This window comes from Delphinapterus leucas, chromosome X (assembly GCF_059928025.1).
Source record: "Delphinapterus leucas isolate spDelLeu-1000000601 "Yukka" chromosome X, BTC_Dleu_Yukka2, whole genome shotgun sequence".
Classification (NCBI taxonomy): Eukaryota; Metazoa; Chordata; class Mammalia; order Artiodactyla; family Monodontidae; genus Delphinapterus; species Delphinapterus leucas.
Window position 1 is genome coordinate 30,140,641 of NC_143150.1, and position 72,089 is coordinate 30,212,729.

General features: G+C 43.4%; 1 protein-coding gene across 1 annotated transcript; it reads right to left on the reverse strand.

The window, feature by feature from the left end:
* Nucleotides 1–3,112: 3,112 nt before the first annotated feature.
* SLC25A43 (solute carrier family 25 member 43) lies at nt 3,113–46,916 on the reverse strand. The gene is made up of 5 exons (XM_022562971.3): nt 46,246–46,916; nt 39,572–39,813; nt 35,922–36,094; nt 13,170–13,304; nt 3,113–12,330 (listed from the first exon to the last, which is right to left on the reverse strand). Exons 1-5 carry the CDS (start codon nt 46,518–46,520, stop codon nt 12,130–12,132), a joined length of 1,026 nt encoding a protein of 341 aa, XP_022418679.1. The 5' UTR covers nt 46,521–46,916; the 3' UTR covers nt 3,113–12,129.
* Between the last annotated feature and the right edge of the window lie 25,173 nt (nt 46,917–72,089).

Consider the following 72,089-nt stretch of genomic DNA (forward strand, 5'->3'; position numbering starts at 1 on the left):
AACAAAACAAAATATCAGTCTTATTGAGGTATAATTATATACAATGAAACTTACATAAAGTATAAAATTTGATACTTTTTTTTTTTTTTTTTTGCGGTACGCGGGCCTCTCACTGCTGTGGCCTCTCCCGTTGCGGAGCACAGGCTCCGGACGCGCAGGCTCAGTGGCCATGGCTCACGGGCCCAGCCGCTCCACGGCACGTGGGATCTTCCCGGACCGTGGCACGAACCCGCGGCCCCTGCATCGGCAGGCGGACTCTCAACCACTGCGCCACCAGGAAAGCCCAAAGTTGATACTTTTTAACATACATATACACCTATGAAACCATCACCACAGTTAAGATAGTGAACAGTATCCATCACCACACTAAATTATCTCTCGTCCCATTGTAATCCCTCCCCAAGCAACCACTAATCTGCTTTCTGTCACTATAGATTCGTTTGCATTTCCTAGAATTTCATATAAATGGAATCATATAGTATGGTACCCTTTTGGGGGGGTGGGGGCATCTGGCTTCTCTCACTTGATATATCAATGTATATACTCTGAGATTCATCTATGCTTTTTGTGTGTGTCAATAGTCAGTTCCTTTCTATTGCTAAGTAGCTCCATTGTATGGTCATATCACATTTTGTTTAGCCATTCATCACTTGATAGACCTTCGGGTCATTTCCACATTTTGCCTATTATGAATGACACTGCTATAAACATTCCTGTACAAGTTTTTGTGTGGACATATGTTTTCATTTCTCTGGGGTAGATACCTAGGAGTGGAATTGCTGGGTCATTTGGTAACTCCGTGTTAAAACAGTTGAGGAATGGCCAGACTGTTTTCCAAAATGATCCTACCATTTTACACTCCCAAAAGCAGGGTACAAGACTTCCAGCTCCTCCACATCTTGAGGCCTTTCCTTAGCCACCATCTCCTCAGTGTCATTTCTTGTTGCTTCCCCCTCCCCCAGGAGTTTCTTTCCATCCACTTCTTTGGTTGTCTCCTTCGGTTGTCTCCTTCAGTCTCTTGGCTTAAAGGCTATCTACCTGCTGACCACACCCAACTTTCTACCTCCAGCCACCACTCCCTCCTGAACTACAGACTTGTCCTGTTCGACCAGGACAGTCCAGGTTTATGCCTATTACTCTGACACGATTATCAATAGTGTTCTGGTATACTAGTTTTCTATTGCTGCTGTAACAAATTATTACAAACTCAATGGATTAAGCAACACAAATTTATTATCTTACAGTTTTGGAGGTCAGAAGTCTGACACAAGTCTTACTGGGCTAAAATCAAGGTGTCTGGCAGGACTGCAACCCTTTCTGAAGGCTCTAGGGGAAAGTCTGTTTCCTGGCTCATTCAGGTCATTGGCTGAATTCAATTCCTTGTGGTTATAGGACTGAAGTCCCCATTTCCTTGCTGACAGTCAGCTGAGAGTAATTCTCAGCTTCTAGAGGCCACCCCCATTTCTTGGCTCCTGGACACCTTTGTCTTAAAAGCCAGCCAAGTCCTTCTCATGCCCCATTTCTTCTGCCTCTTTTTGCAACCTCAAGTCTCTCTTCCACCTTCCTCTTCCACTTTATCTGGGTCCACCCAGATAAGCCATGATAATTTCTCCATCTCAATATCCTTAACCTTAATCACATCTGATAAGTCCCTTTTGCCATGTAAGGTAAATATTCACAGGTTCTTAGGGATTAGGGTGTGGACACCCTTGATGCAGGGGGGGGTGGGGGGGGGCGTCATTATTCTGTCTACCACAACTGGTTTGGACAATTACATGAACAGCCTATGCTCCAGTCAACTGTCTACTTGACTTCTCTACTTGGATGTCTCATGGGCATTTCAAATTTAACATGTCCAAAAGAGAACTTTTAATTCCTTTCTCACCAAAACTCCGGCCCTCACCAGTCTTTCCCACCTTAGCAAATGGCAACATTATCTACCTTTTTAATCAAGTCAAAAGCGAAAAACCTAGGTGCCATCCTTGATTTCTTTCTTTTATTCCCTACATTCAATTGCTCAGCACATACTGCTGAGTCCAAACTCCAAAATATATCTTGAACCCATTCACTCCTCTCCATCCTTATTGCCACCATTCTAGTCCAAGCCATCATTTAAAAAATTTTTTTTTAAATTTTTTGTTTTTGGCTGCACTGCTTGTGGGATCTTAGTTCCCCGACCAGGGATTGAACCCGGGCCCACGGCAATGAAAGCACTGAGTCCTAACCACTGGACTGCCAGGGAATTCCCCATAAGCTATCATTTCTTACTTGGACTTTGTAATAGCCTCTTAACTGGTCTTCCCACTCATTCTTCCCATCTATTATCCACACAGCAGAGAGATATTTTAAAAATGAAAATCAGATTATACAGCTTCTCTGCATAAAAACCTTCAATGACTCCCCACTGCATTTAGAATAAAATCTAACTTTTTACTAAGGGGCAAGTGGCCACATATGATTTGGCCCTCTCTCCAACCTCATCTCACCCATTCTCACTCACCACACTCTGGCTACGCTCACTTCTTTGCTGTTTACCAAGACTTTCCCATTACCAGTACCACTTTTGCATCTGCTGTACTCCCTGCCAAGAATTTTCTTCTCCCTAGTTCTTTATGTGGTTGGTTCATTCTTATTTTTCAGATCTCATTTCAAATATCACCTCTCATAGTGGCTTTCCCTGGCTCCCTGATTTAAAATATTTCCTTTACTCCCCACGTAGTTCTGATAAAGCACCCTGTTTATTCCCCTCATAACATTACAATCCATACTTACCTAACTTGTTGATTCGTTTTTTATTGACTGCCACCTTCAGTAGAACGTGGGCAAGGAACTTAGCTGCCTCGTGTGCCACTGTGCCTGGAGTGCAAGCGGTCATTGAATGAATGCACGAAGCCAGTCTTCTCAGCTTATTCCAGATACCTTTTGCTTCCTTCCACCTCTGAGACACCACGTACACCCTTCCTTCAACCTTCAACCTACTCTCCCTCCAACCTACTCTTCACCAACTATTATCCTCTCACGTCCCTCAAAACTTAGTTCAAGACTCATTCCCTCCCAAACTGCCTGCTCTCACCTGTGATTATCCCTTTAATTATTGATTCACTAAGTTTATATGGAGCCCCTCGGTAATCTTGTAAACAGTTGTTGCTGCATTATCATGCCCTTGCTTGTATTTGCTTTGTAATTATAGTCACTTCATATGCATAGGTATGTTTTGTTCCTTAAGGCTATAAGTTACTCTTGGGTCAATGTTGCATCACACAGGCTTCCCTGGTGGCGCAGTGGTTAAGAATCCACCTGCCAATGCAGGGGACACGGGTTCGAGCCCTGGTCTGGGAAGACCCCACATGCCGCGGAGCAACTAAGCCCGTGTGCTACAACTACTGAGCCTGCGCTCTAGAGCCTGCGAGCCACAACTACTGAAGCCTGCGTGCCTAGAGCCCGTGCTCCACAACAAGAGAAGCCACCGCAATGAGAAGCCCACACACTGCAACGAAGAGTAGCCCCTGCTCGTCGCAACTAGAAAAAGGCTGCGTGCAGCAACCAAGACCCAACGCAGCCAAAAATAAATAAATAAATTTATTTTAAAAAATATATTGCATCACACATCTTTACAATCCTCCTAAAGTACTTAGCCCAGTTTTGTGGTGCCCACTGCCAGCCATAAGGCAGAAAAGCAGAACACTTCCTTCATACCTCTGAGAAAATGCAAAGAGCTGGAAGTTCACTTCAGGAACAGAACTAGAGTTTTAAAATAATTTTTTGCAGCTTTCAGAATTTTTTAAGAAGTTGTTCACCTCAAGGAAAATCAAGAGTAACTAACATGAACGATTCATTCTGGGTTAAGAATTTGCTATCCTCTAAACTCTAACAGATTGGGTTACAGATGAGATTTTCATGTGTGTATTAACTGCTCTTCCCCATAAAACACAGTCTGCCCAGCGGTTGGAAAAATGAGTTATTTTGATATATTTCAATAGGACAGGTTTCTAAGAGTTTAAAGATTTTGGCCAGTATATATAGATAGCCATAGTTTTACAACTCAGATTAGTAATAAATGACCAACATCATTTTTCTTTGGAAAATAAATTTAATAGGGAAAATTACTTTCAACATACTGCAAGTCTCTCTCTCTGTGTGTATAAATTAACAACTTAATATTAGATAGTTTTTTAATATATAGATAGGCACTATTCAAAAGGTACAGTTACATAAACTTGACATAGAATCCCCAAGGTGGAATAAACCCGAAATTTGATTTTAAAAAATTTAGTAGAGATGATTAGACGGAAGTGTTTTTTGTTTAGTTACATTTTGTGTGTGTGTGTGTGTGTGTGTGTGTGTGTGTGTGTGTATGTGTATGTGTGTACATCCAATGTTCTATTTGATCCTTTCTAGGCAACTGGGACATGTTGTGAGAATAAGTTGACTAAATAATTTATTTTCAGGGTAGGCTTGTAAAGCAAGTTAAAAAGGCAGAGAATTCAGGCCACTTGAACTATACATGACTTCAACTGAAAGGTCTTCTGGGGCATGATGAAGCAGTCATGGTATAAACTACCTTCCAGAAACACAAGATTCTAAGCCTAGGATGCTTCAAATTAAATAAAGAAGGATGGTTCTACTATGACAGTGGTAACTTTTGTGTTTTTTTGTTTTATTTTTTGTAATTTATTTCTTTTCTCAGTTCCCCATTTTTACTTTTTATTTTTTCACACACACACACAGTGTATTTTATTTTTACAAGAGATAAACTGACACCAAGCATTGTAAATGGATGACCACAACAAAAGCAACAATGATTGCAATTACCAAACACGAAACACACTCATACTATGTCATAATACTGACATTCAGTCCAGGAATCCTCCACTGCAACAGCTCCTTTACTTTGCAGTGAAAATTGATTTGTATATTTTTTGCGTCTGAGTCCTTGTGGGATTTTTTTTTTTATTCAAACAGAAAGTCACAAAAATTATAATCATCCTCATCACTCAGTCCCATGTAATTAATTTTTTTTCATCTTGATCTTTTGTTAGCACTTTTATGAATTCATCAGTTTTCCATTAGAGTTCTGAAAATACTTATTCATTCAGTTCAGCAGTATAGTCAGTTACCAGAATCCTGTACTTGTCACAGTCTTCTCCATGAATTCCTTGAGGATGAAACCCTTTTATAGGAACATTTTTGCGAAGGCAACAGAGTACACCCAGAACTGTCTGTAAATGACAAGAGACTTAAAAATGACCAAGGTTAAAGATTTGATGAAAGTTCATAATAATGAAATTGACAAGGAAATTTAGTTATTTCTGAGATATACATTTTAAAGTAATAACTAGAATTATGACTTATAACATTATACCAGAACATATAAGATTTTTAGAAATTTCATGTAATGTCTGAAACGTTTATATTAACATATTTCCATACAAATAACCCAAAGAAAGTTTAGTATTAGTTGTTTTTTTGGTTTGTTTTTTTATACTGCAGGTTCTTATTAGTCGTCAATTTTATATACATCAGTGTATACATGTCAATCCCAATTGCCCAATTCAGCACACCACCATCCCTACCCCACCGCGGTTTTCCCCCCTTTGTGTCCATACGTTTGTTCTCTACATCTGTGTCTCAGATTTTGCCCTGCAAACTGGTTCCTCTGTACCAGTTTTCTAGGTTCCACATACATGCGTTGATATACGACATTTGTTTTTCTCTTTCTGACTTACTTCACTCTGTATGACAGTCTCTAGATCCATCCACGTCTCAACAAATGACTCAATTTCGTTCCTTTTTATGGCTGAGTAATATTCCATTGTATATATGTACCACATCTTCTTTATCCATTCGTCTGTCGATGGGCATTTAGGTTGCTTCCATGACCTGGCTATTGTAAATAGTGCTGCAATGAACACTGGGGTGCATGTGTCTTTTTGAATTATGGTTTTCTCTGGGTATATGCCCAGTAGTGGGATTGATGGATCATATGGTAATTCTATTTGTAGTTTTTTAAGGAACCTCCATACTGTTCCCCATAGTGCCTGTACCAATTTACATTCCCAACAACAGTGCAAGAGGGTTCCCTTTACTCCACACACTCTCCAGCATTTGTTTGCAGATTTTCTGATGATATTCATTCTAACTGGTGTGCGGTGATACCTCATTGTAGTTTTGATTTGCATTTCTCTAATAATGAGTAATGTTGGGCAGCTTTTCATGTGCTTCTTGGCCATCTGTATGTCTTCTTTGGAGAAATGTCTATTTCGGTCTTCTGTACATTTTTGGATTGGGTTGTTTGTTTCTTTAATATTGAGCTGCATGAGCTGTTCATATATTTTGGAGATTAATCCTTTGTCCGTTGATTCATTTGCAAATATTCTCTCCCATTCTGAGGGTTGTCTTTTCGTCTTGTTTATGGTTTCCTTTGCTGTGCAAAAGCTTTGAAGTTTCATTAGGTCCCATTTATTTTTGTTTTTATTTCCATTACTCTAGGAGGTGGATCAAAAAAGATCTTGCTGTGATTTATGTCAAAGTGTGTTCTTCCTATGTTTTCCTCTGAGAGTTCTATAGTGTCCAGTCTTACATTTAGGTCTCGAATCCATTTTGAGTTTATTTTTGTGTATGGTGTTAGGGAATGTTCTAATTTCATACTTTTACATGTAGCTGTCCAGTTTTCCCAGCACCACTTATTGAAGAGACTGTCTTTTCTCCATTGTATATCTTTGCCTCCTTTGTCATAGATTGGTTGACCATAGGTGTGTGGGTTTATCTCTGGGCTTTCTATCTTGCTCCATTGATCTATGTTTCTGTTTTTGTGCCAGTACCATATTGTCTTGGTTAACGTAGCTTTGTAGTATAGTCTGAAGTAAGGGAGTCTGATTCCTCCAGCTCCGTTTTTTTCCCTCAAGACTGCTTTGGCTATTCAGGGTCTTTTGTGTCTCCATACAAATTTTAAGATGATTTGTTATAGTTCCGTAAAAAATGTCATTACGGAACAGAGTTCTGTAAAAAATTTGATAGGGATTGCATTGAATCTGTAGATTGCTTTGGGTGGTATAGTCATTTTCACAATGTTGATTCTTCCAATCCAAGAACATGGTATATCTCTCCATCTGTTTGTATCATCTTTAATTTCTTTCATCAGTGTCTTATAGTTTTCTGCAAATGGGTCTTTTGTCTCCCTAGGTAGGTTTATTCCTAGGTATTTTATTCTTTTTGTTGCAATGGTAAATGGGAGTGTTTCCATAATTTCTCTTTCAGATTTTTCATCATTAGTGTATAGGAATGCAAGAGATCTCTGTGCATTAATTTTGTATCCTGATACTTTACCAAATTCATTGATTAGCTCTCGTAGTTTTCTGGTGGCATTTTTAGGATTCGCTATGTATAGTATCATGTCATCTGCAAACAGTGACAGTTTTACTTCTTCGTTTCCAATTTGTATTCCTTTTATTTCTTCTTCTTCTCTGATTGCCATGGCTAGGACTTCCAAAACTATGTTGAATAATAGTGGTGAGAGTGGACATCCTTGTGTTGTTCCTGATCTTAGAGGAAATGCTTTCAGTTTTTCACCATTGAGAATGAAGTTTGCTGTGGGTTTGTCGTATATGGCCTTTATTATGTTGAGGTAGGTTCCCTCTATGCCCACTTTCTGGAGAGTTTTTATCATAAATGGGTGTTGAACTTTGTCTAAAGCTTTTTCTGCATCTATTGAGATATCATATGGTTTTTATCTTCAATTTGTTAATATGGTGTATCACATTGATTGATTTGCATATACTGAAGAATCCTTGCATCCCTGAGATAAATCCCACTTGATCATGGTGTATGATCCTTTCAATGTGTTGTTGGATTCTATTTGCTAGTATTTTGTTGAGGATTTTTGCATCTATATTCATCAGTGATACTGGTCTGTAATTTTCTTTTTTTGTAGTATCTTTGTCTGGTTTTACTATCAGGGTGATGGTGGCCTCATAGAATGAGTTTGGGAGTGTTCCTTCCTCTGCAATTTTTTGGACGAGTTTGAGAAGGATGGGTGTTAGCTCTTCTCTAAATGTTTGAGAGAATTCACCTGTGAAGCCATCTGGTCCTGGACTTTTGTTTGTTGGAAGATTTTTTTTTTTTTTTTTTTTTTGTGGTACGCGGGCCTCTCACTGTTGTGGCCTCTCCCGTTGTAGAGCACACGTTCCAGACGTGCAGGCTCAGCAGCCATGGCTCATGGGCCTAGCCACTCTGTGGCATGTGGGATCTTCCCAGACCGGGGCACGAACATCTGTCCCCTGCATCAGCAGGTGGACTCTCAACCACTGCACCACCAGGGAAGCCCGTGTTGGAAGATATTTAATCACAGTTTCAATTTCATTACTTGTGATTGGTCTGTTCATATTTTCTGTTTCTTCCTAGTACAGTCTTGGAAGGTTATACCTTTCTAAGAATTTGTCCATTTCTTCCAGGTTGTCCAATTTTTTGGCATAGAGTTGCTTGTAGTACCCTCTTAGGATGCTTTGTATTTCTGCGGTGTCTGTTGTAACTTCTCCTTTTTCATTTCTAATTTTATTGATTTGAGTCCTCTCCCTCTGTTTCTTGATGAGTCTGGCTAATGGTTTATCAATTTTGTTTATCTTCTCAAAGAACCAGCTTTTAGTTTTATTGATCTTTGCTAGTGTTTTCTTTGTTTCTATTTCATTTATTTCTGCTCTGATTTTTATGACTTCTTTCCTTCTGCTAACTTTGGGTTTTGTTTGTTCTTCTTTCTCTAGTTCCTTTAGGTGTAAGGTTAGATTGTTTACTTGAGATTTTTCTTGTTTCTTGACGTAGGCTTGTATAGCTATAAACTTCCCTCTTAGAACTGCTTTTTCTGCATTCCATAGGTTTTGGATCGTCGTGTTTTCATTGTCATTTGTCTCTAGGTAGTTTTTGATTTCCTCTTTGATTTCTTCAGTGATCTCTTGGTTATCTAGTAACATATTGTTTAGCCTCCATGTGTTTGTTTTTTACATTTTTTTCCCTGTAATTGATTTCTAATCTCATAGCGTTGTGGTCAGAAAAGATGCTTGATATGATTTCAATTTTATGAAATTTACTGAGGCTTGATTTGTGACCCAAGATGTGATCTATGCTGGAGAACGTTCCGTGCGCACTTGAGAAGAAAGTGTAATCTGCTGTTTTTGGATGGAATGTCCTATAAATATCAATTAAATCTATCTGGTCTATTGTGTCATTTAAAGCTTGTGTTTCCTTATTAATTTTCTGTTTGGATGATCTGTCCATTGGTGTAAGTGAGGTGTTAAAGTCCCCCACTATTATTGTGTTACTGTTGATTTCCTCTTTTATAGCTGTTAGCAGTTGCCTTATATATTGAGGTGCTCCTTTGTTGGGTGCATATATTTTTATAATTGTTATATCTTCTTCTTGGATTGACCCCTTGATCATTATGTAGTGTCCTTCCTTGTCTATTGTAACATTCTTTATTTTAAAGTCTATTTTATCTGATATGAGTATAGCTACTCCAGCTTTCTTTTGATTTCCATTTGCATGGAATATCTCTTTCCATCCCTTCACTCTCAGTCTGTATGTGTCCCTAGGTCTGAAGTGGGTCTCTTGTAGACAGCATATAGATGGGTCTTGTTTTTATATCCATTCAGCAAGCCTGTGTCTTTTGGTTGGAGCATTTAATCCATTCATGTTTAAGGTAATTATTGATATGTATATTCCTATGACCATTTTCTTAATTGTTTTGGGTTTTTGTAGGTCCTTTTCTTCTCTTGTTTTTCCCACTTAGAGAAATTCGTTTAGCATTTGTTGTAGAGCTGGTTTGGTGGTGCTGAATTCTCTTAGCGTTTGCTTGTCTGTAAAGCTTTTGATTTCTCCATCAAATCTGAATGAGATCCTTGCTTGGTAGAGTAATCTTGGTTGTAGGTTATTCCCTTTCATCACTTTAAGTATATCATGCCACTCCCTTCTGGATTGTAGAGTTTCTGCTGAGAAATCAGCTGTTAACCTTATGGGAGTTCCCTTGTATATTATTTGTCATTTTTCCCTTGCTGCTTTCAATAACTTTTCTTTGTCTTTAATTTTTGCCAAGTTGATTACTATGTGTCTCAGCATGTTTCTCCTTGGGTTTATCCTGTATGGGACTCTCTGCACTTCCTGCACTTGGGTGGCTATTTCCTTTCCCATGTTAGGGAAGTTTTCGACTATAATCTCTTCAAATATTATCTCTGGTCCTTTCTCTCTCTCTTCTCCTTCTGGGACCCCTATAATGCGAATGTTGTTGCGTTTAATGTTGTCCCAGAGGTCTCTTAGGCTGTCTTCATTTCTTTTCATTTTTTCTTTATTCTGGTCTGCAGCAGTGAAATCCACCATTCTGTCTTCCAGGTCACTTATCCGTTCTTCTGCCTCAGTTATTCTGCTATTGATTCCTTCTAGTGTATTTTTCATTTCAGTTATTGTATTGTTCATCTCTGTTTGTTTGTTCTTTAATTCTTCTAGGTCTTTGTTAAACATTTCTTGCATCTTCTCGATCTTTGCCTCCATTCTTTTTCTGAGGTCCTGGATCATCTTCACTATCATTATTCTGAATTCTTTTTCTGGAAGGTTGCCTATCTTCACTTCATTTCGTTGTTTTTCTGGGGTTTTATCTTGTTCCTTCATCTGGTATATAGCCCTATGCCTTTTCATCTTGTCTATCTTTCTGTGAATGTGGTTTTTGTTCCACAGGCTGCAGGATTGTAGTTCTTCTTGCTTCTGCTGTCTGCCCTCTGGTGGATGAAGCTATCTAAGTGCCCTGATGGGAGGGACTGGTGGTGGGTAGAGCTGACTGTTGCTCTGGTGGGCAGAGCTCAGTAAAACTTTAATCCACTTGACTGTTGATGGGTGGGGCTGGGTTCCCTCCCTGTTGGCTGTTTGGCCTGAGGCAAGCCAACACTGGAGCCTACCTGGGCTCTGATGGGGCTAATGACAGACTCTGGGAGGGCTCACACCAAGGAGTATTTCCCAGAACTTCTGCTGCCAGTGTCCTTGTCCCCATCGTGAAACAGAGCCATGCCCCAGCCCTGCAGGAGACCCTCCAACACTAGCAGGTAGGTCTGGTTCAGTCTCCCCTGGGGTCACTGCTCCTTCCCCTGGGTCCCGATTCACACACTATTTTGTGTGTACCCTCCAAGAGTGGAGTCTCTGTTTCCCCCAGTCCTGTCGAAGTCCTGTAATCAATTCCCACTAGGCTTCAAAGTCTGATTCTCTAGGAATTCCTCCTCCCGTTGCCGGACCCTCAGGTTGGGAAGCCTGATGTGGGGCTCAGAACCTCCACTCCAGTGGGTGGACTTCTGTGGTATAATTGTTCTCCAGTCTGTGAGGCACCCACCCAGCAGTTATGGGGTTTGATTTTACTGTGATTGTGCCCCTCCTACCGTCTCATTGTGGCTTCTCTTTTGTCCTTGGATGTGGGGTATCTTTTTTGGTGAGTTCCAGGGTCTTTCTGTCGATGATCGTCCAGCAGCTTGTTGTGATTCTGGTGTTCTCGCAAGAGGGAGTGAGAGCACGTCCTTCTACTCTGCCATCTTGTTTTCCTCCTCGACAGTGGTAACTTTTAAATGTTAAATGTTTTCATTTAGTTTCTGATAAGGCATAATTTACACCATGGTGTGTGCACTCAGAAGTCAGCAAAGATTATGAGTTCCAGGACTGTATCAGGAAGCCTGGAGTGAATCTGGGTGAAACTAGGCTGCTGTGGGTTGGTGTAAGCTGTGAGCCTGTGGCGGAGCTCCCGGCGTGGTATCTGCCCAGCCACTTCAACTACATGTTGCTCTGAGGAGTCATGGCAATGCCCTTTTTTGGTGTTGTGTAAATTGCCTACTTACATTCAGAGTGTGAACTGCACATTTCACTACTGCTAGGTTCTGTTGTAAAACCTGGTGGGATGCCATCCTGCGACGGTCATGTTGGGAAACCCTCGGTGGCGTAGATGTTTACAGGGCCATCAGTTTGGAGCTCAGGTATGGCCGAATCTTCTCATTTCCAAGAGCAGCAGACAGGAGCACCCTCTTGTCACTCCACGCGTGCACAATTCTGAGGCTACATTTCTCTCTGATTGCAACACACCTTCAGTCAGTGCACTTCTAGCTCCATTCCGTTTTAAAGAGTTGGTTTTTTAGACTTTAGTTGTCCAGTTTTGAAAAACTTCTTCAATTCCCGTAATTCCTGGGGCTTCAAACTCTGATCCACCCCTGGGGTCAATTTATAGCTCAGAGGAGACAGGATGTAACCATTTTGGTAAAGACAGATTCTCTTGCAGAACTCAAAGGTGCCAAACATAACTCCAAAATATGGAACTATCTGTTTAAAAAGAAAATGAAAATCATGTTAAAATCTTAAAAGAAAACATCAATGCGTCTGCAATCGACTTGGATCAGGGTAAACTAAGATAAAGGCTGTAGACAATACAACATGGTCATTCTTTTCTGGAATCAGGGAAGATGGCAAAATGCAAGCTGGCCCAGTGAGGGTTGGGGAGAGGAATGGCAGAACCATTGAAGGGCACGCCCTGGGGAAGCCTGGGTCTGGGTTGATATGCATGTAGGCAGTCTGACACTGCCTGTCAACATATGCTTGTCCTTTTTTTTGGCTGTGCCTCGCGGCTTGCAGGATCTTAGTTCCCCAACCAAGGATCAAACTTGGGCCCAGCAGTGAAAGCACTGAGTCCTAACCACTGGACAGCTAGGGAATTCCCAACATGTGCTTGTCTTGATTGGAATCAGGAATCACTTTGCATCAAGGTTAGTCCAAGGTTAGTCCACAGTTCTTAACTTTTTTTTTTTTTTTGGTTATGGAGTTCTTTGGGAAAATAATGAAAGTTATGGATCCTCTCTGCAGAGGGATGCACAGATGCCCATATAGACACATTTTTGCATACAATTTTAGGATAGGGGGTTAAGTTCCCTTTGGAGTCCATGAACCTACATGTTGGGAACCTTTACACTAAATGCTCAGCTCCTCTGGGATGGGGTGTCAGATGCCCCAACACTGCACAGGGTTCCCACTCTCCAGGGCTGACAACCAGCCTGCATTGCGCTAGAGGAGTTGTTTCCAGGCAAACTGTAGGGGGAGCATCAAAGGCACAGAACAGGGTAGAAGTGAAAGAGGCAGACAAGCAGTAGACTCACCACTCCTCTCACCTTCAGTAAGTTGGCTGTCAATCCATTCCAGAGCCCCAGGACCCCTTGGGCTTTCACTATCTGCCGGAAGCAGTCCACTGCTCCTGAGAAATGGACATCTACTCCTCCACAGTGGGGAAGGTAGGAGCTCTGAGCCTGGCAGGAAACAGAAGATGGGATGAGGTGATTTAGCCACTGGGAAATAATGGTTCTAGTCAAGTAGTCAAGGTCTCAAGTCTGGGCTCTGGATGCAATGTCCTGGCCAAGATGATGATAAAGAATGGCTGCCACGAGGCTCTACCTGTTGCGTGGGCTTAGAATGAATATTAACATGCAGTAAAGCCATGACACCCCATTCACATATTTGTGGCTATTTTTTCTTGGAAGGAAGCAGCCATTTGGGATGGACTCAACTTCACACTTAACATTGCCTTGCCTCCCAAACTATGCCCGTTGGATGCAGTAGACACCTCTCAGGCCCTTCATCTTTTCTTAAGTGACTTCTGTTTCCTTGTCTTAACCGATTCCTCCTCTGTGAAGTTCTCAAGTGGGCACTGCTCATCTCCCCACATCACAGATGTTCCAGGCTGGGGAGCAGAGGGCAGGGCATTCTTCCAGCTCCCTCTTTCTGTTCCCAGACCCTGACTCTGCTGCTCTCATGCCAAAAGCTCTCAGCTGGGGCTCGTGCCACTGAACCACAATCCTGGTCCCTGCTCTCAGCTACTGGCCTCCTGGCCACTCTTTCACATTCACTGAGGCCTGTGACACCTGGTAGCTCACCATCTTCCAGACTCACCACCGTCGTAGGGAACTTCGGCATCTGTAGTCACAAGCCTTCCCATACCTAGTTTCTGGACCTTCAGTGATCCTCACCTTTACACCCCTTTGGCCACCCCATGGATTTCATCATCACCCCCAGTACCATCCTGACTGACCACCAAAATGCCCCATCTTTGAGAGTAACTTTTTTGTCCTTTAGAAAAACAATTTTACGATCAGATGAAATAACTTTTCACTATACCATCTATATGCAAATGGACTCTATTTGTTCACTGTGAGGGGGACAGCCCCTCATAGCTGGCTTTCAGAAATGGTGACAAGTTTACCTCAAGCTACGCACCTACTTTGGTTAGTTTCTGAAATGTCTAGCTGAGGCTAGTATAGCATTTTATTGCAATGGAATCAAGCCCTTCCATGTGGGAGAGGCAGTAGAGTATAAGAGTTGGAAAAGCATAAACTCTGGAGTCGGACAGGCTGGATTCTAGCCCATGGCTGCCCCACTTACTTACTGGCCATGTGACCCTGGGCAACTCACCTAACCTTTTTGAGACTCAGTTTCGTTATTTGGAAAATAAGAATAGTATCTGCTGTGAGAATGAATGAGATGTGCCTGCAAAGCACTCAGCGGTGTCAGGCACATGGAAAGGATCAATAAATATGAGCTAGTGCTGCTATTACTATTATGTAGAAATTATTCTAAATATCAATCAAATCCCTTACCTGACCTATTAGTCCTCTGTCTCCACTTCTGAACTGCTCGGACCAGTGTCCTCATCCATCCAGCTGCCCCGCTCCCTGATGCCTCTTTTTTTTTTTTTTTTTTTTTTTGAGGTATGTGGGCCTCTCACTGCTGTGGCCTCTCCCGTTGTGGAGCACAGGCTCCGGACACGCAGGCTCAACGGCCATGGCTCACGGGCCCAGCTGCTCCACGGCATGTGGGATCCTCCCGGCATGTGGGATCCTCCCGGACCGGGGCACGAACCCGCGTCCCCTGCATCGGCAGGCGGACTCTCAACCACTGCGCCACCAGGGAAGCCCCTCCCTGATGCCTCTTAACCACCATCGTTCAGATCACTAACCCCTCTAGTCACACGCCCTCTCCCTTGTCTCCCAGGCCACCACTTCCCTGCTGGCTTCACGGTCCTCTTTTTTTGTCCTCCCAGCTCTTCTTTTTTTGTTCCTAGTCTCAAAATCCTTTGCCTTTCAGCTGATCTCCATGCCCCCCTCCCCACCAACCCCTTCTCTGCTCCAAGCCGCTGAACGTGAATCCACAAAGGGGCAGGTCGGTGCCACCAAAGCTTTGAGGTCTCTAACCTCTGCTGGATCCTCATACTGCAGAGCGAGCCCTGGAAGCATCCTTTCCCATTCCTCACAGTGGCTCTTCCCAACCTTACCACATCCCTCAACGCCCCGCACGCCACACCGTGTCCTCCGCCCTAGACAGGCGACCCTGCCTCCCAGTTCATAGGGAAAATAGATGATCTTTTCTTCCCACTGGTGCCCTGGATCTCACACCTTTGAATTCCTCTTGGGCACCTTTCCCAAGAGACCTGATTTTCCCCCCTAGCAGAGGAATAAACTCAAGTCCCTCCCAAATTAAAAATGACCCCTTCCTCCAATCTTTGTCCTATAGACACTGCCCAATCTCATTCCCAAAGTAACATACAGTAAAGTTACCTTGTTTCGGTGTAGAGTTAGTTATATGAGTTTTAACACATGTATAGATCTGTGTGACCACCCTCACAATCAGGATACAGAACTGCTCCATCAGCCCCCAGAATGCTCCTGTGTTGCCCCTTTATGATCAACGTCACCCCCAGCCCCGGGCAGCCACTGATCTGTTCTGTCCCTATAGTTTTGCCCTCTGAGAATGTCATATAAATGGAAACATACAGCATGTAACTTTTTTGAGACGGGCTTCTTTCACTCAGCACGATGCCTTTGAGAGTCGCCATGCTGTGTTCATCACTAGTTTCTTCTTTATTGCTGAGTCGTATCGTATCGTGTGGATGTTTGGTTATCCATTCACCTGCTGAGGCACAGCCCTTCCCACCTCCCCACTCACTGTGGCATCTGTCTCCATGACTTCACGGAACTGATTCTGACCAGACCTGTATCTTTTCCCTGCCTTTTAATAGTTGGTGTAATTATTTACTTTCTTTACTGGTCTGCTCCTACCCCCAACTAGAAGTTCAGCTCCGTAGGAAAAGGGATTTCTGTCCTCCATCAGGGCGAAGGGTGAACTTTGGGGTTTGGCCTTCCCTTTGAGGTACAGTAACAACCAAGCACAGACCAGAGTATGAGAAACAGGATATGAAATGAACAAGCTGAGTCTCCAGCCTGGAGTTACAGGAACCAAAATGGTCAGGGGACTTTGGCGAATGTCTTATTTTAAAGCATTTAACGTAGCACTGTTCCGACTCGGCCTCCTTCCCTTCTTGCCCCATCGAGAAAGAACTGCTGTCAAACAGATATTAAGCCTCCTTTCCCTTAGAAAGAATCAGCCTAATCACAAGATTTGAAGCTCCTCCTGCTACTGTAAGACTGAAATATTGAAAAATGGAGATTGTGTTCATGTAGGAAATTAACCGTCTTATTCTGCTATGAGATAATATTATTGATTTATTTTCTGCCGGTTTCCAGTAAAACTGCAAAAAGCCCCCAGTCATGAGTCAAGGTAATAATTTTGCCACCTGAGACCCCCTACCACAACTAAAACAGAAGACACTAACCAAGTGTCTAACTCCTGTATAACTCATATACGTGAGTTATATGACAGGTCAGTTATAATCAATTTGTGATGAATCGGGGGCCATCTGTAGTCAATCTTAGGACCCTAACAATCTTCCAAATGTCTTTCCTTCACTCCACCTTCACCACCAAGCCACCATCAGTGCTCACATGGACCACCGCAGCAGCTTCCTTAGTAGTCTCCTTGGGACATAAAAAGTTTGATACTCCTTGCCCTCCCTCCCTGTAGAGCGGCTAGAGTGATTTAAAAAAAAATCAACGCATTTTATTCACCTGCTTAAAATATTTTAATGGCTTTATTAAAGCCACTTAGGATAAAATATAAATTTCTTACTGTTGTCTGTAAGCTACAGTGGTAATATAGTGGTAAATATTTAACAGCTGGTTCTGTGGGCGGGGGAAGCCCTGAGTTGTAGCATTTGCTGACCTCAATGGTGTAAATGCTCCCACCGTGGCAGATTGCAGGCTACCAACTGTGAGGTCAACCAGCTCCCAAATTTGCTGCAATTTAATAATCAGCTCTCCTGAGCCAGTAGGAGATGGCTGTAGCACATGACTCAAAGGCTCAGGCCCTGAGTGACCTGCCCCCGTACATATTTTCAGTTTCATTTTGTGTCACTCTCTTTGCTCACATACTACACTCCAACTGCACTGGCCTTCTTTCTGTTCTTCTCTGCCCGCCTCTCTCCTCTGAGCCACAGGATCGTGTAACCGACTATCTACTTGACATCTCCACTCGAAAGTCTAACAAACACCTCAAACTTTATATGTCCTGCTCAGAACTCCACCCCAACGCTGACTGTCTCTAGCTGTCCTCATGTCAGGACATGGCACCGCCGTTGACCTATTTGATCAGGCCTCAAACTGGAGTCACCCTTAAGTTCTCTTCATCTCTCACCTTCTGCTATCTCATCTCTCACCAGCTAGTTCCAGTGCTCCAAATGTATCCCAAATCTGTCCACTTTTCTTTCTTCCCACTATCATTGCCCTTGTCCAAGCGACATCATCTTTCACCTTCACCACAACCGCTGCTAGCTCGTCTACCTGCCCTTATTCCCCACAGGGTGGCCAGGGTGATCTGATCTGGTTACTCCTTGACTTCAACTCTTCAGGGTGCCCCTGTTGCCCTCAGAATGAAGTCCAGACTCTTTCATCTGGCTTACCAGGCCCTCCATGACCTGGTCTCTGCCTGCTTCTCAGTCTGATCTCCTGTTCCCTTGCTGCATTACATTCTATGCTTCAGACACTTTTCAGCTCCACTGCCAGTACCTCTCATCTCTCTTGAGTGACGACCAGACTTTGCTTAGCCATCCCTTCGTTTCCAGTCTCTGCCCTCTCCGATCCATCCTGCACACAGCAGCCAGGTACCGCTCAAAACTCGTCAGATGCTGTCATTGCTTTGCTTTGACACCTTCACCAACCCCCAGTTTTCCAAAGAAAGGCTTCCAGAAGGAGTGTTTTCCAAAGAAAACAGAATTCGAAACTCTCTACAGTTTGGCCCCCACCTGTCTTCCCAGTATCATTTCCCACTATCACCCCGTGATGGTTAGTTTCATGTGTCAACTTGGCTAGGCCGCCGTCAGTACCCAGCTATTTGGTTAAATACCAGTCTGGATGTTACTGTAAAGGTATTTTGTAGATGAGATTAACATTTAAATCACTAGACTTTGTTAATTTGATAAATTAGGAGTTTGGGATTAACATATACATACTACCGTATATAAAATAGATAACCAACAAGGAGCTATACTCAATATTTTGTAATAACCTATAAGGAAAAAGAATCTGAAAAAGAAGATATATAAAACAGAATCACTTTGTTGTACACCTGAAACTAACACAACATTGTAAATCAGCTATATTTCAATTAAAAGAAAAAGAATCACTAGACTTTGAGTAAAGCAAATTACCCTTCATAATGTGGGTGGGCCTCATCCAGTTAGTTGAAGGCCTTAAGAGGCAAAAAGACTGAGGTGCCCGGAGAAAGAGGGAATTCTGCCTGCAGTCTGCCTTTGGACTTGAACTGCAACATCTCCAGTCTGCTGGCCTACCATGCAGATTTCAGACGTGAGCCAAGTAACTAAAATCCATCTCTCTCCCTCTCTCTCTCTCTCTCTCTCTCTCTCTCTCTCTCTCTCCCCATATATACATCCTATGGGTTCTGTTTCTCTGGAGAACCTTGACTAATACCTACCCCCACCCCAGGAACCCTACATCCAGTCACACCCATTACCTCCTGAACATTACGTATACTTTTTCTGATGGGCAAAATTCTCCTCACCCGGGTCCACGTCAGATGCCACCTTATCTTGAAACTTCTTGATGCTGTGATTGGAACTGCTTGTTTCCTTGCTCCCTCTTCCTTTGTCTCCTTCCCTCCTTTTCTTGAAATTTACCTCTCTCTGTGTTTTTTTGTTTTTTTGTTTGTTTTTTGGCTGCGCCATGCGGCATGCAGGATCTCAGTTCCCCGTCCAGGGATCAAACCCATGCCCCCTGCAGTGGAAGTGCAGAGTCCTAACCACTGGACCGCCAGGGAAGTCCCTGTTTTTTTTTTTAAAAACACTTTTTATTGTGGAAAATATCAAACATATACAAAAGTGGAGAGGCTAGTAAAATGAATGGAAAGTTCCACCACCCAGCTTCAACAATTAGCAGTGTATTGACAATCTTTTTACATCTCTATCCCTTGCAAGACATAATTTTAATTTATCTGTTTAATTTAAATTTAGTTATGTTCCTCGAAAATACAATGGCTTCTTCTCTAAAATATAAAATAAAGTATATTACATATATAGAAATATATAATACCATTACCACACCTATGATATTTCCTTAATATCATCATGTATCTAATCAGTGTTCACATTTCCTGATTGCCTTATAATTAGTTTATAGCTTCTTTGTTTGAATCGAGGTTCTTTTCCTGTTTTGTGCTCCCTTAGTTATTGGTTAGACCTCTGCTGTGGTCCAGGCTACCTGGTATGAGTTATCTGGGTGCAATTTCTGGGCTGGCAGCCAGCAAGCTCATGGGAGCAGGCACTAGGCCTCCCTCACTGTCCTAGCTCTTTGGGGTCTAATACCCTTCATTGCACATACTGGGCACTCATTAAATGTCAAACAAAATTCCCCTTAATATCAGTGTCACTAGTAGTTTTTCCCAAATACAACTGTTTACCCGTGACCAGGCTCAAGTAAGCCACATGGATGGCCATGAAGTAAAATAATGGCCAATATTTACAGAGTGTTAGGTGCCAGGCGTTACACTGAGCATTTGACATGTACCAGCTCGTTTAATCCTCACAGAAGCCCCATGCAATAGGAAGTATTATCTTATTAGCCCAAGTTTACAGATGGCAAAATGGAGCCCAAGAAAGGATAAATCTCCCAAATCACAGACTGTATGAAAAAAAGCATCAACCTGAATTTGGGTCTGTTCGACTCAGATTCAAGCTCTACCCCACTAAGCTACACTGTTTCCTGATGCCCAGGACTGAGATGACTACCTCAGCTCTCGACAGACTCGTTTCCACACATCGTCCTTGGATGTGAGTGCCACAGCATGCACACCAAATGATTTCTTTATGCTAAGACTGGAGCTCATGGTGTGGTATGAATAAATGCCTCTACAAGCGTCATACTAAACAGATACCCAGATCACAAAGGCAAACCATATTGCTGGTTGCCCCTTGGACTAAATGTCTGTGCACCCCCAAAGTTCATATGTTGAAGCCCTAACCCCCACTGTGATGGTATTTGGAGGTGAGGGCCTCTGGGAGGTGATTAGGTCATGAGGGTGGAGCTGTCATGAGTGGGATTTGTGCCCTTATAAGGAGACACACAAGAGAGATAATGTCTCTCACTCCACCATGGAGGAAACACAGCAAAAAAGTGGCCATTTGCAAACTGGAAGTGGGTTCTCACCAGACACCAAATCTGCTGGCACCTTGATCCTGGACTTCCCAGCCTCCAGAACTGTGAGAAATAAGTGCTTGTTGTTTAAGCCAGCAAGTCTATGGATTTCTGTTACAGCAGCTCCAACTAAAATACCCCCAAAGAAAGAAGGAATGGTAAGGCTACACAGCAGTGCTTTTCAACCTTTAGCTGCATGTTAGACGAAACAGGGAAGCTTTTCAAAACCATCAGTGATTGGGATCCACCCACAGAGACTGAGATTTAACTGACCTAGGGCGAGGTCTGGACGTGAGCATTTTTGGCAAGCTCCTCACATGAGTCTGATATGCGGACAGGTTGAGGATCACTGGTGTAGGCCCTCCATTGCACAAGGCAGCTCAGGCTGAGACCTGAGCCCATCGATCTGCTGCTGACGGTGAGAACGCCTGGGGAAAGCACACGGGTCCTGAGGCCAGACTGCTTAGACGGAGACCTCACCTTGCCACTTACTAGCTCTGGGACTTTGAGCAAATGCCTCGACCTTCCTGAACCTCAATTTCCTCATCTGTAAAATGGGACAATAATAATAACACCTACCTTATAGGATTGTTGTCAAGATTAAATGAAACATACGTAAGGTGCTTAGAACAGCATTTGACATATAGTAACCACCATTATCATTATTATTTAGTATTTAAACTTGGAGAAGAGGGAATTCCCTGGTGGTCCAGTGGTTAGGACTCTGCGCTTTCCCTGCCGAGAGTGCAGGTTTGATCCCTGGTCAGGGAACTAAGATCCCATAAGCTGCTCAGCATGGCCAAATAAAAAAAAAAATCCCCAACCCCCCAAAAAAATTAAAAACCAAAACTTGGAGAAAAGTATACTGAAGACTAAACCAACCCAGTAGACTAGAACGCTAGACCGCCATTTGCCCGAACCGTATCTTCCTAGCAAAGACACACAAAACATGTCAGGTTACTAGCTACAAGGCTCTGAAGTTAAATCCTCCCTCCACACAAACCCAGGCAACTATCCCATGGCGTCTAGTTCAGATCTGCAGCTGCCAGTGTGGGCATGCAGCATTCTGCGGCAGACATCATCTGAGAAAGCCGGGTCCTAGTCCTGGCTCTGCCACGATCTGCATAACCTTGACCAAGTCCTGTAGTGCATTGAACCTCAGTTTCCTCACACGTCAGTTAAGGAGACTGGAACTAAATGAACTTGAAGGCCCTTTCTTGCTCCTCTAATCCATGCTGTTGGTCCCACTCAAGGCTCCTTCCTGCCCCCAGGACTTCAAATCTGCCGTTCCCTCTGCCTAGCTAAGTCTCTCTTACTAATCAGACTAAACAGCGCTTCTTCAGAGAAGTCTTCCCGGATCTCCAGCCTAAGTCAGGAGCCTAGTAAACACTTTTGGTCACCCTGTACTTCTCTTTCCTGGCACGTGACACAGTTTGTAATGATTTAGTGTATAATTATTTCTCTCATGTCTCCCCCACCTCACAGACTATAAATACCATGAGGGCAGTGACCATGTCTATCTATCTTGTATGTGGTTTTAGCCCCCAAATCTACCAATATGCCAGGCATCCAGTATGTGCTTAATACATACTGAAGAAAAGGAGGAACGAACTTGCAGTTGGTGGAAATGAAATGTAAATGCTTCAAAGCAATGTGCTTGATTGTTTCTGTGATAAACTCCATAGAGTCCTTCCAACAGAGGCAACATTTTAGGTTGTTCATTCTTTCCATGAGTTCTGAAATAATTAAACAATATTTATGAAGATGTAAAACTCATATACCCTTGACCAAAGCAATCCTGTTTCTAGGAATCTATCCTACAGATATATTTGCCCCTGTGGGAAATGATGTGTTACGAGGATTTTTGTTGCAGCATTGTTAGTAACAGCAGCAAGTTGGAAATAATCGAAATGTCCATCAATAGGGGGCTGGTTAAAGAAACAGTACATCAGACTATGGAATACTATGTCACCATTTAAAAATATGTGGCAGCTCCATCTGGACTGATAAGGTGACATCTCCAAGATACATTTTTAGGTGAAAAAAACAGTGCAGAAGAGTGTATGTAGCATGCTGCTGATTATCTAAAAACAAAAAGAACATAAATGTGCACGTTTATGTGTATCTTTACACAGACCACCTTTGGAACGACCGGATAAGAAACTGGAAACAACCAGTGTTTTCTCTGCAGTGAACTGGGAGTCCCAGGGACAAAGGTTGGGGAAGGCTTACTTTTCAATGGACACTCTTTGTACCTTTTGGATTTTGTATCATATGCATATGTTACCTATGCAAAAGGTAGAATATTAATTTTAAAAGAGCATTAATTAAGACAATGAGAAGACAAACCACAGACTAGGAGAAAATATTGGCGAAAGTCATATCTGATAAAGGACCGTTATCCAAAACATACAAAGAACTCTTAAAACTCAACAATAAGAAAACAAACAACCCAATTACCACTACACACCAATTAGAATGGCCAAAATCCAGAACACTGATAGCAACAAATGCTGGTGAGGATGTGGAGAGACAGGAACTCTCATTCATTGCTGGTGGGAATGCAAAATGGTACAGTTACTTTGGAAGGCAGTTTGGTGGTTTCTTACAAAACTAAATATATTCTTACCATAGGAGCCAGCAATTGTACTGATTAGATTAGATCTTAGTATTTACCTAAAGGGGGTTAAAAAAAACCTTATGTCCTCACAAAAACCTGCACATGGATGTTTAAAGCAGCTTTATCTATCATCGCCAAAGCTTAGAAGCAACAAGATGGCCTTCAGTATGTGAATGGATAAATAAACTGTGGTATCAGACAATGAAATATCATTAAGCATGAAAAAGAAATGAGCTACCAAGCCACAAAAAGACACAGAGGAAAGTTAAATGCATACTATTAAGTGAAAGAAGCCAATCTGAAAGTGCTACATACTGTATGATTCCAACTATATGACATTGTGGAAAAGGTAAAATATGAAGACAGTAAAAAGATCAGTGCTTTGGGGGAGAGGATGAATAGGCAGAGCACAGAGGATTTTTAGGGCAGTGAAAACACCCTGTATACTATAATGATGGATACACGTCATTATACATTTGTCCAAACCCACAGAATGTACACCACCAAGAGTGAGCCCTAAGGTAAACTACAGACTTTGGGTGATTCTGATGTGTCAGTGTAGCTTCATCCTTGGTAACAAATGCACCCCTCCGGTGGGGGCTGTGGGTAATGGGGGAGGCCGCGCACGTGTGGGGAAGGGGTACGTGGGAAATCTCTGCACCTTCCTCTCAATTTTGCTGTGAACCTAAAACTGCTCCAAAAAACCCCCAAAGTCTTAATTTTTTAGAAAAAAGCATTTAAAAGGAGAGACCAAAGAAAGACAACAAAAACAAACAAAAAAAAAAGAGAGTCTGCTAGTTGGGGCAAACAGGAGCTCAGAACCTTTCACTTGTTATTTGGAAACAACTTTTATCTTCTGTAGCCATATGGGACGCAACCTGAAGACCAAGTGGTCCACTTCCCAAGCCATCTGAGGACATACATGTGTGGAAGGCAGTTGTGGTAGGAGGCTTTTGTCCTTTGGCAAATCCCCAATAGTCAAACGAGCCAAAAAAAAAAAAAGCCAATGGTATTGAAGTAAAAGGACCTTTATGTCCTGTGAGCCACATGGCCCAAGTTTCTCTTGGCAGAGCTAGGTCCCCAAGAGTTATCCTCATACAGCCGAGAAGCACCCTGGCTCTGTGGTGGGGACGTCCACAGAAACGGGTACAGGCAGCTGCCCCCGGCTTGGCAAGCCTACAAGTCACCCCCCATCCTGGCTGAGGTGCCCGAGGACCTGCTCGGAAAGCCCTCAATGACATGGGGGAAGCGAGTAAATGGACAGCAGGTTAGTATTTTGCTTGGGAAGAGAAGAGAAACAGTTCCCATGTGCCGATTGGGGGCGGGGGTGGGGAAATCAAAAGTGCAGCTGGGGCAGAAAGCAATCGAGATGCATGCAAGCGAGAGCAGCAGAGGGAGGCCGTGGGAGCGCACGCTGAGCAGCGGCGGCCGAAGAGCCAACTTTCAGTGTCACCTTTTTAAATTTAATTTTTAATTTTTTTAATTTTTATTTTTTGGCTGCACCCCACGGCTTGGGGGATCTTAGTTCCCCGACCAGGGATTGAACCCAGGCCCTCGGCAGTGAAAGCGCGGAGTCCTAACCACTGTACCGCCAGGGAATTCCCTAGTGTCACCTCGATTGGGAGTGAGACTGGGTAGGAAGGGTGCAGGAGATTTGGCAGATGCCAGTTTTCTGCAGGCTGGGAATACAGACATAGGCAGTACCTGCACAGGGTGGCCTCTAGGTAAACGCCTGTTAAATTAACCCAACGAATGAATGATCCACTCCCCTACCATCCCTGATCACCATTATCTATAGAGACGAAGATCTTTTGAGGTCTCACAATGCTAGCTCATATGCGTGTTTATAGCGATCATACGAAAACACACAAACACACCTGGCCCGGCTTTTATGGTTCTAATCAGGCCTTCAACGCCATGCATAGATTCTGAAGAGATGCTTCAAGAACAATAAAAATAGTACCTCGGTTTTATTGAGTATTTATATTGAGTGTTTATCTTGTGCCTGGCTCTGCATCTGCATTAACCCAATTCAGTCTTCTCCATGGGGATATGAGCCAGGCGTTAGGCTTCTCCCCGCGTTTTACAGATGAGGAAGATGCGGTTCAGAGAGGCGATGTGGCTTACCCAAGTTGACGGAAAGAGTAAGGGACAGGGATGGCATCCAAAGCCCACACTCTGGACCGATGAGCTAATCTGCCCACGAAAGCTTTAAGATGAACACAGCTGTCAAAAACAAATGAACAGCTCTGTGGGGGAAAGGAGGTAAAAACTGGTGCTGCGTTTCTAAAGCTGGCTTGAGGCCAGCGGAGGGATGGGGAAACCCCAGTGTTCATCTCCTCCTGACAGCAGGAGCCGCAGATGACTGCTCATAGCTGCAGGCCTTTCTTGGCTGACAGAAGGCCTTTTCTGGGACCTTTCTTTCCCTTTCCCCTACCTCTCTCTTCACCCCCACTCTGGAGGCAGGGGGAAGGGGGACGCCTGTCTTAGCTGCTGTTACTGTTTAGCTGGAGCTCAAAGAAGTCTGCTTAGCGGAGGGTGGCCATTTTGATACCCAGACTTTATCTCTTGGAAGGAGTAAGCCAGCTCAGGTCAAGAGAAAGGGCAGAGTGATTTCACAATGAGTGGAATTAGGAAGGCTCCTCCCTGCTCCCTCCTTGCCTGCCCTCCAGGGGATAGTCTCCTTTCCATGATCAACAACTGTCATCCCTAAAGTATTTAGGGCACTCTACACCTTTGGAAAAAACAAAGGGGGGGCTTCTCCTTTCCTTACACCTTAACGATGATGCTCAAACGAAGCCACCTGGCCTGAGGGATGTCCAGACATCTACCTGGATCTGAAAAGCATACTTTTTTCTCAGAATTGCCAAGGCAATGCTACTGACTTAGGCAGAAGTCAGTCCCCAGAGGGGCCAGCCCCCAGAGCAACATGATGGCAAAGAGTTAAAAATGCAACGAACTAAAAAGGTAAGGTTCCCATCCTCTCTAAGCTCTCTAAGCCCCGAGAGCTTAGAACCCAGCAGTGTTTGTACTTCAGGATCATCGGGCAAGTTGGCTGTGCTGGGGAAATAGAACTCTATTCCTACTGACGATAGACACGACGTCAACCAAGAAATGTTGAACTAGGCGGAACATCTGCAACTCGCTTAGCGCTTCCTAGCAGGTGTGATGAGAACAATCTACTTTCCCCTCCTGGGGCTTTGCACCTGCTCTGCTAGGGGCTCCGTGAGCCGGAGGGGCTTTCTTCCCAGTCCGTCCCAGCGGCGTGGCCAGTCTGAGGCAGCCAAAGGTCCATGGCTGCTGAATGTTCTCGGCTTCTCATTGCAACCTGCCGGCTTCAAGCCTTCCATTGTCAGGCTGCCAGTGACCAAAGAAAGCCAGAGGCGCCCACAGCCTGGTTTTCCAAAGGTTTTTTTTCTCCAACTTGAGTTAACCATACCCTGGCCAAAGCCACCCTCGTGCCTGTTTCTGAGCTTGCGCACTACTGTTTCTTTCAACCGAGGCTGTGTGCTCCCAAATCTCAAGGTTAGGTTTCCCTCTCCCTCATCCTCTACTCCCACACCCAGGGCAAGGGAACTGGAAAAAAAAAAAACAAAAAAAACGATTACCTAGCATCTAGGACCAAGCCCCTATAGTCCTGGTGGATAAAGCGTGGGCCTGAAGGAGAGACCTAGGTTCAATCCCAGCCCCCCGCCCCACTTGCTAGCTAAGTGACTGTTGGGCAAGTTACCCTCTCTGTGCCTCAGTTCCTCACCTAGAAACTAGGAATAATAACAATACTTAATAGGGTCGATAAAGAGGATGGAATGGGATGATAAACTGCCTGGTCTGTATCACATGACCAATAAATGGTAGTTATTATCACATTATTACAATTTCTTATTCCCAGGGAAAACTTTCCTTTCGTTACCTCCTCCAGACATATTTTGTCCCCGGACAAAAGCCTCCCCACCAAAGGAGGGCACAGATTTAGACCTGTTCATTCATATCACATTTACTGAAGTCAACAAACTGACAAATACAAGTGCTATGATACCGATTCATCAGGCACTTCCAGGCACTGTACAAAGCGGTGGGAGGTTGCCATGAAGAGGGGGGTGTACATCAAGACTGTTTTACTCTGTCCTTTTAGCATATTTACTTCTCTTGAAATGGTAACAGCTGTTGGAGCTGCGATACACAACTGGAGAGCTAAGGTAGGGGGTGGGAGATAGTGCACTTTCAGAGCGAGGATTGCAGGCAGTCTGAGACAGGGGACAAGTCGAGGTTTCCCTAGGTCAGCAGGCCGGGGAAAGGGCAGGCTGTTCTTACCTTCAGCAGGGGGTAGGGACGAGCACACAGACTTGGGGCTCACCCAGCAGCAGCTAAGGTTCAATTCTGTACTCACAAGGCAGTGAGATCTCAGAAGCCGGCCCAGAACTTCATTCATTTTTAAACAAGTATCGAGTGCCTGCTACATGAGGCTACGTGCTGTGGGGACATACAAATGTGTAAGACATATGTCCCAAAGGCAAAGAGCTCAAAGTCTAGAAGGAATAATGGACAGAGAAGATTACGATTCAAGGAAGCATGTGACGTGGGCCTGAGAGCTATAGCGAGAGGGAGCTTTGGGCGTTCAGAATGGGGAGACTTCTTCCTCTTGAGGAGGGGAGAGAAGGCTTCAGGAGGGGGCTCACACAGGGTGGGGATGTGCTGCAATGGTGGAGAGATGGCAGAAGGTGGGGCACGCGGAGAGATGCTGTGGAAAATAAACCAGCTGGACCAGAGCGCACATACAGGCTAAGAGCATCATTTAAAAGGGGCTGTTCACCCATAAAGCTTTTGGAACAAAATATGCCCTTGGGGGTGGGGTGGGAGCGACAGTGAAAACAGCATCTGCAGTTATCGGCAGAGCACCCTGTTCGTTAACCTGGATTCTCCTACCCCCGAATCCCCTCCGAGGCCGTGGGGAACACCCCCATTTGTGGTTCTACAGAGGCAAAACACCTGCCTTCATCCATCACGATAGAATAGCTGTTTGAGGGGTAGGAAAAGCCAACTCCTTTATCAAACGAAAGCAACAGATGTATGCTGTTGTAGGTCAGAAGAGACAGCCACCACGTGGCAGATGTCAGGTTAGATGGAGGTAGATGCCCCAGGCAGAGGGGACAGGAATGTGAAATACACTTATTCTTCAGGGGGATGGGGGAGGGGAGCTAAGATAATTTTGATTGAATTGGAGGCTGGAACAGAGCAGAGGTCAGAAAAAGGCATGTTCTGTTTAGCCCTGGCAGGATTTAACAATTTTTATTGGCCAACATTGAAAAATTGGGATCTTACATAAAAATCTGGATTTCAGGCTCCCTTGAAAAGTGGGCCCACATTTCTAAATGGCATCTATCCTTTGGAGAAGAGGAACTTGCTGCAGCTTCCCCTGGCCCACTTTGCTCCACGCTGCAATTCATAGATGCTGGTCACATTTTGTGAGCACAGTGCAGTTAGCGCTCCAGAATGCTTCTGAAAGCCAGGATGGCTCAGACTGCATCGGAATCCTTATTCTCTAGGGGGTGAGCGTTATGTTACCTGGGTTTCCCTACTTTCTCTTTTTCCTGTTACTTCCAAGTTCCTGCCGGCATCTGATTTTGCGACTCCTGATATAGGGGGCCTCTGTGCAATGAGCTCGGCAAAGTTGGTAAGGGCAGCCTGCCAGGCCAAGGGGCTCAGCCTTTATTCTCTCAGAGCAATAAAGGACACAACGCAGGCAGATCTTAAGAAAATTCATCTGGCAGAAGCCTGGGCTGGAGGGGACTGAAATGAATATTGGCCCTGGTGATAAGTTACATCTCAGGTTACTCAGTGACTGAGTGTGTGAACTTGGGCAGGCTACAGAACCTCTCAGTGCCTTGATTTTCTCCTCTGTGAAATGGGCTTGATAAGCACAGTGCCCACCTGGCAGGTTTATTGCCAGGATTAAATGAGATAATGAGCATAAAGCCCTCAGCACAGTGCCTGGTACATTAGTACCCAATGTTTATGATCAGTTTTAGAGTTAATCCTGAGACCAATTAGAGGGTTACTGCAGTAGCCTAGGTATGAGCTGATAAGGTCCTAGATTAGGGCAGGGACAGTGACAAAAAGAAAGACCAACGTGGGACGTTAGGAATGAAGACCCAACTGGGTTCAAGGTTGACTGGGGGAGGGGGAAGGGAAAGAGTCAAAGACAACTTCCGGGTCTGCAGCCTGGGTGGCTGGGGGAATGACAGCACTGAAATGCAGAACCTTGGGAAGACAGTTTGATACATACTTAGAGGTGACCCTGGAGAGGCGACAGCCAAATGGCAGTGTCCGGCAAACAGTGAGAAGTGTGGGGCCAGGGCTCGGGAAATGTGGCTCAAGGCTGAGGATGTGGACCTGAGTAGGAGGAGCCACGAGAGGGGCGGGGCGCCCTGGCGGGAGTGCCCAGTTCAGCATCTCAGGCAGGTTCAAGCATCTGTCTGAACAGCTGGGGCCCTCTCTTCACTCAGGGACCGTGCCTCTTCTGCTCAGTCAGCTGTGCCCCTTGGATACTACCTCTGTCCCTCATCTTATGTGCTTTCAGTTCAAATGCTGACCTGGCCTAATCCTGCTTGCCTTGTGAGCCCTGATGGGGTCGAAGTCCCCTGGGTAGAAAGCAACAGGCTAACACTTGGTTTTATGTTTAATGAAACGGAGACACCTAATACGGGCTGCAGGGAGGGGGGTCAGGGAGAGTTGTGGGAGACTGAGCTTGTGCCTGGTGCCTCCCTCCTTACCCTCTCAGAAGGCCCACCAGATTCCAAAGCTCCACCTTCTCAGCTGCTCCCTGGATTTTCCGGGCAGCTTATCTTCCTCTTTTTTTTCCACATGAACTGTCCAGAGAACCATTTGCTCAGGACTCCGTGGTCCTTATGGAGAGCCCACAGACTCGTCAAGCTAATTAGTTCCAAGCTCAGGGCCAGGTGTGGGAGAGACAGAAGTGGAAAGGCCGGGTATGTACCCGGAAGAGCTTGAGCTGAAATGTGCTGAAGTGTGGCCAAGGGCATTTCAGGCAGGGTGGTCTTGGGGGCCATGAAAGCGCCCCAGGTATGGGGGCACCTCATCCTATCTGTGCGCAGGGCTGACTCACCCCCTTCCCAGCAGAAACCATCCCATCAAAACATGCACATGCATAATTTATTTACCTCTCCAGTCTCTAGCATGCCAGCGAGGAGCCGGGGTGAGAAAAAGAAAAAGGAATAAAATGAGTGTAAGCACGGTGAAGGAAGGGCTCAGCTGGTTAAACAAGACTTATGATTACTGTCATTAGTGTTCAAGAGACTTCCAACCTGATGCGGCATTAAACGGACAGATTGTGTGTGTGTATGTGTGTGTCTGGATAAAGCATACATTAGGAGAATGAGACATTCAGACAAAGTGGCCAGTCGGTATGGGGGTTCAGGAAATTCCCTGTCCAGCTTGTTATCCAACAGACACCTGACATTGATTTGCTTCCTGATGGACAGTGTAAGGAGGAAAGCCGATGGAATGCAAATGTTACCATTAAGTGTGTTCAGGTCAGAGCAGCCCGGCTGCCCTGCAAAGCTCTCTCCTCATAAATTCTGCGGACAAACCCTGCCTGCTCCCACAGGGGGTGGCGGGGAGACTGTTATTAAAGCTCTCTCTTCTTGGAGAAGTTGGATTGAGTGCTCTGCAGGAACAAACAACAGCCACAATACAATTTACAGTTAGCCTGTTGTTTCTAGGTTCCTTACTCTCCGAACTGAAGATGTATTTTGAGCGGGGATTAGGGGGTTGTTAACTAGTCGGTGATCACCAGCTGCAGGGCTCCCATACCCTCAGGTAGTGCTCAGATAAGCTCCGTTACTGCAGCGACATCTAGTGGCCAGAGAAAGCAACGCACGTTTGCATTTTAAAGCAGTCTGTGGTTCTGTTTTGGGGAGTTGATTCTTTTTAAGTAGGCGGGACAAGGTATTAGTGTTTATTAACTCCTGTAAAATAACAGTTTGATCGCAACCGTAAGATTTCGCTTCCCGTATCTTTGGATGACATTTATGTTGTCATTCATAACTGGATGCTGATCATATATTGTGAAAACCATGCAATTGCCTCTTTCGATTTTTTTGTGTTTTTTTTACAACCATCATGACTTTGCACTTATTTGAAAGCTTTTTGTTGAAGCTCTGTGTATGCATTATGCATAAGGTTTCCATACAAGGGAAAATATGATCAAATTTACTCCCAAATACCCACTTCTAGTGTATAGCAGATTGTTGCGGTAGGTATATATTCTAGAGTAGAATGTAGTGGTGGCTAGCTTACCCCATAAGAGGTCATTGTTCTAGCTCTCAGGTGGAAAAAGGAAAGCTAAAAGTTTACAGAGAAGACTGAAACCTCCACCCTCACATTTAGATGTCAGTGAATTTCATCTGAAACCCTTTGTGATATTGTGATGTATAATAAGAAATATATACCTGGTCTTCGTCCCCATTTCTGGCATAGAGCTCCTATAATCCTTGACATTACCTAAGTGATGAGAGCAATAAAGGTGCCTTGATATTCATAACAAACCCCTTTCAACCAAGTCTGAGTTTATGTTGACGTAGCGACTTTTGGAAAGCACCTAAGGATGGGGCCTGGTTGCCAGTAATCTAGTGAGTCAACTGGTTTCCTGAGTTCTGTGAGACACTCTAGCAAATTAATTGAATCCAAGGATGGGGCTGTGGGAACCTCTAATTTATACTTCAGAAGCACGGGTGACAACCTGGACTTGACATCGGCATTTGAAGTGGGGGGATAGTCTTGTGGGACTGAGCCCTTGACCTGTGAAATCTGATGCTGTCTCCGAGTAGAGAGTGTCCGAGTTGAGTGGAATTGTAGGACACTCAGCTGCCGTTGGAGACTTCCTTGGTGTAGGGAAAAAACCCACACACCGGAGTTGGTCCTAGACTCTACCCTTTCTCACTGACTGCTCCAACCCCCAGGCTCAAAGCCCTGGGTTTGAGCAGGCTTACTATGGGGAGGAAGTGAGCTCACTAAACCTTGAACTCTGCATAAGGAACACTAAATTATAAGAGGTGCCAGAAAGTGCTGGCGAGACGCCTCTGGCTCTACTATTTCAAAAAGCAATCCTCAAAGCATGGAAGCCAGTGATATAAGCCGCCTTAGTTTCATCCATCTTCTGATGGCCAACCAGCGAGAGCCCATTCTCACTCCTGACAGGAAGATAAATTCCTAGGGCCAGGATGTTAAAAAAAATGAATAAAAAGCTTGTAGTATATCATACCTCCTTCCCACTCAACCTCACCCTGGATTTTTTTTTAAGAAGCTATCTTTTTTAGAAAGAGCATAATTATCATATGAAGAAATCAACTTTTATAAGAGTTAACCATATGAAGTTGCCCTTTGGGTATGTCAAAAAGGTAGGATGTTGGCAATGTCATACGGTTCAATGTAAAGAAAGAAGACTGAAGCTATAGGGGAGATATACAGTATTCCTGAATAAAGATAGAATATTTTACATAAATTATTCCAAGTATATAGGTTGAATATAACTCCAGTCATAATCACAAGGTAGTTCTAAAGTTCATCAGGAAGAACAAATGACTGAGAATAATCAAGAAAATGTTGAAAAGAAGAGTGGTGAGGGGGTAGATGCCCTGTCAGACACTACAAGGTATTATAAAGCTATAGGAATTGAAATAGTGTGGCTCTGGCACGAGGACAGACTGACAAAGCTGCAGCTCAGAATACACAGCCCCAAGACAGACTCTAGAACATATACAAGTATCTAGGATGTGGTAAATGTCGAAGCACGGAGTAGTGGGGAAAAGAGATTATTCCAAAAATGGTGCTTAAACAATTGGTAAACTATTTTTTTTGAAAGTCAGATGATTACCTCACATCATACCTCAGGTAAATTCTAAATAAAGTGATAAGTGTAAAAATTACAACAAAAATATTTAAAGAACTATATAAGTGAATAGTCATGTGATTGTGGGATGGGGTAGGCCTTTTACACAGAAGAGCAAAGTTAGAAACCAAAAAATAGTAATATATATATATATTTGCATAAAAATTTTAAAATATGTATAATAACAACATAAACAGTATTAGAAGCCAACTGTCAAACTGGGAAAAATGCATGCAGTGTATGACAAAGGGTTAATATCTTTAACCTATAAAGACTTCTTACGTATTAGTAAAAAAAGCTGAATAGCCTAGAAAAATAGGCAATGGACACAGAAAATTTACAAAGAAATACAAAGGACAAATTGATATATGAAAAACACGCAATTTGCTCAAAATCAATGAAATTCAAATTAATGTGCCAGCATTTTCCAGCTATTATTAGGTTCACAAGGATTTAGAAGGTGATAGTCATTACAGTTGATGGGAGTTGAGATGGACCACCCCACTCACTGCTGGTGCAGGCGTAAACTTACAGCCTTTCTGGGGTGCAAACTTCATTAAGAGCCTTAGAATTATTTTTATCTTGTGGCCTGTATTTCTAGGAATACAGCTAAAGGGTGTCATCACAAATGTGAAAAAATACAAGAGCTTTCACTGTGGTGTTATCACACTGAAGAATTAGAAACAGCCTGAATATTAAAAAACAGAAATTGTTATTTATGGAACGATGGAGCCAGAGATTGAAGTTGTATTGCCACAAACCAAGGAATGCTTAGGGCTACCAGAAGCTGGAAGAGACAAGGAAGAATCCTCCCCCAGAGCCTTCAAAAGGGGCATGACCCTGCCAACACCTTGATATTAAACTTCTAGCCTCCGGAACTTTGAGAGAATAAATTTGTTTTTTATTTTTTTAAGTTATGGCACATCCATATGGTGGAATATATGTGATAATTAGAAAAGATGCTCTTAATACTTGATGGCCTGAGGCACTATCCATTATAAAATAAGTGAAAAAAACAGATATTAATTTTTATATATAGTAGGAATGCAGCTTTGTGAAAAATAACTTTCCATATGCATATATTATATACTTATATTTATGCACACACACATATGCATACACATATGAACATACACAGAAGTAAAACTATTAATCATCATAATGCATAGGTGTTGGGCTTATAGGTAATTATTATTTTCTTTTTTGTATTTTTCTGTATTTCCCAAATTTTCTATAATCTATGTGCATTCTTTTTTTTTTTTTTTTTTTTCCGGTACGCGGGCCTCTCACTGCTGTGGCCTCTCCAGTTGCGGAGCACAGGCTCCGGACGCGCAGGTTCAGCGGCCATGGCTCACGGGCCCAGCCGCTCCGCGGCATGTGGGATCTTCCCGGGCCGCGGCACGAACCCGTGTCCCCTGCATCGGCAGGCGGACTCTCAACCACTGCGCCACCAGGGAAGCCCTCCTTATTTTTTAATTGTGGTAAAACACACATCATAAAATTGACCATTTTAACCATTTTTAAGCGTATGTACATTACTCTTAAAATGAGGAATAATGGCTTTTATAAATAGGCATGCACTAAGCAGGCTTTAAACTTGCATCTACGTTAAAATTACAATAACGTTGACAATTTAAAAAATGTGTTTGGACAAAGGACAGGAAAGGAACGCAACCCAGACAGATGAAAAGTTTGATGGATTGGAGCAGCAGAATTGGGTGTAATCGTGATGTGTATTGTTCTGAGGCAGCTTTTCTTTATAGGTTGAGATAAGTACTTGTGGGCTTTTTAGTGCTGAGGTAAGTGAGGCCTGGCCTGGCCTGGCCTGGCAAAGAAAACCACATGGGGAAGCCGGAGGCGGGGCGCGGGCACTGAGATAGCAGAGGGACAAGTTAGAGACATGGGGAAAAACAAACTCGGTGGGGACTGATCATTTAAAATTGGATTCAACTCCCCCAAATGAATATCCAAGCAGCTCTTCAGGAATACACCGATTGTATAAATCAAGATTTGCCCGGAAGAGGCCAGAGAGGCAGGCAAGCCTGTGGATGTGGAGTCTGAAGGGAGGCTGGTGGAGAGTGAGCAGGGTTCAGGGCAGATGCGAAGCCTTGCTTGATTCTGAGTCCACCGACTCCCACCCCTGCCCTGTGTGGACCTGCCTGTAACCCCCAACCTTACTTGGACTACTCTGATTTTTCTTTGATCAAAATCGGCTGATTCTAGGCTAAGCCAATTCCTCTCTTTGAGACCTCAGATATCAGGCTTTTGTCTCTGTGGTCTGTAGAGAAACTGTGAGTTTTCCTAGGTAACAATTAGGAAAATGCAGGGCCAATCCCACTAAGACACCGGCCCATTTCAAATGCAGTTACTTCCTCAGCAGGGGAATCAGGGACTACTGGCCCCTTGCTATTGATAATTCCTGGCTTATTTTGGTTCTTTCCGTCTGTTTCACTGAAGTATGGACAGGCTATGAAGGCAAGGGTGCCCTGTCCTCGCTGTGGAGGCCGCCTTGATGTAACGGGCAGTGGCAGCTATGAAGAGAGGAAAGAAAAGTGCTTTATAAAAGACCTAAAAAAGCAGAGGATGGGAATGGGGAGGCGGCTTGGGCTCGAGTCCATTGCCCTGAGGTTAGCAGCAGAAATGCCACAGAGTGAGGGTTTGCAGAGTGTTTGTATGAGCAGTCACGAGCTCCTTGGAAACCTGGCATCGCTCAGGCTTCATGTTCTTTGCTGTTGTTACCCACCCACAAACACTGCAAGCCATCCCTCCCACATACCCACAAAGCCCCCCAAACATAACTCTTCACCTGCATCTTTCTCTTCACCGTGTCGAAGGGAAAGGAGAGTGTCTGGGTCACCGCGGCAGCCAGGCAGACATTGGCGAAGTTCTGGAGGAGAGAGAACCGATCTCGGGGTCCATTCCAGATTTTCTCCAGGTTCATGTAAACTAGAAGGGAGCCGGCAGAGAAAGGGAGAGCACCTGAAAAACAAGGCCAGGGAGAGGCTGTGATGTCTCAGGAAACACTGGCTTGAGAACATAAATGCCTGTGGGGAATCCAGGGAAAGTAAACAGGACCGGCTCTGGGCTTGTTAAACAAGTCACTCCAACCGAAGCAGCAGGCACTTCTTGGGTGATGATAACGTGCTATATTTTGATACGGGTTGTGTCATTGATCAAAATGCATGCATCAAAAGATTCCCTAAATATTTGTGTACTCTATGTCGATTTTACTTTTAAAAGAGCCATAAACAAATATTGAACTCTAGTTAATGATATGCATGTTGAAGGGTTGAGGGATGAAGTGTATTGATGTTTGCAACTTACATGGAAATCATCAAAAAATATATGACTGATGAATGGTTAGAGGGACAGATAAAGCAAAACATTAATTGAAGGAGCTGGTATATGGTGGGTACATGGGTGTTTCCCATGTTTAATTTTTAATTAAAATTTTAACTTTTATTAAAAATTTAATAAAAATTAAACATGGGAATGTTTAATTTTAAAAAATTAATTTAATTTTAAATTTAGTGTTTTTTTAAAATTAATTAATTAATTAATTATCGGCTGTGTTGGGTCTTTGTTGCTACTCGCGGGCTTTTCCCTAGTTGCGGCGAACGGGGGCTACTCTTTGTTGCGGTGCATGGGCTTCTCATTGCGGTGGCTTCCTTTGTTGCGGAGCACGGGCTCTAGGCACGTAGGCTTCAGTAGTTGTGGCTCGCGGGCTCTAGAGTGCAGGCTCAGTAGCTGTGGCGCACGGGCTTAGTTGCTCCGTGGCATGTGGGATCTACCCGGACCAGGGCTCGAATCCGTGTCCCCTGCATTGGCAGGCGGATTCTCAACCACTCAGCCACCGGGAAGCCCCTCCAATTCTTTTTTTAAAAATTTATTTTATTGGAGTATAGTTGATTTACAATGTTGTGGGAGTTTCTGCTGTACAGCAAAGTGATTCAGTGATACATATATATTCTTTTTCATATTCATTTCCATTATGGTTTTTTACAGGATATTGAATATAGTTCCCTGTGCTATACAATAGGAACTTGTTGTTTATCCAGGCTGTTTCCAATTCTCTTAACTTTTCTGGGTGTTTGAATTTAAAAAAATAGAGTGTTGGGGAAAAAATTCACTCCCATGAAAAAAAAAGTTAGTGGGCAGTACTTAATCAAGTTTTGGAGACTAGGGGGGACCTGATCTCTAGCTGAGAAGGAAACATTCTGTGAAACCTGAAGAGTGAGGTAGTATGAGATGTGGCCATATCAGGACTCAGTGGGTACCCTGCACTGTATGGCAGCCTCACCTTTCTAGGAAAAGATGGTGAGCAAGTAGTGCAGTAGTTGGCACCTTGAAACTTACAGAAACTTTGGGAGCAATCTGAAGTTTACGCAGGGACTAAATTTCTCCCTCAAAATGAGATTTAAAAGAGGGGCTAACACTAGTCGGGTTGCTCATCTTTAGAAAAATGTAATATTTATTTAATAAACACATTAAAAATGACGCACCAACCCCACATTTTCCTTCATTCAGAAAACATCTGTGGAGCTTATGCTATGTGATGGGCCCTATGCCAGGTGCCAGGAATATACAGAGGTGTAAGTAGGCTAATTCCTGGAGATGCTCACCATCTAGTGGGAGAGACAGACCGATGACATATGCCATAGTAAGGGGGCTATACAAAATGCTTTAGGTACACAAGGATCAGAGGGATTAATTTTGCCTGGGGGAATCAAGAAGGACTTCAAAGAAGAGAGAACTTTTCAACTGGGTGTTGAGGAATGAGTAGGAGTTCATCAGACATTGGGAGAGCAGGCAGAGGGAACAGCATGTACAAAGAGAGTGGTGTTTCCAAGAAATGCAAGTATTTCTAGATGGCCAAAGCAGGAGTGCAGGTAGAACGTGACAGGAGATGAGGTAGGAGGGGCTGGCAGGGCCAGGTCTGAAGGATCTAGTATGCCACAAGGAATCTGGGCTTTTCCCTGTAGCTCACAGGAGTCAGTGAAGGCTTTTAAGGAGGGCAGTGGAAAGAGGTTGGTGAAATGATCAACTTGCACTTAGAAAGATCATCACACCCTGGCAGCAGGGCACAGGGCGGACTAGGGCAGCAGAGAGCCAAGACTGGGACTAGGAAGGAGCCTCTCATAAGTGTCTGCAGGAAAGATGATGATGAGAGTGTGACCTATGGCAGAGAAGGTGGGGATGGAGAAGGGGGCAGACTTGAGAGTTAAAAGAGGTGAAACTGACAACACTTGTGGCTGAAGTGGGAGTGGAGTGAGAGGAGGAGTTGAAGTTGAAGTGCTTCTAGGTTTCTTCTGGCTTGGGCCACTGGATGAAAGAAAGGCGGTCTCGTTCATTAGGGAACACAGGAGGGGGGCAGGTGTGCAACTAACGAGGCCATCAGGTTTACTCTTGACTTCAGTAAGCCAAGGGAGCATCAGGTGAGGGTGTCCAATAGCAGGCGTTTGTACTGCCATTGGGAAGTGGTAGTAGTCAGTGGTTAAGAGAGAGGGCTCTGGGGTTATATTGCTAGATTCTTCCACTTTCTATCTGTGACCTTGGGCAAGTCACTTAGCTTCCCCAAGCATCTATTTCATCTGTAAAATGAGGCTTAAATGAGGAACTGTACGCAAACCATTTAGCACAGTGCCTGGCACATAGTAAACTGCAATAGATGTTAGTCATTGTTATTATAGAGATGAGATTGGGAGTCATTAGAGTATAATGATGCTTGTTCAAGCTACTAGTTTAGATGAGGCCACCCAGGGAGGGTATGGAGGGTGAGAAGAAAGCTAAGGCAGGAGCTGGGGGATAGTGACACACAGGGGGCTGGCATCGTCAGATGAGCCAGATAAGAAAGAGCTGCAGAGAGGTGGGAAAGACATCTAGGAGACAGTGGGGTCCTAGAAGCCAAGTTTCCAGAATAGAGTGATCGATCTCATCAAATGCTGCAACAAAGGTCAGATAAAAGGCAAAAGTCCACTGGACTGGCAATTGGGGGTCCTAGTGACCCGTAGCCCTGGCAAAGGTTCCAAAGAACACAGAAGCTACAGTTGCTACCCTGGTTGTGTTCACACGTGTACCGATGCATGCAGAGACTCTTTCCTGCAGTCAGATGGGGAGTGTGTGGGACTGTCTTCTTATCAATTTGTGCTGAGACACATGCACTCTGTCCTACTCCCTCCCTGGGATATAACAGACCAGAGTTAGGAGTGGGGTATATGGCTATGGAATAGAATGAAGCTAATGGACTCTGTGTGGATTGAATCCATATGACCTTGAACTCAGTTAAATGGATTTAACTGGTTACAAACAAAGGTATACAATACACTCATATATATATATATATCCCTTGAACTCAGTAAAATGGATTTAACTGGTTACCAACAAAGGTATACAAGTCATTTGCATGTATCAAAGAACACAGTCTTTTCTTGGACAAGGTGAAAAGTTCCATCTTACCTAAAATAGTAAGGGAAACCCCTCGATAAAGGGCCAGGAACCCTTCCTGTTGATAAATAGTAGAAAAAGCATGGAGGATCCCCCTGTAAGATGGTTCCAGCATGTTCTGCACAATTAACCGGGTTTTGATGAGGTCTGTAGGATATGTCACGATGGTGGAAACCATGCCCGCAAGACTCCCAGCCATGATGGACCTCCACTGGGAGATGTGGCCCAGGTCATCCGTGAACAGCACAACAAACCTGGGAGAAAATAGGGAGAAAAGCCCAAGGGAATCAGCCACGGATTGTGCTAGAGTGCTCGATGCTACTTATTGCACCATTTCCCTGCATTTGGAAATGCTTTACAAAATGAAGATTACTAATGTATTAGGATTAATGAATAACACATTCAATTCTACACATTCAATTATGCTCATAGTAATGAATATAATTCTAGTTATATAAAATTAGCTGTTATAGTTTATATAACATCTATAAGGAAGAGATACCTAACCGTCTTATTTCTATCTACCCTAAGTCCTCACTTCATTTCAAGCATTTCCCCCTTTTATCTGCATAACTGTCAACCCTGGCTTGCCTGTGGGGTGTAAATGAACAGAAATACTTGGTAAATACGGAACTGGAATGTGCTCCTTTGATTCTGTTGCAACGTAAATGAAATTGCTTGAAACGATGACTTTGAGCATCCCTAGTCGTTGAGTTTTAAAAAATATATTGGTTTAATAATTATAAGAGAAGATGTGCCACCCCACCAACGGTCAGGGAAATAACAAATAAGAACAATAACACAATACCACTTCTCAACCAGCAGACTGGCAAAGATTAAAAAGTCTGATAATATCAAGTGATGGTGAGAAAGTGTGGAAACAGGAATGCTCACCCACTGCTGTGAGAAGTGTAAATTGGTAGGTCACTTTGCAGTATCTAGTAAAATTGGAAAAATGCCTACTTTCACCCCAGCAATTCCATTTCTAGGTGCATATCCTAGAGAAACTCTTGCACGGGTACATATGAAGACACATACAGCGTTGTTTGTAAGTGAAATCGAACCATCTAAATGTCTATCTGTAGGGGAATGGATAAATTGTAGAACAGCGATACAATGATACTTTAGTTAAAATGAATGTGCTTAGAACTATGTATTTACACGGATAAATAGTAAAAGCATAAAGCTGAGTGAAAACAGCAAGTTGTAGAGTGACCTATGGTGTATGATAACCATTTGCAGCCATCTCTGTATATCCACAGGCTTCAGGACCCCCTACGGATACCAAAATCTGCAGGTGCTCAAGTCGCTCATATAAAATGGTATACTATTTGTCCTCTCGTATACTTTAAATCATCTCTAGATTACTTATAATTCCTCGTACAATGTAAATGCTATGTAAATAGTTGCTGGAGTGTGGCAAATTCAAGTTTTGCTGTTTGGAACTTTCTGGAATTTTTTCCCCCAAGTATTTCCAATCTGTGGTTGGTTGAATCCATGGATGCAGAACCCGAAGATACAGAGGGCTGACTACACTTAAATTAAGAAACACATCCACAAAACCATATATTACACCAATCATGGATAGATATAGATACATATAAAAAAGTATAAAATAGACCCCCAGGAAGGTGGAGAGTGGATGGGACTGGGAATCAGAATGAAGGGGACTTCAGCTTTATCTGTAATATTTTATTTCTTGTGTAAAAAAAAGATACTTGAAGTATCTTTTAAACTAATTATCTTTCATGCTGTCAATTCTGCATGGTGGGTATATGAATGTTTGCTAGACTATTCTTTGTGTTTCTCTGCAGTTTCACAATTTAGTAAAGAAATGGCTTTGGGTGGACTTTTCTAAATGCAGAATAGAAAGCCACTCTGTTACAATCCCTCTTTCTGGAAGCAGTGCATCCCCAGGCATGAGGGCCTACCTCGGCAGAAATTGTTCTAAGGGGCCTTTTACATGGGGCACGTTCCCTGGCCAGGAAGCAAAGGAATTTTACTCATTCTTGCTGATGAGGACAAAATTTTAAAAAGGGCTTGGAAACCAGGAAAAATAATATTTTCTGTCGGAGGGTGGGGAGGGGGAGAGGGAGAGGGATAGCAAGGATCTGAATAAAAAGAAAGTGAACAGAGATAGGCTAAAATAAAAGCATTGTATCTTTTTAAAAATGAGAGCATCCCCAGTTCTTTGGCTTTCCAAGCTCCAGTGAAGTTGTGTATTTCCTGCTTTTTCACTTTGGCAGCAGGCCAGGGCCCCCTCTCTGATAAACAAGAGGAGCCAGAGTTCAGGTGAAACCACTGAAGGGGTTCTAGGACCGCTCCTTTGCTCCCAAGTAAACACTGGTCGATTAAAAACATCTCCTTCAAGCTGTAGGAAAGTCTGGACTTCATTCTGTCACCCTACCTTAACTGTACCAGCTGAAACAGTCATTTGAGTGAACCAGCAACCTTTTAAAGATGCAGGTAACTAAGCTGGCATTCACCAGTGGGCCTTCCGTCTGCCTCGGTTTCGCTGCCTGCACACTCCCTCGATCCTCCCTCCTCCCTCCCCTGGCCAATAAGTGGCAGTGGAACCTTAGCCAGGGGAGGGGAGACAGGAAGTGGAAATGCTTGGCTGGAGGGGTGGTCTGCAGCAAGCGGGAACCATCTAGAAGAAGCAGGAGTTTGAATGCCAAAAGAAACACCATTCATTCTCATTGCCTCCTCCTTATTCCCCATCCCGCTCGCCACTCCCAGGGCGTTAATGCATCCATTCCCCAGTCACCGAACATCCACACTGTGCCAGACACTGCGCTAGCATTCAGCATAGATCTTAAGAGAGTTCAACAGCCCTGCCAAAGAGATGACTGATAGGGGCAACAAGAGAGGCATTCGGCCCTTGGTTCTCTGAATGACTTGATGAACGAGGACGAGGAGTTCTGTCTTCTATGAGTTTGTTTTATAATGTAGGGTCTTGCTATCAAATATACAAAATTAAAAAGAAGAACCAAAGCAAGTCCTTCCTCTCAGACTTTTACTATACGGAGACAAAGACTACAAATCGTTCCTCTTACAATCAGAGTCAAGGCAGGGCACCCCTGATAGGCCATCGATTACATCATCCTGGTCCCCACATCTTAAGTGCTTGTCTGACTGGGTGGGGCAGCAGCGTTCCCCTTTCTGCTCTTTCTCCCACTCCTACACACTGCACAGCAGCTTGTTCCAGCGAAACTGGATAAGCTGGTGAGCAGCAGTAACCCCTTCCTTTCAGGCACATGGATATTACACACACCCTGGATGTATGTAGGTAGAACTGCCAACACTTCAACCTAACACAAGTTAGCAGGCAAACACAAGCTCATGAATCGATTACACAATAAGGAAATTGTGTTGGTTATGAGCAATTTCAGAGTTTCAGGGACCCAAACCAATGTTTATACAGCTACACAAACAGTTGTGGCATAAAGTTGGGTGAGGGTCTACTATTTGATATATTTGAAAGCCATCCATAGTGTTAGGTTTTACTTGTTTAGCACAAGGACCTAGCTCCTAATAGACTCTACTGAGTGGATTCTTTTAACTGTAAATCCAAGTAAGGAGACACTTCAGCATCACAATGTTGGGCCGAGCCCTGCACTAAGGAGCTAGAAGACCTGGTTTCAAGCTCCAGCTCTGCCATTAATTGTGTTTGTGGACAAGTCACTGAACCACTCCATTTTCTGAACATTCTGGAGGTTTATGCTTAGTTCAAACCCATAATCATAGGCTGTACCATTACCCCCAACCAACCGTTTTGCAAATTCCTGGTCAGGAGGGTAGAGATAAATCAGTATAATGATGGCCCCAAGGTCTTGTCTTTACGTAGGAAGGCTGGCACCATGATTAATCAACCACTTTGCTGTCTATCACTGAAATATTTCTTTTGAATTTCCAGAAAGAAACTAATCTTGCAGGAAAAAATTATTAGCAAACCTCGCCTGGGTAACTGTTCTTCCTCTCCCACACATCTCCTCTTCTCCACTCTCACTGTCAGGTGCCCTCAGCCGCCACATGGACCAGTGCGACGGGTGGTCCTGCCACCCCCCACCCTTCCTCCTCTTTAGCCGTCCTCCACTGCTACCAGGTGACAATTCCTGCTGAATTGCTTTAATCACAGCACTCCCCCATCAAAAATCCCCCACAGCTGCCCTTGCATTCCAAGTAAAGTCCAAACTCCTTAATCTGGCCCTCCAAGATCTCATTCCAACCTGCTTTTCTGGCTGTATTTCCCATTACAGCCAGAGACACACCTTATGCTCCAGTCACGCTGCATGCCTTCCCACCTCTGTGCCTTTGCTTGTGGCATTATCTGCAGTATCTTTCTCCCCATCTTTGACGGAAAACTCCTACTCATTCTCCCAACACCAAACTCCGATGGTTTTTCTCCACTGTGACATCTTCACATCTTCTCCTCCTCCTCCATCATCAGAGGTGTGAATTGCTATAGCACTTTAACCTTAGCAATCACATGCTATGGACACACTAGTCTTATTCTTTTGCTCTGTAAGCTCTGGGGCACAGGGACCATGCCCCTTTCATCTTGCGTTGTCCCCAGCATCATGCACACCGTGGTCACTTAATGAAGGCAGAGAGAAAGGCAGCAGGAAGTAACAGGGCATGGGCATTGGAGTCAGAAGGCCAGGTGGTGGAGCTCAGCTCTGTCACTGACGAGTGGTGTGGCCAATCTGAGCCCAACTGTGCATCTGGAAAGTGGGCATAATACTTCGTGCCCTGTGGACCTTACAGGGCAGGAGGCAAGTGTTGTAAAAATCCAACAATTTACACACACACACACACACACACACACACACACACACAGGAAATGGTAACTAGGTAGAGGTGATGGATACGTTAATTAGCTTGATTGTGGTGATCATTTCACAATGTATACATATATCAAAACATCAAGTTGTACACCTTAAACATATAATTTTTATGTCGATGATATCTCAGTAAAGCTGTTAAAAATCCAATGAGATGAAGTCAGCCCTCCGTATCTGTGGGTTCCACAACTAACTGCGGATTGAAAATATTCAGAAAAAAAAATTCCAGAAAGTTCCAAAAAGCAAAATTTGAATTTGCTGCACATCAGCAACTATTTGCATAGCATTTACATTGTATTTACAGCGATTTACACAGTACTTACATTGTATTAGGTATTATAAGCAATCTAGAGATGATTTAACGTGTACAGGACGACTGTATAGGTTACATGCAAATACTACTCCATTTCCTGTAAGAGACTTGAGCATCTGGGGATTTTGGTTGGGGGGCCGTGTCCTGGAACCAATGCCCTTCCGGATACGGAGGGATGACTGTATATATTCTAGATGGTTAGCAGCAAAGCCACAGTACTTAAACCAGCCTTTGAAGTTCTGCTTCCCTCCCCTTGGTACACATTCCAAAGGAGGAGTTCCATACTTTGTGGAGAGCAGAGTGAAGTGGGGAGAAACTGAGTCATTAAAATTCAGAGGAGAACTGTTTACAGACTGCAAGCCAGATGTTGCTGAGGGAAAGGGGGCTGGGGAAGAAAGAGAGCCTTGACAGAAATGCCCCACGATCTCACTACCCTCCCTTCCTAGAGAAAGAGAAGGCAACTCTATTCCCAGGCACAGGTGAAATGTGCACTGGCCTCGAGGACTCAGTGATAAGGAAGATTCCATCGGGCTTGTTTGTCAGCTGTCAGGTGAGACTGTCAGCTCTGGCCTCCCAGAGCCAAAGGCAAAATGCTTTGACTGTTAGCCTCCAAGGCCGACCTACGTGGTCAAGACTGTGGGCTGTGTTTCTCTAATTCTGAGCCAAGGCCAGTCTTCCGAGTTGGCAGTGTGCCCAGCGAAGGAGGAACACGGGGAACATCCCCCCAGCTGCAGAACTACCTGAAATTGCATCATTATCGCTTTATTCTTTTAGACTTTGTTTCCAGTTAAAATGCAGGTATCTCTGAGCTCTTGAGGGAGCTTTAAGAGTCATCTGGCATTACCTCTTTAGATGTTTTCCTAAAATGCAGCTGTTTTGGGGGGAGGTGTTAAAAGCCCAAAGAAGGAGTCCAGGGAGCAGCGAGGTTGGAGCTGCTTGCAGTTTGGGGAGGGGAAGCTGCAGCCTCTGTAGGACCCTAAAGTCCAGTTTCTTGGGGGGTGGGGAGCGCCGAACTCCGTGGCCTTTTTGTCGCAGTGGATTGGGCCCTGTGCCCCTACCAAGCACGTTCTTCTGGGGGCTCTGACACACTTCCATACACGCATCTTCAAAAGGGTCTCTCTCCCAAGCCAGCCAAAGCAAAATTTCCAAGCTGGCGGATGGTGGGAAGGATTAGGGGCCATCTCTCCGGAGATCTCTTCACTCCTTCCCTCCAAATCTCCTTTGGCCCCCTTCCACCTCCTCGCCCGACCAACCCGGTCAGCCTCTCTGGGCCAGAGCTGCGTCCCCACAAAACTGCACCCGGCGGGGCAGGAATCCCAAGAAAAGGTGAAAAGGAAAAGGTGGGGACTGCGCTTTGGAGGCCGGAGAGGTTGCCTTCTGGCCCGAGGGGCTCCCACGCGCTCCGGAAGGGGGCTGTGGCGCGCCGCTGGCCGGATCCCGGGCACCCGGGCGGCGTCGGGCCGCGGGACCCCCGGCGGCGGCCTCCCGGGCCCCGGGCCCCGCCCACGCCGCCCGTGCCCGGCTCTTACTTGCGGTAGGCGGCCAGTTGAACGGCGCTGCAGGGGAAGAGGCGCAGGCAGGCCACCGCGTTCCCCTTCCACAGGGCGCGGGGCCCCTCGGCCCGCCAGACGCAAAGCCCCGCGCCCCACGGCCCCCGGGCGCGGCCGCGCACGACGCCGACCTGGGCCAGCACGGTGGCGAGCTCCAGCGGCGCGGTGAGGCTGAGGCTGAGCGTCCCCGCCAACCCCGCGCACAACAGCCGCTGGCTGCCCGTCAGCCGGCCGTCCCGCCGCCAAGTCGCCATCGCGCGTCCCCGACCCGAGCCCCGGGCGGCCAGCAGATCGCTTGGCTCGGGCCTCGGGCTCCCGGGCTCCGGTGCGGGGGGCGGGCCAGGCTCCGCCCGGCGTAGGGCGGACCCGCGGCCCGGAAGGGAAGCCGGTCCGCGCCCCGGCCGAGCCGGCCCGGGGCCGGGGCGGGGTTGAGGATGCCAGCTCGGGGCTGAGGCCGCGCCGGTTTAATGTCTGCTCTTCGGCCGGTAGGTTTCTGTTTGCAGTTGAGAAGGAGTCACCGCGTTTTCTCAAGGCCTAGCCCGCTCCACTTCTTGCGTCCTGAATATTCAGTGCCCCCTCCACCGCCTTTTTTCCTTTCCACGTTCCACCTCGCCCCCTTCCTCCCCTCGCCTCTGTTCTTATCCCTCCAACCTTTTTTTCTGCCCCAGGAAAAAGCCTTACGGATTTCCCAGTGCAGAAGGAAAAAAACCTTCTTTAACATACACACGATATCAGACACTTGAATTAGGCTTTTCATACATTTACTCCTTTAATCCTCAAAACAGCCCTTAGTAGGTGTGTCCTCATTTATTGCTCTCAGTTGGAGAGGCTGTAGGTGTGGTGGTTAGGGCCTGGACTCCAACATGCGTTAGAATCTTGGCTCTGCAGTTTACCAGCTGTGTGACCTTGAGGAAGTCACTCAACCTCTCTGTGCCACAGTTGCTTCATCTATAATTTCTTCCTCTAGGGGTTGTTGTAAGTATTAAATGAAAAATGATGCAGGTAACACTACAGATGTGCTAGCCATGATTAGATGTTATTTTACAGAAGAGGAGACCAAGACAGAGAGATTGACTTGCTCTAGGCACAGCTGCTAGACGCCATCAGGATTCAAATCTAGGTCGATTTTATGCCAACATCCACTACCAGCTACACTAACACGTCCACGGCGACTGTAGAGTGTCTCTCAACCATTTTCAGTGGTTCTGCGAGCTAAGGGGACAACAGAGGCAAAGAAGGGTTAGGAGTGACTTGGCCAGAGTCTAAGAAGGATTTTGATAAGTTAAAAAATTCCAAACTTCTCCCTGTTTTCTCTACTTAAAAAGCCATATCAGTAATAATAGTGAAAAGGCAGTCTAGCAGTCCATTAGTAGAAGACATCCCAGGTACACAGTTGCTTTTAGGCTTGTATAGTTACTTTCTACATTTACTAACACACATGATGATAAAGGATCCTTTTCTAAACGGCATTGCAGGGTCTAGATCAAGAGGACTTGTTCTACCTATTTATGAAACAAACAGGCAGAGAATATGCTTGTGGTTGCCAAGGGGTATGGGGAGTGGGGGAGGGATGGGTTTGGGAGACTGGGATTGGCAGATGCAAACTGGTATATATAGAATGGATAAACAATAAGTTCCTACTGTACAGCACAGGGAACTATATTCAGTATCCTGTGATAAACCATATGGAAAAGAATATGAAAAAGAATGTATATATGTATATAACTGAATCACTGTGCTGTATAGCAGAAATGAACACAACATTGTAAACCAACTATACTTCAATAAAATAAAAAAGAAATGGAAAAAGAGGACTTGTTCTAGTTATAGAAGCCTTGCTCTGCTCTCAACCACTGGGGATGCTTATTTTTCTTGTTTTGTGAATTCGCCTGTCTTGCTGTAAGCTAATTTCATGGCTGTGGGAGGTTGGAGAAAGTAGGTTGATGACTCTAAAGACCACTGCACCACCAGGGAAGCCCGACACTGGACTTTAAGAGGGTTCGAATTAGAATGTGGGGACTACAGTAAGGGAACCTTCAGTTACCAGTTCTGTCCTAAAGCACTCTGTTGGACAACAGGACTAGATCCTAAAGGTCCTTCAGGGACCTCTGCCCTGGGAATGGAACAGTTGATGCAATAACCCCATTGTATGGAGATTGGCTCAACTGGGTTGTATTGGTTTTGTTTGGTTTGAAGGCAACTTGTGTAAGCCTTCAATTGCATCCACCTTGGGAACCAGGTATACCCTTTTCTTTAGCACTGCTGTTCTTTTTGTCTTCAGCAGGAATAAGATGTTCAAGTGAGCCAGAGGCAGGAAGAACCAGTTTAGTCTTCACAGCTGTGGGCCAGGAGAGATCGTGAGTTGATGGTATATTTTAACCTCGAAAGTAATTTTTCACAACAGGAACCTTGCACAGTAAAATGAGTAACAGCAAAGTATTTATTTGCTGCCTTCTGTCTTTTCATGATAATGTGCTAACGTAACGAGGTTTGTTCATATTTTACTCAGCCAGAGTCTCATTCATTTCCTAAGCATTGGGAATATTATGTAGATTGATCTTAAACATAAATCAGTCCTTGAGGGTGTCCTATATTTGGATTGTGATTTGTAGACTCAAGCTAATCTCATTGCCTCTTTTTCATACTTGTTGAAAAGTCTGTGAAGGACACAGTAAGTTAAGGATCTCCAACTTTGGAAAAGGCACACGATGTGAAACTGGACTGCTGTGTTAAAAATAAATTTATGATAACTAAAAAAAAGAAAACAGAAAAACAGGAAAGAGGCAGTAGGTAAAGTAATCTTAGAAGTAGTATTGTAATATGAGGAAAAAGGGTGGCTGGCTGATTCAGGCCAGTAGGCAGCCTCCTGTCGTCCTCATCAGGCCTTGGGAGATGCTCACAGTTTTTGATTCTCCAGCTCTCACTTTTTGCTTCTCTTCTCACTGAGTTAAATCTTCTGTTAGTACATTACCTTAGTTTAACTTGCTGATGTTTCTAAGATTATAGTTTATCTTGCTATATTTATGCCAATGTTGGTTGATTCCTGCTCTCTTAATTTGTATTTTATTCTTTAACCTTACGGAATTTTGTAAATTGCAAAAGTAGAATATACCTGTCATACCAAGAAAAACAGTATAGAAGTGTATTAAAGAAAATTAAGTCCCCCTGCGCATCCTCTGAGGTAACGTTAGAGCAACCAACCTTAAGAGCTTCGTGTGTGTGTGTGTGTGTGTGTGTGTGTGTGTGCGCCTACATCTTTCCTGCAGTCAAATGCTCTTCCACTGAACTATACCCCGTCTGCTGTGTGCACCTTTCCTCATCTTTTTTTTTAATGCTCAGACAAATATTCATTTGTATGGATTTTCCCCCTCTCTCCCTCCCTTCGTCTCTTCTAAAGAAAAAAGATAATTCCATTGGAAGGATATAAAAAAAAACCCTGATAATCAGATTATCTCTAGGGGAGAAAACTGGGAGAGGTAGGAACAGAGGTGGAAGGGAGATTGACTTTTGACCGTGTGCCCTTTTGTACTGTTTGCTTTTTCCCCTCTTTTCTTTTTACCACGGGTATGTATTATCCATTAAAAAAAAAAATCTCTCCGCCATCATCAATTTTCCCTGAAACATTCCCATTAGCTGCAGTGTTTCTGGTGATATTTGCCTTGCCATGAGGGAGGTGTTGGTTTTGAAATGTTGAACAACTCTTGGTGCAGTTCTGAATGAAACAAAATACAGTCTGCTTTCTATTTACATGGTAATTGCATTCTTGGGAAATTCTGTGTACATAAACACTGTGAGAAAAATGTTTTGTATTTTAGAGTTAAGCAGAGTTAAGTTTTCAGTTCTGATAATTAGAAACAGCTTTTCCACCTACATGGATGCCTGGTGGGATCTTTGAAAGCCATGAAGGATGCAGGACAGTCTGGTGCATTGCAGATATGCAACATCCTTGCCCTGCCCATTAAATGCCAGTAGGGTACCCCAATCACTCTGGCTCCCCTCTCCCCAGTGTCCAAAATGCCCTCTAGGAGACAGTGCCATTCCTTTTGAGAACCACTGTTCTAGCTGCTGTCTCTGGAAATTTCTTTCCTCAGATATTTGCAGAGCTGGTTCCTTGTTATCTCCTGTTAGAGGGCTCGCCTGACCACCCAGTCTACACAGCCCCCATTCACTCTGCCACATCTTCCCATTTCAATTCTCTGTATAGCATTTATCCCTAACTGCTCTTTTTCTTTTCTTGGTTTATTGTCTGTTTCCAGCTACCAGAACGTAAGCTCCATGAGGGAAGGGATGTTGTCTCTTGTTCACAGCTGTGTCTCCTGTGCCTGGAACACTGGCTGCCACATAGTTAGTGCTCAGTAAACATTAGTTAGATGAATGAAGGATGGAAGGAAGGAAGGAAGAAAGAAAGGAAAGAAGGAAGGAAATCTTCTTCAGTTCTACAAATTGGAAAAGATTAGCAGAACATAATGTCTTCACGAAATTATTTATTTAGGTCAAAATTATTTATTTAGGTCATATATAATTATTTATTTAGGTCATATATGATAAATAGCAAAAGATTAACTGGATTCACAAGATGGGTAGATTTATCGATTCCCGGTGAATAATATAAGCTTTGTCAGAAATTGGATGCTTGCCATTTTAAATTTCCAGCCACACCTGTAATTCTAAAGTGAACTGTGATACTTGACAGAGACTCCTTGTCCCCAGTCATCATTTTCACCATGTCTTGAGCAGCAGTTTTGGCAAGTGTGTCAACAATGACTTCAGCAGCTCTGACCTTTACAGTTAAATATAACACTATAAAGTGTGGCTTCCATAGCTTTTGCATTTCTCTCCCTTGGCACACTGTATTTAACTTCAAGCAATGCTTGAATTTCCTTCCATTCTGCTTCAAAATTTTTGATGATGTTGAGGCAGGAAGGGTTCATATCAAAATGTGTGAGCCTTTTCCTTCTCTCATTCTCTCACTCATTTATTCATTCCACAAATGTTTATTGAATACTTACTCTGTATCAGGAACTATGCTGGGGATACATATTTCACATAATGGAATTTAATTTGCTCCCATTATCAGGCTATGGTAATCCAAATTTCAATGGTTTTTTATGGTAGCCACCTAATACTTTTACTTTCTTTGCAGCTGGTATTTTTAAAGCACTAAGAGATGGTCCAGGTGATGAAATGATACACCTTTAATATCTATCTGAAGACCTAGGGCTAAACTCATCACATTTTTTTTTTTATTTTGGCCACATGGCATGTGGGGTCTTAGTTCCCTGACCAGGGATCGAACCCGTGCCCCCTGCAGTGGAAGCGTGGAGCCCTAACCACTGGACTTCCAGGGAATTCCCTAAACTCATCACATTTTAATCACCAGCTCCACCTCTACACTTTTTGCCATTTATGTACAGTAAAATTACCTTGTTTCGGTGTAGAGTTAGTTATATGAGTTTTAACACATGTATAGATCTGTGTGACCACCCTCACAATCAGGATACAGAACTGCTCCATCAGCCCCCAGAATGCTCCTGTGTTGCCCCTTTATGATCAACGTCACCCCCAGCCCCGGGCAGCCACTGATCTGTTCTGTCCCTATAGTTTTGCCCTTCGAGAATGTCATATAAATGAAAACATACAGCATGTAACCTTTTGAGACCGGCTTCTTTCACTCAGCACGATGCCTTTGAGATTCACCCACGTTGTTGTGTTCATCACTAGTTTCTTCCTTTTTATTGCTGAGTCATATTCCATTGTGTGGATGTACCACAATTTGGTCACCCACTTATCCATTGGTAGACATTTGAGCTGATTCCAGTTTTTGGCTATTAAGAATAAAGCTGCTATGAACATTTGTGTACAGGTGCTTGCATGAAAACATCTCCTTTTATCACATGAAAGGTAACATTCTATAGATATAACTTTGGTACTTTGCTTTTTTCACTGTATACTATATCCTAGGGGTTACTCCAACTCAGTTCATAGGTATTGTTGTCGCTCTTATTTATAACTACATAGTATTCTGTTGTATGGATGTACCATAGTTTATTTAGCCGTGCTCCTAGGAATGAACATTTAGGTGGTTTCCAATATTTTGCAATTATAAACAGTTTTACAATGAACAACCTCTTGCATGTGTATTTTTGTATTGTTGGGGGTTTATTTTCATCCACTGTTAAACTTTAAAATCCCATTTGTAAACGCTGACCCATGGTGAGTCCAATGGAAAACAAAACAGAAAAGAATGAAGCACAGGCCTAATTCCTAGTAAATTATATGCGCCTTTACATAATTCCTGTACCAAAGGTTTGTCAGCTTCTGGAAATCATGTGTGGATGTGTAAATGAAAAAAATGCATTGATGTACATGGACCTTCAGGATACAGGGCCCCATACTGCTGCTCCACATTGTGAAGTGCTCTGCAAAATGGCAGTGGTCACTGGCAGTGGACAGATTGAGGAAACAAGAGGCCAGGGTGCTGGGTGGTTGACCGTGTGAATGTCGAAATCACTGAGAATGATGAGAGAAGTTGGGACAGAAGACAGACAGTCAAGAACTAAAGCCTTTATGAATGAGGGCAGTGACCAGGAAGGTGACAGAAGACTACCAGCAGGATGGGGAGAGGGTGAAATAACAGGATGGTGTGAGTCAAGGAGGAGCCAGAGACTTCTCAAGAGTGGGGAGGAACGAAGATCAGGAAGTGGCCTTGGGGAGCAAGGAGAGCTCCAGCTCCACCCCTTGGCACTCTCTAAGGTATTTAGCTGTGGGGAGATGAGAGAATAAACAGCCTGCACTTTAGAGGGGTCAGCAGACAGCCAAGGTTTCAGTTACAGCAGGATGTGGAGGGAACATCCCGAGGAGAGGCTCAAGGCCACTGGGATTTAGCCCATCACAGACGGGAAGTTCTAACCTTAATCCAACCTGAACACTAATTTAAGCCTCACCCTCACCCTAACCTGCTGGTAAGGTCCAGCTGTTGTCGTGGAAAGTGTTCCTTCTAGATCAGCTGGTGTTTGCAGCAGCAAGGAAAGTAGCAGCAGCTGGCTGCAATGAGCTGTGTAGCCCTTTGCCATTGGGGCACTGGGAGTGGTTTTCATTGTGTCTTCTGGAAGCTCTCCAAGATTGGGCCTGAGAGCCTGATTGGAGGGTCACAGGGCTGAGCTCCTCCTGCAAGTGTGGCATGCACGGTTCTGGTGCTATTTTGCATATAATTTGCATGAGGTTTGTTGCATTTTGAAGACGGCCAAGGGAAAAGCTGACTGACTATAATCAGCCAGATTTCCCAGGACAGTAGTACCTTGGTGGGAGTCCCTGCTATCTATTCCTTAGCTTTGCGGATCCAGAAATTCAGCGTTGTCAGTGTACCCTGCAATAAGCTGATTCCGGGGGCTGACTCTTGATAACTACTGGGCACTCCTTCTCAGTCTCCTTTGCTGGTTCTTCTTCATCTCCACAACCTCTAAATATTGGAGTGCTTCAGGCTCAGTCCTTGAGCCTCCTCTCTGTTTAAACTGATTTCCATGGTGATCTCATCTAGTCTTGTGGCTTTAAATACCATCTATGTCCTGATGACTCTCAAATATGTATCTCCAGCTTGTAATCCTCCCCTGAACTCCAGATTCTCATCCCCAGGTTCCTCCTTAATAGCTCCACTTGGACATCCAATGGGCATCTCAAGCCTAATGTGCCTCAAACCAAACCCCTGGTCTTCCCCACCAAAGCTGCCCCTCCCCTTGTCTTCCCCATGTCAGTAAGTGAAACTTTTTTTTTTTTTGGTAACTCAGGCCAAAAATCTTGTAGTTGTGCCTGGCACTCATTTTTCCCTTTAAAATTTATTCTCTCTCCCTTACATTATTGGAATTTCCTCCTAACAGGCCTTTCTATTCCCACCACTGCCCCCTTCTCTGCTTTCTTTTTCTCTATAGAATTTATCACTATCTGACATACTATGTGTTTTCCCTAAAACCCTATCTTCCTTTAGCCCACTAGAATGTAAACTCCATGAGGGCAGGGGTTTTGTCTATTTTGTATACTTCTATATTTCTGGCTCTTAGAACGGTGCCATGACACATAGGCTAGTAGGCACTCACTAAATATTTGTTTAATATATGAATGAATGAATGAACCGAGTCATATGATACTGATATATGCATCAGAATGTTTCTTGATTGACTGTGAGAAGTATGACTGCTAAGCAGACCTGAATACTCACATTAGATATTCAAGGCACCCTCTTCCCTTTAGGGGAGTATTAATGGGCTATCATACTAGAATGAGAAGTTAGGGGAATATTAGGATAGATACTCTTTACAGGTAAATGTGATCAACCCATCTTCGTTGTAGGAATATGCCTTCCTATAAGACCATAATATTCATGGAAGTTGCTTTGGAATCACCCCTGCATTGGGCTCTTTGGCTCTCTTTTTTCTGCTTTTCATGTAGAAGAAACAAGGATAACTTCTAAATTTTTGACTTGAGTAAATGGGTGGATGGTGATGCAATTAACAGAGATACGGAAGGACATCATGAGAATAATTTAGACTAGAAGTGACGTATAAGGATAAAGTATGAAGGGTGTTAAAACTGTAGTAAATCCAACTTGAGGCCTTGTTTCAAGTATTCAAGCTGTTACACCAAAAGCAAAGTTCTATCATGGAAGAGATTGTACACCAATATCCATGTGCTCGTCTGTATTTCCCCTTGGCTTTCCTTTTAGCCAAGTGGGGTCATGTGGTTTTGTTCTGGCCAATGGAATGTGGATGGGATTGATAACTGCCACTTCCAGGCCTGGCCCATCCAATAGCCTTCATAATTTTTCATGCTGAAACTTTCTGCTGTTGCCGCAGCTGGAAGCAAAGGACTTGAGATGGCAGAGCACAATGCAAGGAACCTGGATCCCTGAGTTCATCACTTAGAGGAAACCTATCTAGGAGAGTTGTTTGACAGGAACCATCTTATAGGACTTTGTGTGAGTGAGAAATAAATCTTTGTGTTAAGTCAGTGAAACTTCAGGGTTTGTTTGTTACCACAGCAGAGTCTAATCTACCCTGACTAACACATCTATCTACACACTATTATCCACAGGAAAGCTCTCTCTACCTGAGCTACACATGGAGATTCAAGAGAAGCACTTAATGCTTGTCAGTTATGTTAAGGATTTTCTTCCTCAGCTTTATGAAGAGATGGGCAGTGACTATAAATGACTACTTTTGCTCAAGAAAGTCACTGACTTTCATAAGGAAAAGTCATCACTTGACTATTTGAGTTTCAAGAAAAATCTGAGGCTTCCCTGGTGGCGCAGTGGTTGAGAGTCCGCCTGCCGATGCAGGGGACACGGGTTCGTGCCCCGGTCTGGGAAGATCCCACGTGCCACGGAGCGGCTGGGCCCGTGAGCCATGGCCGCTGAGACTGCACGTCCGGAGCCTGTGCTCCACAACAGTGAGTGGCCTGCATACCGCCAAAAAAAAAAAAAAAAAAAAAACAAGAAAAATCTGTGTCTTTCTGGGGAGAAAACCTTCAATTTGAATGATCATAAGCGTAGCTAGGATTGACTTTGAACAACCCAAATTTATGCTTTTATGACAAGCTTCATCATTGTAGTACCATGCAAGAGAAACTGAATGCAATGATTGCAAAAACTGTAGCTGTAGCACATATGCTTTGATGGAGATTGTGAGTTTGGGGTTTTAAATGATTTTCATTGTCTAGATTACCTAGTTGTGAATTCAACTGAAGAACTTGATGAAAACATTTTCATCATAATGAAGAGACTCTTGAAATGCTTGATTAAGTGTCTTCTGCAGAATTTCTCAAAGTAGATGCCAGTGGTGAGTGGCTAATTGTGCTAATTTGGATCCTCCAGGAAGCAGATGCTAATATGGAGTTAAGAATACAAGATGTTGGGCTTCTCTGGTGGCGCAGTGGTTGAGAGTCCGCCTGCCGATGCAGGGGACACGGGTTCGTGCCCCGGTCCGGGAAGATCCCACATGCCGCAGAGCGGCTGGGCCCGTGAGCCATGGCCGCTGAGCCTGCGCGTCCGGGGCCTGTGCTCCACAGCGGGAGAGGCCACAACAGTGAGAGGCCCGCGTACCGCAAAAAAAAAAAAAAAAAAAAGAATACAAGATGTTGACTGGGGATAATGCCTGTGAAAGCTAAAAGGGCAGGGAGCAAGAAGACTGGGCAAGGAAAACCCTTAGACCATAATGCAGATCTGACACATGTGAAGGTGTTGGGGGAGGAAGGGGAATTGGGCAGAGATGACTTAGACTGCAAGGCAGATGTGACAAAGTCTTGATCAACCCAATGGAGAGTTCTGGAGGAAAGATGGCCTGTTAGAAGAATCCAAAGTTGGACAGAAATGGCCAGGCCCTAGTATTGCCACCATGCTCCGTCACTGGCTGTAATCTTCCAAGGGAAAGCATGGTCTTGTCAAGAATGCTGCAGCTGATCTTGGAAGGTGCTGCAGCTGGAGGCTGTCAGCTAACTTCACTCCTTACAGATATATGGCAAATTCTTCCTTGAAGAGTGATCTAAGCTGTGCACCTCCATGCCTGCCCAGTTTTGCCTTTGTGTTGCCCGGATTTTCTTCTCCAAAACTGCACAATTTTCCTGTGAGCCTCTCTTTCTATGGGAAACATAGTAGAGGAGGTTAATGGGAAGAATTACACCTTGCTGCAGTTGGTCTCAGGGCTTCCACTGGTTGTCATCGTCTGTGGAAGTCCCCAATTCTGATAGTGGGTATATCCATTTCTCCTTTCAGTTTTGTCAGTTTTTGCCTCACCTATTTTGATGCTCTGTTGTTAGGTGCATATACATTTAGGATTGTTATCTCTTCTTGAGAATTGACCACTGTATCATTATGTAATGCTCCTCTTTATGCTTGATAGTATTCCTTGTCCTGAAAGCTACTTTGATAGAAATGTAGCAACTTCAGCTTTCTTTTGGCTAGTGTTTTCTTGGTATATTTGTGTCTATTCTTTTTATTTTATTATTTATTTTTTTAAATTTTATTTTATTTTATTTGTTTATTATTTTTGGCTGCGTTGGGTCTTCGTTGCTGTACGCAGGCTTTCTCTAGTTGCGATGAGCGGGGGCTACTCTTCTTTGGGGTGCGTGGGCTTCTCATTGCGGTGTCTTCTCTTGTTGTGGAGCACGGGCTCTAGGCACGCGGGCTTCAGTAGTTGTGGCTCACAGGCTCTAGAGTGCAGGCTCAACAGTTGTGGCACACGGGCTTAGTTGCTCCATGGCATGTGGGTTCTTCCCGGACCAGGCTTGAACCTGTGTTCCCTGCATTGGCAGGCGGATTCTTAACCACTGCGCCACCAGGGAAGTTCCTATCCTTTTTATTTTTGACTTACCTGTCTTTATATTTAAAGTGGGTTCCTTATAGACAACATATAGTGGGTCTTGTTTTTTTATCCACTCCAACAATTTCTGTCTTTTAATTGGTGCAGTTAGACCATTCACATTTAAAGTGATTATTGATATAGTTAGATTAATATCTACCATCTTTGTCAGTGTTTTCTATTTGTTGCATTTGTTCTCTGTTTCCTCACCAACCTCTTTTTCTGTCTTCTATGATTTTAATTGAGCTTTTTATATGATTCCATTTTATTTCCTCTCTTAGTATGCCAATTCTTTTCTTTTCTTTTTGTGTTTCTTTATCTATTTTTCCTGTTAGTGTACCAATTATAATTGTTGCCCTAGAGTTTATAATATACATTTTAAAAAACTTACTCTTTTTTAAAAACATATTTATTTATTTATTTGGCCATGCTGGGTCTTAGTTGTGGCACGCGGGATCTTCGTTGCTGCATGTGGGATCTTTGCTGCGGCATGCGGGATCTTTAGTTGCAGCATGCAGGATCTTTAGTTGCGGCATGCGGGATCTAGTTCCCTGACCAGGAGTTGAACCTGGGCCCCCTGCATTGGGAGTGCAGGGTCTTAACCTCTGGACCACCAGGGAATTCCCTATAATATACATTTTTAAGTAATCTAAGTCCGCCTTCAAATAATACCATACTGCTTCATGTGTAGTACAAGTTCCTTATAACAGAGTATTTTTGATTCCTACCTCCCATCCCTCTGGCCTCCAGAGTGCACTGCTGGCGGCTTATAGTTCAGTGGGACTCTTGCTGTGCCCCTGGTAAGAGTGTGCCCTCTTTGAGGACAAGTACCTCTTACACTGCAGAGCTCAAAATTGTGGGGGACTGAAAGTACAATGTCTCCCTACTAGTGAGTTATTGGGAATGACTGTGTATGTGGTGACTTCTGCTTCCACTCCTTGGTTCCTGCACCCATGTGCTTCTCCTCTGGGGGAGATGGTGCCATATAGAGGTCTCTGATTTAGCATTTACTTTGTATCCTGGAGGATGGTACCACATCCTTGCAGAGTATTGCTTCTGAGCTGGTGCTTCAGCTGCACCTCCAGCAGGCCATTCCATTGCTTTATCAGGTCAGCTACTTCTGAATGGTGTGGAAGGTAACATGCCAGGGGGTCCTGTGGTCACAAGCGCACTCCCACACTTCCTTTGAAGCAAGTCCCTGGTCAGCTGCTATGCTGTGTCAGATTCCATGGTGTGCACAGTCAGGCACTCCTTAGGTCCCTGGATGCTGTGGTGCTGGCTGAGTTTCTGTGGGCAGGAATGTCAAAACCACACCCAGAATAAATGTCCATTTCCATGAGAGTGAATTTCTGGTCCTTCCTGGACGGAAGAGGCCCTGTCATCCCTATTGCTAGTTATGAGATCAGTCCCGTGTTTGCCCCTCCTACTGTCCGCCCTGGCCTGCAGAGGAGAGCCACATGAACTTCTCAGTGATGCTGGTGCCCTCTCACCAGCACATTCCTCATGGCCTTGGTGAACGGTGTGTTCCCTGAGCCCTCATGTGCAACATAATCCTCCAGTGGATCTTCTGGGCTCACATAACATATCCACTCCCGGGGTCCACTCTGAGCCTTCTAAGCCACTGTCTGTCATGGTACTTCAGGCATTTCTACCCAAAGTTAATATCAACCAACATGTTTTCCATGCTTCTAGGATCCAACCTTCTAAGTGTGTTAGTATCGTTATACAGGGTCCTTGCCAGGGTGTTAAATCCTGTATCCCAGGAGAATACACCTATATTTACAAACTATCTTTTATCCAAATTTGTGTTCTACCTCCCTATTTATTACCTGGAACCCCTTCCTAGAGAGATACTTTAGATCTCTGGGTATTCAATGTCTAGCAGTCCTCTAAATGTCTCCCCTTTCCCCAGCATACACTCACCTAAGTAAATGGCCATAGATCCCTTTAGGGAAGGACTGGAACTATTATTATGGTCTGTAATTACCATGGTGATGCAGTGTCCTTCCTCCTGGGGACCTAGCCACTTCTTCAGTCAGTGGGTTCTGGGTCTGAAAACTGACTCAGGTCCAGGAACTGGGCAGAGCATCATGGCTTTTCTGGGGGGTGTTAACCCTCAGCCTCTTTTCTATTGCTGCTTTTTAAAAATTATATAATTAAACAACATCCTTATTTGTTGTCCGTCTATTTGCCCCTAGGGGCGCCATACTCTATTAATCCTCTTGACTCCCTGCGGGTCAAACTCTCTTGGCTGCCCCTCTGACATTGCCAGTCATTATAGTTATTGTGACCTCCCGGCTTTGGGCAGTTAAACACAGCCAAAGCTGCGGTCCTTATTACTTTGGCCTCTATTAATGAACCCAACTCTGTGATTGCCTCTCCTAGCATCTCCCCTGGCCTGCAAAGAAGAGCCACCACAGAACTTCTTGGTGATGCTGGCCTCCCTCTCACCAGCGCATTCCTCTTGGCTTTGGTCAGTGGTGTGTCTCCTGAGTCCTCCCATGCCTCATTACTCTCTGGTGGGTTTTCTGGCCTCAGGTAACATATCCGCTCCAGCATGCTTACTTCTTTGAACCTTTGAATTCCTTTCTTGACCATCTACTGTGGCAATTCAGGCATTTTAACCTCGCTCAGTGTGGTTTATCACTTTCTCCAGGCTTCTAGGAGCCACCATAACAGTGGGTTTGTACCTACCCCTAGGGTCCTTGCCAAGGTGTTAAGACCTGTATCCTGAGAGTGCTCCCAAGTCAATAAACCCTCCTTTATCCAGTCTTAAGTTCTGGACCCAGAACTTGAAACACCCTTGAAATCCAATCCGTGGGATCTCTCTGGCTCCTTCCAGCATATGTTGGCAAGGTCTGGCAGCCCTTTTGGTGTATATAGACCCTTTTCTTTCTTACCAAGTCCAGTACATCCCTGGCTGGGCTATACCCTAGTTATTGGCCTGATAACCAGGAGAAGAGGTGAAGGCAGATCTTGTGCCTTATAGGGGAGAGGCCTTTTTACCGTCTTCCCTAAAGAAGTGGGGTGAATGCTAGCCCTTAATACGGAGGAATGGGTTACCTCTGCACGCTCTGAGGATTCAGAGCAGTCTGGGGAGCCAGAAATCTTTGGAGGCATCTACTTAGATGTTCTTATGCCATTTGTCAGGATCCTGGGTTTTCCCAACTAGAGCCCTGACCTTGGCATAACAGATCTGCTTTGGATAGGCATTCAGTCATCTTTGAAGCTTGGTGACTCTAATTATTAAGTTCTAAGTTTGGTCTTTAGATTTTTCTGCTCGCTCATTGAAGAAGGTAAGGACCTCTTTGTGAGCTACCAAAGAGGCACCCTGGCTTTTACACTTAGTTTTCTGATGTTAGTTGCCCTCAGCAGTTCTATTATTCCTCCATAGGGTTTCAATGCAATTCAATAAGAGCCAGCCAATTCCACTGTCCTTGTAAACAGTGTTATCCACATCTTCATTTCATTGCATCTGCCAGAACATTTTCTTTCACCAGAGCATTCTCCCAACTCACTACCAGTGAAAGTTTTAGCAGCTGGGCCTTGGCCCACATACCACTTGGGATGACGTTCTCATTTCATTTCATGTAGTAAATGATCCAGTCCCAAAGCCCCACCTTACCTCTGCTTTCTCAGACCAATCCTAGTACCAGTTGTTGTCAGTTCAGGTCCTCTGGGAAGCAGATACTGAGACAGAGTTAGGAGTGCAAGAGGTTTACTGGGGGTACTACCTGTGAAATACAAAGCAGGAAGAAGCAAGATTGGGCAGGAAATGCCTCAGACCATGATGCAGACCTGACACTTGTCAACAGAGAGAGGCTAGGCAGGAGAATTAAGAAGGGTGAGTCTCAGATTACAATGCAGATCTGACAAAGTCTAATCTCAAAATGTGGGAATGCTCCAGGACTCAGTCCTTGGTCCACATCTGTTCACCAGCTTCGCTTCCTCCCTTAGTAATCTCTTCCAGTCCCATGGCTTTAAATACCACCTATACTGATGACTCAAAATAAAAATCTAGCCCAGACATTGCCCTGAGCTCCAAACTTGTATATTCAACTGACATCTCCACTTGAAGATTTAGTAGATTTCCAGTTCAACATGTCCAAAATGGAACACTTGATTCTCACCCTGTTCCAATCTATTCTTCCCAAGGTCTTCCTCACCTCAGTAAATAGCTATCACTGTTCACCCAGTTTCCAAGTTAGCCATCTTTGATTGTCTCCTCTGCCTTATTTCCCATGCATATCCATTTTATTAAAAAGTTCTGCTATCCCTTCTGTTCTTCAGACATGCCAAGGTATTTCCATATGCAGTTCCTTCTGCCAGAAATGATCTTCCTTTGTCTTCACATGGGGATCCTTCTACTTCAGCTCTCAGCTTAAAGATTCTCTCTCCAGAGAGAACTACTACAAACGCTCTCTTATACTCTCTCATAGTGCCCTGTATTTCCTTCATATCACTTTCATTGGTCCCTATACATTTGTTTGTCTCATGTCTTTCTCCCTCATTAGCACATAAGCTCCATGATGAGAGGAGCCTGCCTGTTTTGTTCACTACTGTATCCCCAGTAAGTGCCATATGGTAACTGTGCAATATTTATCAGATGAAGAGATGGATTAAAAATATTTCCAACAACTTGTTGTCTTCTGTCACTGAATAAAATCATTTAAAAAATTGTGGGGCTTCCCTGGTGGCGCAGTGGTTAAGAATCCGCCTGCCAATGCAGGGAACACAGGTTCGAGCCCTGGTCCGGGAAGATCCCACATGCCGCGGAGCAACTAAGCCCGTGCGCCACAACTACTGAGCCTGCACTCCAGAGCCCGCGAGCCACAACTCCTGAAGCCTGGGCGCTCTAGAGCCCGTGCTCTGCAACAAGAGAAGCCACTGCAATGAGAAGCCTGCGCACCGCAACGAAGAGTAGCCCCCTCTCGCTGCAACTAGAGAAAGCCCTCGCGCGGCAACGAAGACCCAACACAGCCAAAAATCAAATAAATAAAATAAATAAATTTAAAAAAATTGTGGATTAGGGAAATAAAGAAGTACCCTTAAGGACATCTAGTTCCAGTAATATAGTGGACATGGTCAGTGCTTCCCAACTGCATTAATAATATTAATATTAATATCACTAACACAGCAGCAGTAACAAAGTACCACAGACTGGGGGCAGACATTTATTGTCCTATAGTCCTAGGGGCTAGAAGTCTGGGATCAGCTGTCAGCAGGGTTGGTTTCTTCTGAGGGCTGTGAGAGAGAATCTTTTCCATGCTTCTCTCTTAGCTTCTGGTGGTTTTCCGGCAACCTTCGGTGCTCCTTGGCTTGGAGGTGCATTGCTCCAGTCTCTACCTTCACCCTTACATGGCATTTTCCCTCAGTCTCAGTCTATGTGTCCAAATTTTCCCCCTTTTTAAAGGATACCAGTTATGTTGGACTAGGGTCCACCCTAATGACCTCAGCTTTAAGTTGATTACCTCTGTAAAGGCCTTATTTCCAAATAAGGTCACATTCTGAGGTACTGGGGGTTAAGATTTCAACAAACCATTTGAGGGGCTATAATTCAACCTTTAACTCCAACCCTTTTGAGAAGGGGGACAAAAATATGAGAATATCGATTTTTATTTTTAAATCAGGAAGTAAGGTATTAATATTTAACATGTGAGTTTACAACATGAGCATGCTGACTTAGTCTTATGTCTGACAATTGGTGTCGGAAACAGGATACAAAGTTCGTATCCTGAAACAAGAATGGGAGTTCCACAATACAGAGGGTTTAGCAGTGGTGTCATACTCCTTCTTTTACTTCTAGTGTATCGCAAGGTTTTGCCATGTGCTGTGTCAAATTAAGTGAATTCATGAATGATATGATGATCTTGTTTTAATTAACCCTTATAAAATGTAAAAGTAGATTAAAATGATTCCTGTAAAAACAAATAAATACCCCTCTGCTCAACCTCCCCACAAACCCAGCCATAGATTAAAAATAACACTAATACTTCAGGCTCAAAGAAGTAGCAAAAAAGAAAAAAAAGGAAAAATAGGGCAAGTAGAAAGCACAAATTAAAGTCATAGAAAGAATTCCAATAAACTAGCAATGACAAGTGTAAACGGATGAAGCTTACAAGTTAAACTTATATACCGACAAATTGTATTCTTAAAGATCCAGCTATGCTGTTTATAAAAGATATGTCTAAAATATAAGGACACAGAAAGTTTGAAAGTAAAAGACAGAAGAAAATATGCCCAGAAATGTATAACCTTTATAACCTTTATAACCAAAAGAAAACTGGTACCATGATTTTTTTAAAAAATTAATTAATTAATTAAATTTTGACTGCGTTGGGTCTTCATTGCTGCGAGGGCTTTCTTTAGTTGCGGCGAGTGGGGGCTACTCTTCGTTGTGGTGCACGGGCTTCTCATTGCGGTGGCTTCTCTTGTTGCAGAACACAGGCTCTAGGTGCGCAGGCTTCAGTAGTTGCGGCACGCGGGATCAGTAGTTGTGGCTCGCGGGTTGTAGAGCTCAGGCTCGGTAGTTGTGGCGCATGGGCTTAGCTGCTCTGCGGCATGTGGGATCTTCCACAACCAGGGCTCAAACCCGTGTCCCCTGCATTGGCAGGTGGATTCTTAAGTACTGTGCCACCAGGGAAGCCCAGTACCATGATGTTAATATCAGACAAAATGAACTTTAAGGTAGAAAACATTAGGCATAAATATGGTCACCACATTATGATGAAAGGAACAATCCATCAGGAAGGTATAAAAATTCTAAACCTGTATGTAATCTAATTATATTATTGCAAAAAAGCAAAAATGGACAAAATTACAAGGAGAAAAGGAGAAATACACACAAATAGGAGAGACTTTAACATACTTCTCTTCATATTTGAGAGATTATGCAGACAAAAAATTAGTAATGTATAAAAGATTTGAAAGCACAATTAAGAGACTTTCTCTACTGGACATATATAGAAACTTACATTTATCAATTAGGTAATACATGTTCTTTTCAAGCACAAATATAACAGTTTAAAAAATTGATCATTAAATTGCAAACTAACAAATACCAAAGAATATTAATCATGGAAATCGTAGTCTTTAATCACAGTGAAATTATATTAGAAATAATAAGCAAGAGGATAATTTTTAAAATAAATTTATTTATGTTTGGCTGCGTTGGGTCTTAGTTGCTGTGCATGGGCTTCTCATTGCGGTGGCTTCTCTTGTTATGGCGCGTGGGCTCTAGGCATGCGGGCTTCAGTAGTTGTGGTGCACGGGCTCAGTAGTTGTGGCTCGCGGGCTCTAGAGCGCAGGCTCAGTAGTTGCGACACACGGGCTTAGTCACTTCGTGGCATGTTGGATCTTCCTGGACCAGGGCTCGAACCCGTGTCCCCTGCATTGGCAGGTGGATTCTTAACCACTGCATCACCCAGGAAGTCCAAGAGGATAATTTTAAAGCTACATATACTTGGATATTTATAATCACATATCACACGGGTCAAAGAAGAAATTGTACTGGAAACTAGAAAATATCTAGAACTGAATGATAATGAAAATACGAAGTATCAGAGCTTGTGAGGGTGCAACTAAGGTGGTCCTGAGGGGAAAATGCATAGCTTTAAGCTCTTGTATTAGCAAAGGTGAAAGGCTAAAAAGTAACTCAAGAAGTTAGAAAGTAAACAAGAAAGTAGAAGGAAAGAATTTCAAAAAGTTAAGAGCAGAAATTAATAAAATAGAACACCAAGCCAAGTCAAGAGGAACAACAGAATAAAACACTAGTTTTTTATATAAATATAAAGATGACATATATACATGCTGGATATGCCAAGATAGGGCTTGATCTCATGTGCTTAACTGTTAACGTTAACAGATAATTACTCTTGTTAAAGTTTGTATTTCTTCTTGTGTAATTTTATTCTAATAAATGTTATTGATTAAATAGAGAATTAAATGTGACTCAGTCTTTGCAAGTCTATCTTGTAAATGCATTTACAAATCAGAAAAAAATGAACACCTGGTTGTTTGAGAAAGATGAATAAAGCACACAACTCTCTAGCTAGATGAATAAAACAGACAACTCTCTGGAAAAAAGGAGAGAAGGCACAGATCATAAAAATGCAAGAGTTGTAAAGTAACTGACACAGTAGATAGGATATTGAAACAATAATAAGAGAGCTTTATGAACATCTTTATGCCAATACATTTGAAAACTTAAATAAAATGGATAATTTCATATAAAACTACGATTTACCATAGTTGACTCAGGAAGAAATGGGAAAACTGAGCAAACATGATTATTAATGAGACTGAAACAGTCATTAAAATCTACTGAGGAACCAACAAACAAGCACAATACACAGCTCACCACACACCCAGTAAATGGTTGTACGGGTGAGTTCCAACAAGCATTCAAGGAGCAGATCATCTCAATACTGTACAAACTGTGGCAGTAAATCCTCTCCAACTCATTTTATAAGGCTAGCATAACCTTGATGCCAAACCAGGCAAGGCTATTGAGAAAGGAAAATTACAGGCTAACTTCATTTATGAATAGACATGCAAAAATCCAAAATAAACTACTAGCAATCAGAAACAATAATGTATTAAAAAATACATTATGGCCAAGTTGCGTTTATCTCAGTAATAGAAATGTTTTAAGATAAGAAAAATCTACTAAGTCACCACTATAATAGAATAAAGGAGCAAAACTAGCACTTCTATTCAACCTTGTACTGTGGGTTCCAGTCAGTATAGTAATAAAAAGAAAATAAATGAAAAGTATCAAAGGTGAAGCAAAGATTATTAACAGATGACATGATTGTCTATGTAGAAAATACAAGAGAATATGCAAATAAGGTTTGAGGGTATAAGAGCAATATAAAAAAATCAACAGTGCAACAATTAGAGCTTACAGTAGCAACAAAAACTAAAAGACACCCAGGAATAAATCTAATAAAAGATGTGTTAAGGCCTCTATGTAGAAATCTTTATTGAATAACATTAAAGAAAACCTAAGGTAATGGAGGGACAAAAATATGTTCATGTATAGGAGAACTTAGTGAGTAATGGTGTCAAGTCTCCCTAAATTCACTTAGAGATTTAATTAAATTCTAATTAAAATTCTAAATAGGAACAAGAATAAAAAAGACAGTATTTAGCAGCACGAAATACCATACCAGATGTCAACACTTCTTATAAGCTATAGTAATTAAGCTATAGCAGAGAAAAAGAAATAGATCAGTGGAACACTATAGAGAGACCAGAAACAGACCCACACATAGATGGAAACTTGATACACAACAGTGCGGAAAGGAGGAATTATTTAACAGATGTTACCGGAACCATTGGTTATCCATATGGAAAAAAGTCAAATTAGATCCTGACTGCACATTGTATACAAAAACAAATTCAAAGTGGTTTTATGACCTAAATGTGACAAGTACTTGAAAACTTTTGGAAGATAATGCAAGCAAATATCTTTATAACCTTGTGGTAGGGAAGAATTTCTTAAACAAAATGCAAAGAGATAAACTGTAAGGAAAAGCTCGATAAATTTTACTACACAGAAATTTAAAAATTTGTGTGTAAAGAAATGAATCATGAACAAAATGAAAAATGAAAAAAAAAGCCACAGACTAGGAAAAATATTTGCAACATGCTTGCTCCTGCCTTAGACCCTTGGCACCTCATCTTCCTCTGCCTAGAACAATCTTCATCCAAATAGAGGTTTCATTCTCTACTTCAATTCAGTAATGCCTCTGTTCAAATGTCACCTCCTCAGAGAGGCCTTTCTGACCACCCTGTTGAAAATAACACCTCTGTCACTTCATCATCTTCCTCTGTTTTCTCTTCATAGCACTTATTACTCTCTGACATCCTATGTCTATTTGCTCACTTATTTATTACCCATCTCTCCACTCCTTGAGAGCAGGGACTTTGTTTTGCTGACTGTCATATTTCTCACACCTCGAACAATGTCTAGTGCATGGTATATACTAATATATACTTTTCAAGTGGATAATAAATTAATATAAATGATAAGGGATTAGTATTCAGAATATGTAAAGCACTATAGATCAACTAGAAAACTTTGAACAAATGGCTCAATAGGAAAATTGTTAAGGGCTCTGAACAGGCAGTTCACAGAAGAGGACAACTGAAGGGGCAATAAAAATATGGAAAGAGATTTAATATCATTTGCAATGAGGAAAATGCAAAGTTAAACGATAACTTCACACTCAAGAGACTGGCAGAAATGAAAAGTCTGATAATGCTGGTTGTCAGAAAGGACTTAAGGGAAAAGGAACTCTGTTCACAACCATCCTGGAGAAGAATTTGGGAATATCTAATAAAGATAAACATGCACTTACCTTAAGACCCAGAAATTCTACTCCCAGGCAGATATGCTAGAGATGCTTTTTCATATTTGAGTCAAGTGACTACACAAGAATGTTTACAGCAGCATTGTTTTAATAGCAAACCACTGGATATAAACCGAATGTATACCACCAGTAGAATAGACAAACCATGGTATAGTCATAAAATGGGATACTCTACAGCAATAAAAATTAACAAATTACAGCTGGCCCTCCATAACCACAGATTCTGCATCCGCAGATTCAACCAACCTCGGATTGAAAATATTCAGAACAAAATTTCAGAAGGTTCCCAAAAGCCAAACTTGAATCTGCTGCACACTAGCAAGTATTCGCATAGCACTTACATTGTATTTACAGTTATTTACATAGCAGTTACACTGCGTTAGGTATTACATACTTACATGATTTGAAGTACAGGGGAGGATAGTGTGGGTTATATGCAAATACTGCACCATTTTATATAAGGCACTTGAGCATCCATGGATTTTGATATATATGGGGGGTCCTGGAACCAATCCCCTGTGGATATGGAAGAACAACTGTATAACTACACACATCTTTGTGGATGAATCTCATAAACACACAGAGCAAAAGAAGCAAATTGCCGAGTACATGTTGTATAATTCCATTTATGTAAAGTTTCAAAATATGATAAACTGTGCCATATGTTGTCTATGTATAGATGGACATGTGGTCAAAGGGTAGTGGTTAACTCTGAAGTGGGAGGGAGTGGCATGGGATTAGAAGAGGGTACAACAGGGGGCTTCAGCTGTCTGTGTTTTTTCACTTTAAGAAGAAGCAAATACATTAAAATTTGACAGAGACGGGAGGGTAGTGATCATATCGTGACATGACATGAGTAGTAATTTCGTTATTCCCTTAGTGTGTGCTTGAAATGATTCATTTGAAGAAATTACCATTAGTTCAGTATCATCTGTGTTTGGGTATGTGCGAGTTAAATGCTTAACCAGTTTGGTAATGCTACTATTTTCCCACCCTCATGGCCTCCTCTTTCTGTTTATACTATCCCAGCTTTAGAGTTATTTGCTGAACAGGGATCACACAGTTCTTGAACTTGAAACTCAGCTTAATTTTGGACAGGAGTCAGCCAACTTTTTCTGTTAAGGCCTAGCTCGTAAATATTCTCCGTTTTGTGGGCCACATGTTCTTTGTTGCTTCTACTCAAGTCTGCCATGGTATCTGGAAAGCAATGTGGTGGGCAGAATTATAAGATGGCCCTCAAGCTTCCTGGCCCCTGATGTACATACACTTTATCCCAGTTGTTCAATTAAACACTAATCCAGGTGCTGCTGTGAAGGGATTCTGGAGATGTAATTCAGATCCCAAATCAGTTGACTTTAAGACTATCCCTGGTAGGCTTAACCTAATCAGATAAGAGGAGAGACTCAGCTGTGAGGGAGAGTCTCTTGCTGGCTTTGAAGATGGGAGATCCATGGGGCAAGGAATGTGGGTGACCTCAAGGAGCTGAGAGCAGCTCTGGGCTGATGGCCAATAAGAGAAAGGAGGCCTCGGTCTTACAGCTGTAAGGAACTGAATTCTGCCGACAACCTCGTGAGCCTGATAAAAGACTCTGAGCCTCACATGAGGCTGCCGCCCTAGCCAAAACCTTCATTTCAGCCTGGGGAGGCCGCGAACAGGGAACCAACTAAGTCCTGCCCAGACTTCTCACCTACAGAAACTGTGAGGTCATCAAATGGTGTTGTTTTAAGCCGTTAAGTTTGTGAGACTTTGTTATACAACGATAGAAAATGAATGCAAGGAGCCATAGACAATGGGTAAGTGAATGAGCAAGGGAGGCTGTGTTCCAATAAAACCTTACTTGTGGGCACTAAAATTTGAATTTCATGTAATTTTCATGTGTCACAAAATATTCTTCTTTTGATATTTTTCAACCGTTTACATATATGAAAACCATTCTTAGCTCATGGCCTATACAAAAACCAGTGGTGGGATGAGTTTTGGCCCGTCGGTTATACTTGGCAATCCCTGATCTGGGAATTGGTGCATTTCTTAATCAAACCATCTAAACTTTTGATAATTTTTCAGATCTCATTAGAATATGGAAATGAGTCTCTAAAACATTCTTTAAAATTTGAAATGTGTTACATCTTATTTTCTTCACATAGCATCATAAGCATCATAGCTTTTCTCAAACATATGATACATTTTAAAACAATTTTCTCTAATGGTCTAAGTCTCTTCTAAATATCAAATCTGAACTATAAAAGCATTTCATTTATACATCAATTTCTCACACTCGAATAGGTTCAAAGGGACATTGCCAACTATTTAATGAAAATATTGTAGCTATTTATTTATTTTATACCCCAAGGAAGCATTCTTTATTCTTTTGATTGTGTGATTCTAATTAGTTGATAAACATGCGCGGCCTTTCTTAAGACATGTTAATTAGTATGGACGTTGCTATAACAATCTTCTAGTAATTTACATTTTCTGAATATCTGGTATATCATGCATTTATTTTTAACATTTAATGAAATTACTAAATCAGGAATTTAGAATGCTGTGCTTAAGCTTTCTTTAATTAGAAATAGAGATATGAAAGCAGGCGGGACCCTTGGAAACAACGGTTTGATAGCACAAGATAGGCATGCTTTTGGGAAAACTTTCTGGATTAGTTTCCCAGGGCTGCCGCAACAAAGTACCACAAACTGGGTGGCTTAAGGCAACAGAAATTTATTCTCTTACAGTTGTGGAGGCTAGAAGTCTGAAATCAAGGTGTCAGCAGGGCCATGCTCCTTCTGAAACCTGTAAGGAAAAATCTTTCATTCCCTGTCTCCTAGCTTCTGTCTTTTGCTGACAATTGACGGCTGGTTGGTGTTCTTGGTTTATAGATGCATTATTCCAATCTCTGCCTCTATCACCACACGGCCGCCTTCTCCCTGTGCCTTTCTTTCTTTCTCTTTCTTTCTTTCTTTCTTTCTTTCTTTCTCTTTCTTTCTTTCTTTCTTCTTTCTTTCTCTCTCTCTCTTTCTTTCTTTCTTTTTTTGAAGTTCCCTCTCTCTCTTTTTTAAATAAAACATTTATTTATTTACTTAATTTTTTTGGCTGCGTTGGGTCTTAGTTGCAGCATGCAGGATCTTTCGTTGCGGTGCGCGGGCTTCTCTCTAGTTGTGGTGTGCGGGTTTTTTCTCTCTAGTTGTGGCGCGTGGGCTCCAGAGCCCGTGGGCTCTGTAGTTTGTGGCACACAGGCTTCTCTCTCGTTGAGGCGCGAGAGCTCAGTAGTTGTGGCTCACGGGCTTAGTTGCCCCGCATGTGGGATCTTAGTTCCCTGACCAGTTATCGAACCCGTGTCCCCTGCATTAGAGGGTGGATTCTTTACCACTGAACCACAAGGCAAGTCCCCCACCACCACATTTTTTTTTGATTAAACAAAAGCATGTGTTAAAACATCTTCTTGGAAATGTTAAAAATTAATGCACTCTAAACTTTATGGTTTCCTTGAGGTTATAATTTTTGGCTGCTCTTAGTACTATTTCACAGACCACCTTCCAGACACCCTGATATTTAACAATCGGTAGCTTTACTTTCAACTCAGCAACCTAAACCCAAGAAGCAGTGTGATTTTATATACGTTCTACTGTATTAATACAAAGTTCATTAAAGTCAATTAGAAAGTTTGTTTTATGAATAAAGAATAGGAAGTCAAAATCTGCAGGCTGCTATAAAAAAGAATGTTTCAAAATTGCTGTCAAATGCCCAAGAAGTCAGAAAAATAAGACTAAAGAATTTGTTAAAGGTTATTTTTTCCAGTGGGTGAAAATTTCAGGGTAGAAACGTTACTTCATGGTATAGATATATTGAGTTTAAAAGGTATATCAGGGCTTCCCTGGTGGCGCAGTGGTTGAGAGTCCGCCTGCCGATGCAGGGGACACGGGTTCGTGCCCCGGTCCGGGAAGATCCCACATGCCGCGGAGCGGCTGGGCCCGTGAGCCATGGCCGCTGAGCCTGCGCGTCCGGAGCCTGTGCTCCACAACGGGAGAGGCCACAACAGTGAGAGGCCCGCGTACCGCAAAAAACAAACAAACAAAAAGGTATATCAAGTTGTTTGATAAGTTTTAAA

Bases quoted from the DNA above. Each gene is read 5' to 3' on its own strand.
- SLC25A43 (XM_022562971.3), bottom strand. From the start codon at position 46,520: ATGGCGACTTGGCGGCGGGACGGCCGGCTGACGGGCAGCCAGCGGCTG. The intron at 36,095-39,571 runs GTAAGATGGAAC...CTTGTTTTTCAG, and splicing joins GGTTTCCCTTACTATTTTAG to GTGCTCTCCCTTTCTCTGCC. The intron at 12,331-13,169 runs GTGAGAGGAGTG...CTTTTTAAACAG, and splicing joins TGACAGCCAACTTACTGAAG to ATAGTTCCATATTTTGGAGT.